This window comes from Neoarius graeffei, chromosome 8 (genome assembly GCF_027579695.1).
Source record: "Neoarius graeffei isolate fNeoGra1 chromosome 8, fNeoGra1.pri, whole genome shotgun sequence".
Classification (NCBI taxonomy): Eukaryota; Metazoa; Chordata; class Actinopteri; order Siluriformes; family Ariidae; genus Neoarius; species Neoarius graeffei.
This window is the reverse complement of record NC_083576.1, coordinates 65,367,108-65,436,946: the sequence shown is the minus strand read 5'-3', so window position 1 is coordinate 65,436,946 and position 69,839 is coordinate 65,367,108. Positions and strand designations below refer to the sequence as shown.

At 42.2% G+C, this 69,839-nt stretch overlaps 1 protein-coding gene across 1 annotated transcript; it reads right to left on the bottom strand.

Annotated features, from left to right (window-relative positions):
- Positions 1-11,672: 11,672 nt before the first annotated feature.
- Positions 11,673-61,408, bottom strand: LOC132890793 (matrin-3-like). Its single transcript, XM_060928031.1, has 21 exons — positions 61,321-61,408; positions 49,490-50,445; positions 49,089-49,150; positions 48,319-48,357; positions 46,948-47,048; positions 46,298-46,353; positions 46,025-46,138; positions 41,664-41,789; positions 39,779-39,934; positions 39,528-39,652; positions 38,908-39,436; positions 38,145-38,265; positions 37,919-37,938; positions 28,907-29,029; positions 28,355-28,483; positions 28,148-28,270; positions 27,924-28,054; positions 20,252-20,537; positions 19,963-20,137; positions 12,083-12,198; positions 11,673-11,970 (listed from the first exon to the last, which is right to left on the bottom strand). Exons 2-21 carry the CDS (start codon positions 50,267-50,269, stop codon positions 11,917-11,919), a joined length of 3,366 nt encoding a protein of 1,121 aa, XP_060784014.1. The 5' UTR covers positions 50,270-50,445; positions 61,321-61,408; the 3' UTR covers positions 11,673-11,916.
- Positions 61,409-69,839: the final 8,431 nt, after the last annotated feature.

Sequence of the window (69,839 nt, the reverse complement as noted above, 5' to 3'; positions counted from 1 at the left end):
TTTTCTCGAGGTCTTGGAATAACGGTTTTGTTTTCTCGAGATCTCGAATTAGTTATGTTGTTTTCTCGAGATCCTGAATTAATTATGTCGTTATCTCTCGAGATCCTGAATTAATTATGTCATTATCTTGGGATAACAAGGTGAATAAAAAAAGATTATATGAAGGGCCTCTTGCGGCTTCCGTAAGTATACACTCAAACAAAACAGCAATAAAGGAGGAGAGGGGCGACAGCCCGAGGAAAGCCCCCACAGGAGCGCACAGCATTTGCAGCATAGGCTACCCAACTCAGTACAAGAACAAAGCACTTACAGTGTGTGCAGTAGGCTTCGTGTGCATTGTTCTGCACCTCTCGGAGGAAGGGATAGGTGCCCTGTAAATCTTTGGAAAAGGTACATTTTCTTTTCGGCATAATTGCTGCGGCATTACTGCTGCTAGCTGCTAGACAAAGAACATTCGCGCCAGTTAATGTTTATTTTATTGTTGCATGGCAACACGTTCTGTTGTCTGGAATAATGTGGCTAAATAAACACCCATGCCACAGGGCCAGGGGGCAGTAACCAGGAAAGTTTGCGATTCCTGTCAATTCATCAAAATAGTAAATGCAGACATTTCTCCGCTAATGATTCCCACGCTGCTCAGTCGCAAACGTCGCGAGTGGCAAAAACCGGGACATATCCGTGTCCCGACAGACTTTTGTTGGGACTCGGGACACACAACCCCAAATCGGGACTGTCCCGGTAAAACCGGGACGTCTGGTCACCCTATCCTATTGGTCACGTGGCAATCATGATTACAGGTGAAAAAGTTTGTATATAATAATAATAATAATAATAATAATAATAATAATATGCAGGTTAGACTAATTGGAGGCTCTAAATTGACCGTAGGTGTGAATGGTTGTTTGTGTCTACGTATCCCTGCGATGACCTGGCGACTTGTCCAGGGTGTACCCCACCTCTCACCCATAGTTAGCTGGGATAGGCTCCTGCGACCCTGTAGAACAGGAAAAGCGGCTACATTATTTACATGTATAGTGTTTGTATGATTATTATTTACTGAATAAACAAATCAAATAAAAAAATAAAACAATGGTTTGACACATAAGCCAAATACACGCGATGAGAGTGGTAAGATGGTGGCCCGATAAGCACTTCAGATTTTATTGTATCCGATCAAACTTGCCCCGAGAAAAGTACCTCCTGACTTTTTTCCTTTTCATTACCTCCGCTTATTTTCTTAACTTTACCTACATATCTTTATAGCACTTCCCTTCACTGTTATTGCTTTTTTTTTCTTTTTCCATGCTGTGTCCGATATCACTCACTATATTGTGAGCTCGCCATTTTGTAGTGCTGTCCATCCATCCATTATCTGTAGCCGCTTATCCTGTTCTACAGGGTCGCAGGAGTTTATCTCAGCTGACTATGGGTGAGAGGCGGGGTACACCCTGGACAAGTCGCCAGGTCATCGCAGGGATACGTAGACACAAACACCCATTCACACCTACGGTCAATTTAGAGCCTCCAATTAGTCTAATCTGCATGTCTTTGGACTGTGGGGGAAACCAGAGCAAACCCATGTGGACAGCATGGCCAACATCCTCCACACGGAAAAGCTCTCATCGGCTGCTGGTCTCGAACCCGGGACCTTCTTGCTGTGAGGCGACAGCGCTAACCACTACATGACTGTCCGAATGTATAATGAGAATTATTACACCTTATCCTTGACTTGCTGGAGCCTATCCCAGCTGACTACAGGCGAAAGGCGGGGTACACCCTGGACAACTCGCCAGGTCATCGCAGGAATACGTAGACACAAACAACCATTCACACCTATAGTCAATTTAGAGCCTCCAATTAGTCTAATCTGCATATCTTTGGACTGTGGGGGAAACCAGAGCAAACCCACGTGGACAGCATGGCCAACATCCTCCACACGGAAAAGCTCTCGTCGGCTGCTGGGCTCGAACCCGGGACCTTCTTGCTGTGAGGCGACAGCGCTAACCACTACACGACTGTCCGAATGTATAATGAGAATTATTACACCTTATCCTTGACTTGCTGGAGCCTATCCCAGCTGACTACAGGCGAAAGGCAGGGTACACCCTGGACAACTCGCCAGGTCATCGCAGGGATATGTAGACACAAACAACCATTCACACCTACAGTCAATTTAGAGCCTCCAATTAGTCTAATCTGCATATCTTTGGACTGTGGGGGAAACCAGAGCAAACCCACGTGGACAGCATGGCCAACATCCTCCACACGGAAAAGTTCTCATCGGCTGCTGGGCTCGAACCCGGGACCTTCTTGCTGTGAGGCGACAGCGCTAACCACTACACCACTGTCCGAATGTATAATGAGAATTATTACACCTTATCCTTGACTTGCAAGTGACGTCAAAGCAAAATAGAAATCCGGATGTTGGCCATGTTGGTGGAGATACAAATGCAGAGTCAAGCGACATTCCATACAAAACATAGTCACGTGTGCGCAGCTCTCTTTGTTTTTCCACTGCTTTAAGTGTTCTTTTAGCTATGCTATATCTTTGTGCTGTATATGCTTGTGGTCAAAACAGTACTCGTGCCAAGGACACGTTCCAATTGTTTAGAATTCCGTCTGCGATTTGGAAAGAAGATGAGCAGACTCTAAGGGCTAGTATGGAGAGGAGACGAGGGGATCAGGACACTTTGTCCAATGACCATTTTGTCCAATAGTTAAGACATTTCATCCAAACCCTTTTCTATATGCATTATCAATTATTTTATATTTCAGGTTTTCCAGTGTTCGTGAAAGAAGCCCCCGCAAGAGCGCTGCTCCACACCTAAAGATTTAATATGATCCAGCTGGAAACACAGACATGCAAGCGAGCAGTCTGCAATGACAAGGGAGTGAACTCATCCCAGGGTCAGCAAGTGGCACAGGCCTACGTGGTTACCCCCCTTAGTATGCTCTTTAGTGTTGAAGCGCACGTACTATGGCACTCATTTGCTTTACAAAAATGTGTTTTGCTTCAGTCAAATTCCATTGAGAATTCCTCCTTTTGTCAAACAAACAAATATCTGAAATATAAAATAATTGATAGTGCGTATGAAAAAGGCTTTGGACAAAATGTCTTAACTATTGGACAGAAAGACATTGGACGAAATAACCTGCAATGGTACTGGATGGTCATGAGAAGCATCTGATCTTCAGAAAAGTCTGACTTTTTTTAAATAATATGGGTCACAACCACACATATCTATCTTCTCTTTGTATCGAATCTTTGCTCAATCATTCAAATCGTGGTAATACTGAGAAAATTCAGTCTTGTTTACAGACACGCTTTCAGCGGCTGCCATCCTAGTTGCTTTGTATATCCACCATCATGGTGGATGCTCATGATGTAGCACAGGGCTTTTCAAAGTGTGGGGCGCTCAAAGTGGGGGGGGGGAGGGGGGGGGGCGCCAGAGTTCTTCAAGGGGGGCGCAACGTGAGGAAAAATAAACCAGAATAAATTACTATTGCGGACATTTAGCGAACTTCAGCTAGCCTTTACCAGAGACAAAATGGATCGATTTTTAGTACCTAAAGCTACAGTGAGTGAGGAGACAGAGTCTAAGCCAAGCAAAAAAACAGAGCCTCCAGGATTTTGCGATTTGCAACTTCAACGCAAATTCAACCAATCCCCGCAAATTCAGGGCGGTGTTGCAATTATATCCAATCACCGCAACTTTCCCGCAAATTTGACCAATCGTTGGCGTCGTCTTGAGGTGACGTCGACAAACAACCTTCCGCCTTACTTCCGTGTATACGTTCAAGAGAAGCAGCATGCGCGCAGTGTTGCCAGATTGGGCGGTTTCAAGTGCATTTTGGCGGGTTTTGAACATATTTTGGGCTGGAAAACGTCAGCAGTATCTGGCAACATTGCATGTGCGAGTCAGTGTTTATGTAGGCTTAAATTCTGTTACTGAAAGTGTGTTATGTTTACAGTGAAGGACTGTGCGCACTTTACATTATTTTTTTTTTTACTTAATACAAGAAATTAATGGATGCCAGCATTTTTGCCAAAATGGTATTTTATTTTCCATTGTTTAGGCAGCTTCAGCATCATACTGTGAGATTCTGTTCAAATTGGTTTTTTTTCTTCTATGAAGCCTGAGCCATTTATTTTATTAGTTTATAATTATTGTTTAATTTAGTCTTCAGGAGAGACTGCCTGCACACAGTACTAGTATTAATAGTTTTTTTTCTTACATGAAAGCTGAGGCATTTATATTATATTTTAAGGTAACTTCATGTTGTGCTGTGAGGTTCTATGCACTTTAACTTTTGAACCAACAGGTGCATTTGGATAAGTAAAGCCTATTTTTCTGCGTTTTTGTAGTCCTGGTAATCTTTTATATTGGTAAAGTTGTTTATAGGACCATTTCTCAGTGTCTTTGTTTTTTTTAATCAATAGTTTTTCAGTAATAACTTAATATTTAACATATCACTCAATTTTAATCACAAAAAGAGAAAATCGCAACAATTTCTCGCAACTTTCACTTCCTCCCGCAATGTAATCGCAACAAAAACCTAAAAACCACCGCAACTTTCATCGCAATTTTTTGGAAAACCCCCCGCAACATCAGACATTTTAGCCCGCAACAATCACAAAAAAGGCCCGCAGATTCCTGGGGGGACTGAAAAAAGAAGTAAGTATGACCACGATTATTTAAAGTTTGGATTTTCATGGACTGGATCTGAAGATCCTCCACTGCCACAGTGTGTTGTCTGCCAAGAGGTGCTAGCTAACGATGCTATGAGATGTTTAAAATGTGTAAAAAAAAATGTTTTAAAAAGCACAGATGTTTAAAATGTGTAAAAGCGCTGTTGTTTATTTGCTCTCTGAGGGGGGGCTCACTCTCCCACACTTTGAAAGCCCCTGACGTAGCACATTTTGATCACGTGGTTGCAAGTCATCTATATAGTGCACTCAAAGTATCCCACAATGCATCATGAAAAGTAGTGTACAACCGATGATCACTAACCAAGCAATATATACCATTATGCATTGCGGTCGAGCTGAAAGAAAAAAAAGTGTGTTGGGGTGAAGAAACACATTATAAACAGACATTCAAATACAGTTAAAAATAGTAAGAGAATAGAAAATTAGAATAAGACAGATAAAATACAAGAATAAAAGTGACAGTGCAGAACGAGGAATTAACCAAAAGCCTCAAATTTGATTTAATAAAAGGCAGCAGCAAAGAAGAACTTAAGCATTCAGCCTTGATTTAAAAGAACTGAAAGATGCAGCAGACACAAAGTACTTTGTATTTATTAACAGAGGTGGACAGTAACGAAGTACATTTACTTGAGTACTGTACTTAAGTACACTTTTTGAGTATCTGTTCTTTACTTGAGTTTTTTTTTGTGGAAACTTATGACTTTAACTTCACTACATTTGAAAGGCAAATATCGTACTTTTCACTCCACTACATTTCTATCAAGGTCCTCGTTATTCGTTACTATGAAGCGGCTTTGAAAGTGGATGTTTTTTCTTTTCTTTTCTAAAATGTGATTGTTTTTTTCACAGGTGACACTGAGACAGCCGATCAGTAATCACTAGGGTCACATCACGTCCACAGACTATAAAATCAAGTTCAATGATTTCTCCGCAGCAGTATTTAACACGGGCGGCACGGTGGTGTAGTGGTTAGCGTTGTCGCCTCACAGCAAGAAGGTCCTGGGTTTGAGCCCCGGGGCCGGCGAGGGCCTTTCTGTGTGGAGTTTGCATGTTCTCCCCGTGTCCGCGTGGGTTTCCTCTGGGTGCTCCGGTTTCCCCCACAGTCCAAAGACATGCAGGTTAGGTTAACTGGTGACTCTAAATTGACCGTAGGTGTGAATGTGAGTGTGAATGGTTGTCTGTGTCTATGTGTCAGCCCTGTGATGACCTGGCGACTTGTCCAGGGTGTACCCCGCCTTTCACCCGTAGTCAGCTGGGATAGGCTCCAGCTTGCCTGCGACCCTGTAGAAGGATAAAGCGGCTAGAGATAATGAGATGAGATGAGTATTTAACACGATCAATTGATGGCAGAATGGAAGGAGGTAGTTGTTCTGGGGAATGCACGCACCCATGGCTTTACCTGGAACCCATGTTTCAGTTTTCTGAAAGGATTAAAGATTCGTTTTGTTTTAAATGTTTGCTTGTGTTTGCTGAAAACAAACCACATCACAGCCTACAAAAACTCCCCATGCAACCTGCGGAAGCATATTGAGGTATGCAAACATTTTATTCCAAGAGAAAGCCTGCAACGAAGTTGTCTGTGCTTTTAGAGCTAGCGATAATGTTGCAACAGCTGTGCAGTCTAGTTAGTCAAATGACTTTCTATGGATTTGCCCACCAAGTTCCCATCAGCTTGTCCACGGCTAATGTTTACACATAGCTAGTTAACTCGGACACTGTTAGTTAGCATCTAAAAACAGAGTTACGCTAACATATATAATGCTGACTTATCTGAAGTCCTTTCAAATATGTTTTAGCATAATCTTGCCAAATAAACAGAACGTAGAAATCTTTCTTTTCTAGTAGCGTTAGGCTGATTTAAAGTTTGAAAAATGTTTGCTAACATGTCAGGTGGAGTTTCACTGACTAGCTAGCTTAACGTTAACCACCATGATGGCACAGCATGCGTTCATTTTGTGAATTCACATTTCTGTCTTTGGTAACGGCATTAGGTTTTGTAAGCGTTGTGGCAATAATACAAAAATGCGTTGACAGAAAATGTACTTTTAATACTTAAGTATTTTTAAAAGCAAGTACTTCAGTACTTTAACTGAAGTAAAAATTTGACTGGACAACTTTCACTTGTATCGGAGTAGCATTTGATCAGTGGGATCTGTACTTTGACTTAAGTAATGAAGTTGGGTACTTTGTCCACCTCTGTTTATTAATGTGGAAAATACGCTCAGTAAAATATGTATTTATTATTTTCAAAACCCACCAGCCAACTGATCTGGCACGTTTTAATTGGGTGACAGTAATGATGTAAATAACAGCACGACAGAGTAGTGTCCGAAAGCGTTTTTTCATTTTACCAATGAGTTCACTATATAGTCCTCTATATAGTAATTCCCTATATAGTGAGTAGGGAGTAGTGAATGAGTGAGCGATTTTGGACACAGAGTCTGATCTTTTTTTTTTTTGAACGGCTCTTTGACTACTATAAGTATTTTTAGGGAGATTTCAGTTTTTATCAGCAGTGTATCTTTTTCTTTCATATATTTCTTCTTCCTTTCAATCAATCAATCATGAGAAAATAAGAGGACGTAATGAAAGGGGGGAAAAGTCAGGAGATACTTTGCTTGGGGCAAATTTGATTGGATATGACAGTTTAACACACAAGCCAAATACACTCGATGACAGTGGTAAGATGGCGGCCAGATGGCTTCACTCGTCTCCACAGCAGGGACCAGGCTCTGAGCTCTCCAGATTTTATACAGAGCTGTGTTGCTATTGGCCCTCTGAAATGTTGTTGGGTTTCATGATTACGTCACACATGTGACCATGCCTAAATTGCCTATGTCAGAACATGAGGCAAAATAAAAGCCTCCATAGACACACAAGGTTAATAAGGAGTTTTGAATGTTTTCTCATATAAGCCGAAATTTTCTTCCTATTTATTCATCTTCAGTAACTGCTGAATAGTAGTTACGTCATTTCCAGACCTACTGGAGTATTCCTCAATATTCATGTGCTAACGTACACACACTAACACAAATGTTTGTGAGGGCTGAGGAGACAAATTTATCTGCATGGTGACCTTGGATCAGAGAAACAACCTAGATAGGGTTTTGAGAAAGTGTGTTTTGGTGTGTGACCAGGTGAGAACTAAACCCTCTGTGTATATACATGAAGCATCAATAAAACTATTCCTCTTCTCCAAGTTGGAGCCTGCTTATAATTTCTCATCTCATTATCTCTAGCCGCTTTATCCTGTTCTACAGGGTTGCAGGCAAGCTGGAGCCTATCCCAGCTGACTACGGGTGAAAGGCGGGGTACACCCTGGACAAGTCGCCAGGTCATCACAGGGCTGACACATAGACACAGACAACCATTCACACTCACGGTCAATTTAGAGTCACCAGTTAACCTAACCTGCATGTCTTTGGACTGTGGGGGAAACCCATGAGGACACGGGGAGAACATGCAAACTCCGCACAGAAAGGCCCTCGCCGGCCACGGGGCTCGAACCCGGACCTTCTTGCTGTGAGGCAACAGCGCTAACCACTACGCCACCATGCCACCCTGCTTACAAGTTCTTTCAGAAGAAATTACAAAAATTACTCCGCCATCCATCACTGCGTTATCCTGCTCAGGGTTTCAGTGGATCCAGAGCCTATCTGGGAACGCGGTCAACAAAACAGCTCTGGGATTATTTGTTTTTAGCAGCACGGTGGTGTAAGTGGTTAACACGTTCGCCTCACAGCAAGAAGGTTCAAAGTTCGAGCCCAGTGGCCGGCGAGGGCCTTTCTGTGTGGAGTTTGCATGTTCTCCCTATGGGTTTCCTCTGGGTGCTCTGGTTTCCCCCAAAGACATGCAGTTAGGTTAATATGGGACAGTCTTGGGCTGAGGTGCCCTTGAGCAAGGTACCCAACTCCCAGCTGCTCCCCGGGTCCTGTTAGCATGGCTGCCCACTGCTCTGGGTGTGTGTGTGTTCACTGCTTCAGATGGGTTAAATGCAGAGAGGAATTTCACAAGTGTGTGATGAATAAAGTTGTGCTGTCTTTCTTTTTTTCCTGAAAAAATTCCGAGAACAGATTTTTTTTAGACACGTTTAGGCAGAATGCCTGTTAACCACTGTGTTTGTGAAACTAGCACTTGAAACTGATGTGATTTTTGTAGACATTCAAGGCAAGATTGTCAAATATCCTCAGTATAACTTTGCCAAATCATTTTGGTTAAAAAAAAAAAAGTTAATGTTCCATTTTATTATCGGCAGAAACACTCAGTTCTGGCCAAAATCTAACCGTCAATTTTGCCTGGTTTTCAGAATTCAGCTGGAGCAACATTCGACAGGTTTTCCTGCGCCGCCCCATGTTTGTCTTAAAATTAGTAAACGTTTTAGACACTTCCAAGGATAGCAAGATCTTCCCTCAGCTCCATGCTCTGTGGGGCCCTAAACACAAGCACCAGTTCTCTACCTGGACTGAGTACAGAGTACAAAGAGATTTAGTAGAAGAGAACAAATGTACTGTATATTTGGACACAGATACTCTAATAATGCTACAAACCTTCACTACGACAGATGACTGACTTATAGGTCAATAAATATGGGGAAGGACCTGTTGCAGCTCAGAAACTGCCATCAAGGGTACACCAAGGGAAGGATAGGAGTATGCTCTTTGGGGAGGTTCCATTTTCTGCAACTACATTTTAAACAACACTACCCAAACCTGTGAACTAAAACAACAAAAAATTGAGAAAACCAAAAGAAGTTTGACATAGAAAGCCAGAAAATTTCCCCAGACCTCCCTTGGTGATGGCTAAACTTGAATCCAGTGTTTTTGCACCCATAACATACAAAGAAATCATGCATGTATTGAAAACATTGTGTCCATTCATGATGTGTGGTGTTCCAAACTTGAAATACAAGGAGTTTCAAAAAATTTGATATAATTTCACAATCTCATCTCATTATCTCTAGCCGCTTTATCCTGTTCTACAGGGTCGCAGGCAAGCTGGAGCCTATCCCAGCTGACTACGGGCAAAAGGCGGGGTACACCCTGGACAAGTCGCCAGGTCATCACAGGGCTGACACATAGACACAGACAACCATTCACACTCACATTCACACCTACGGTCAATTTAGAGTCACCAGTTAACCTAACCTGCATGTCTTTGGACTGTGGGGGAAACCGGAGCACCCGGAGGAAACCCACGCGGACACGGGGAGAACATGCAAACTCCGCACAGAAAGGCCCTCGCCGGCCACGGGGAGAACATGCAAACTCCACACAGAAAGGCCCTCGCCGGCCACGGGGCTCGAACCCGGACCTTCTTGCTGTGAGGCGACATCGCTAACCACTACACCACCGTGCCGCCTCACAATCTAATTACTTTGCCAATTCTCATTCAACTGACCTCAAATTTTAACAGCATGTATGGAAACAGGTCAAAATTTTGTGTTTATCTTTTTAGGTATAGAAATGCCAGTCACTGGAAAAGAAAAGGCATTTTGTGTGTTAGAGTACGCTTGAACACAGTTGAACAAGACTGTGCAGTGTGCATTTATGAGAGAATTCTCTAAAAATGCACTAACTGCAATGCAGAGTTGGACATGGCAAAAAAGTTCAAAAAGGAATGCTGTCATGGGCGGCACGGTGGCGTAGTGGTTAGCGCTGTCGCCTCACAGCAAGAAGGTCCGGGTTCGAGCCCCGTGGCCGGCGAGGGCCTTTCTGTGCGGAGTTTGCATGTTGTCCGCGTGGGTTTCCTCCGGGTGCTCCGGTTTCCCCCACAGTCCAAAGACATGCAGGTTAGGTTAACTGGTGACTCTAAATTGACCGTAGGTGTGAATGTGAGTGTGAATGGTTGTCTGTGTCTATGTGTCAGCCCTGTGATGACCTGGCGACTTGTCCAGGGTGTACCCCGCCTTTCGCCCGTAGTCAGCTGGGATAGGCTACAGCTCGCCTGCGACCCTGTAGAACAGGATAACGCGGCTACAGATAATGAGATGAGAAATCTTATATTGCTCAACATTAAACCTGTTCAGTTTCATTTGCCTCAACTATGTAGTTTCTGGGATATTTACATCTCAAATATCATATTTTTTGAAACAACCTGGACAATTTATTGTAACAAATTCCTATTGCTGACAATCCTGGTGATGCTTTAACCCTGCACTAAAATGGTAAAACTGAGAGAATACCTTACAACCTTTTTTCCCCCCTTCAGCAAAAATGATCATGGTTAATTATGGATAGTGATATTGAAGAAAGAGAAATAATGGTATCATTGACTGAATAAATGTTCATCAGGATTAGTTACTGTAATCTTTTGCTGTTTTAAAGGTGGTTGCGGCACACAAAGATGTTTAATGGTTGGACAGAAGGCTAATTTTCATTTATAAGTGCAATCATTGGAGACAGTACCCTTAACGAAGAGACAGGAGTCAGAGTTAAGAGGTGGCGGAGTTGAGGATGTTAAGGTTTGCGATGGGAGGTTGGACAGGATAAGGAACGAGCACATCAGAGGGACAGCACATGTAGAGAGCTTGGGAATGAAGCTGAGAGAGATGAGACCAAGATGGTATGGGCACATCCTGAGAAGAGATGCAGAGCATGTTGGAAGGAGAATGTTGAGGATGGAGCTGCCAGGCAAACGAAAACGAGGAAGGCCAAAGAGGAGATACATGGATGTGGTGAGACAGGACATGAAAGTGGCAGGTGTGGTAGAGAAGAATGCGGAGGACAGGGAGCAATGGAGACGAAAGATCCGCTGTGGCGACCCCTAATCGGGAGCAGCCAGAAGAAGTGGTGCAATCATCTATAACTAGTATTTCAAAGGAAAAAAAATATTTGTAAGAAAATTTGAGAAACTGGTAAATCACCAAGAAACTACTTGTCATCTGCTCTGCACTAAATGAATAGAAACCAAAATGAAAGAAATGACAGACGACATAAATTCATCACAGCCAAGAAACAATCAGTTAGTTTGAGGAATGTTTTTAATGTTAACCAAAAATAAATCACAACAAGTAAATAGCCATAAAACAATTCTGTTCTTCTATTGTGAATGGGACAACTTTTCTAATACACATGTAAGAAAACAGTAAATGATAAATCAACCTAAAAATGACACTAAAATCAATCCTCCACAAGGAGAGACAAAGCAAACTAAGGTTCACATACAATCAAAAACGATCCAGTATCAATGACTCTCCTCCTGCACTCCTACTTCTTCTCATGATTACTCTGTGCTTTGGCCTTCTCCTTTTCCAAGTGTTTCTAGAAAGCAGAAAAAGTTGAAGTTGAATGAATAAAGCCTGCATTTGGATCATATTTCTGTCTTTAAAACAGGTTTATCACTTATTAAAACATGCAAGTCGTATGAAATCACCTTGAGCTTCTCGTAGTGTGCCTGGCTACTGCAGTGAACCTTTTTAGCAGTGTCTTCATTGGAGTAAAAAAGGAAGCACACTCTGCAGTAGTAGCCCATTTTCACAAACTCGACACCTGAAATCATAGCACAACATTGTTAGTGAATAATCAGCACATTTTTCTGCATAAACAGAGGAGAAAAACTGTAGTTCAGGCACATTTCCACCTAATAATGTTTCCATATTCTGAATCAGACTAAAACCGATACTTTTGACTTTTTCTGCTGTCCGTTTTGGTCTGATTACATTTCACCCTGCACAAATTTAGAAAAATGTATGGGACTGGGCAGTAAACAGGTTCGACAAAGGTACTCTATCATTTTGAAAAATGCAAGCAAACATTTTGTACCTTTTCGAGAAATTATGAAAATCAACCAAGTGTTTAACATCAAAGAGTTGCGAAAACTCACACCATCACACATCAGTGCTTAAGTACATGCATAATTATTTATGCCTTGCTCCAGACAAACTTTTTCCACTGGTAGCACCAATGCTCCTTACTGAAAATTATAAACCGACATACAACGCAGCACGTGTTTTTATTTTAGATGTAACCTTCGGCCTCTACCATCTTGGTCAGAACTGATTTTTGTTCCTCCTGCCTCTCTAAAAACGCCACGTAGCAAACATATCATGCTGAACTGACTGGTTCTTATTTGCATCAAGTTGAGAATTCGCCATCTCAATTTCATTTGCCTCAGCGAATTCACTTCTGTTGGTCTGGGTGGCATGTCGTCATATAAAGCAGTGGCTTCATAACTCTGAACATAACCTGGCGAAGACATCAACTATTGACACGGTCAATGGGCGGCGATGATAACTGAATATGTTGGAAATCATGTGATGCCGAGACCATGTTTTTCTGGACATGATAAAAATACAACAATTTTTAATAATAACAAATGAGACAAGGGCGGCACGGTGGTGTAGTGGTTAGCGCTGTCACCTCACAGCAAGAAGGTCTGGGTTCGAGCCCCGTGGCCAGCGAGGGCCTTTCTGTGTGGAGTTTGCATGTTCTCCCCGTGTCTGCGTGGGTTTCCTCCGGGTGCTCCGGTTTCCCCCACAGTCCAAAGACATGCAGGTTAGGTTAACTGGTGACTCTAAATTGACCGTAGGTGTGAATGTGAGTGTGAATGGTTGTCTGTGTCTATGGCCATGTACACACGTAGCCGGGTATTTTTAAAACCGAACATTTTCCCCCTCTCCGTTTATAAAAATGTTTTATCCACACCACCTCGTCTTCGAAAAAAATCCCTTCCACACATAACCGAACATCTGCGTTTTCAATCACATTCATAAGCATTCCAAACCTGTAGATGGCATTATTTCCCCAAATCCTACCCCCTAATCACATCAGAATAGCCCTCTGTTGGCGTCACTTCCGCCTAAACATAAAACATGGCGCCAAGCTCGTTCATCTGGACAGAATCGGAGACAGAATTGCTTCTAAACACAATTTTGGAGTATAAACTTCAAAAGACGCAAGAAAACGTTGATTGGGAATCTTGTCAAAGCAAATATGTGGACATATTGACCCTGTTTTTGGAGCAGTAGTTGGGCTTCTAAAATTAAACATGTAAATAGCACCTGCACAATAATTAACGCTTTCAAAGCACTACTCCGATCCATTACTCTTTGTCCATGCTTAATCTGGCTCCTGCAGTAAACAAAGGTCGCACGTTTGATGTCAGGGCAGATTTGTTGTCATTTTTTTGGCGCAGATTGTGACGTTCTAAAACGCAAAACTCCGGTTATCTCTGTCTACACGAAAAGGCATACACAGAGTTTTCAAAAATCTTCACTTTGCCCGGAGTTTTTTTAAATATTCGTTTTTGATGTGTTTTCATGTGGATGACAGGCCAAAACGTAGAAAAATATCTTCGATTTAGCAGATACCCGGCTACATGTGGACGGGGTCTATGTGTCAGCCCTGTGATGACCTGGCGACTTGTCCAGGGTGTACCCCGCCTTTCGCCCATAGTCAGCTGGGATAGGCTCCAGCTTGCCTGCGACCCTGTAGAACAGGATAAAGTGGCTAGAGATAATGAGATGAGACAAATGAGACACATAATTGCTGAACTTAAATGAACACTTATTCAATACTGTTGTCTGCATCGTCTGAAGGGACATCACACTGTCTGCAGTAGACTTATTTTAAATAAAATCCACAGGTAATAAAAAATCTCATCTCATCTCATTATCTCTAGCCGCTTTATCCTGTTCTACAGGGCTGCAGGCAAGCTGGAGCCTATCCCAGCTGACTACGGGCGAAAGGCGGGGTACACTCTGGACAAGTCGCCAGATCACAGGGCTGACACATAGACACAGACAACCATTCACACTCGCATTCACACCTACGGTCAATTTAGAGTCACCAGTTAACCTAACCTGGATGTCTTTGGACTGTAGGGGAAACCGGAGCACCCGGAGGAAACCCACGCGGACACGGGGAGAACATGCAAACTCCACACAGAAAGGCCCTCGCTGGCCACAGGGCTCAAACCCAGACCTTCTTGCTGTGAGGCGACAGCGCTAACCACTACACCACCGTGCCGCCCGTAATAAAAAATGAACTATAAAAAAAACTATGAATGAAATTTACCTATTATACAGTATAGAGTTTCTACAGAAATTAGTTGGACGGATGAAACCTGCATGGAACTTGTTTTTTGTGTTATTTAGTGAGCTAGTGATTGTTCACACTAGCTAACTAACTTCACGTTAGATGATGAGCATGATCGTGGTAATGAGCACAAAGTTTCTCTTTTCCGATCACATGGTTTTCACTCCCATTCGTAGTCGTGACTTGCTGTAGTCAGAGTTGCCATGCAACACCATCGCACGACGCCACTACCAGTTATTCACTGAACAGACACATTTCGCCCCCATACAACCTGAATAACAGCCAAATGAAATTTGCTGCAGTGGAAACATACCGTTAGCTCTCCACTGCATTTACAGCCAACCAGCCCCTGCCCTACAAAGAAGAAAACAAGCCTGAGGCGCCACATAGGGAGGAAGCGCAAGCGGAGGCGAGAAAGACAGAAAAGGAACTACCGCCAGAAACTCGTTCTAATGAAGACGGAGATCGCCAAGCCGAGAGGAACTCTCCAGACGGAATGGCTACGTCAGCAGGTCGATCGTATGCTGCAGTCATTGCAGGAAATCTGGCTGAATGAGCAACGCCAGATGGCTTCAGTCACATCTCGGCAACAACGGAAAAGATCTCCAGCAGACTTGATGCATGATGTGAATGCTCTTTATCTCTTGTGTGAAAGAGCTTTAGCATAAAAGATTTTCTATGCTTGCTCAAACTATATAACGAGCGCTCTGAGAGCACAATATCTCCCGCTATAATATATTACAAAGGAAAGTGCAATACGCGTACTGGTCCTATAACAAAGCCTTCTGCCAAGTTTTGTGAAATTCCTCCAAAAATTGTGAGAGGAGTTTATTTCAGAAGGTGAATAACCCTTTCCTGGGACGGATGGATGGAGAGACGGACATCGCCACGACATAATCCCCCTTCGGGCCTTTGGGCTAGCAGGGGATAAAAAGCAGAATGTCACAGAGACAGGGTTAATGCATCTATGTCTTGAGGCGTTAGTTAGCTCTAGTCTTTGTATTAACCATAGATTAGCTTCATGCTGACTCTGCAGCTCCTCTTTGGCAGCTTTTGATATGCTATTGTGCTTTTATTTTACTTTTATTTCTTGTAACTGTTATACTTATTATTAGTGCTGTCAAGCGATTAAAATATTTAATCGCGATTAATGTCGCGACTGTCATAGTTAACTCGCGATTAATCGCAATTTAATCGCACATTTTTGTCACATGAAAAACCATTGTAATTCTCTTATCAGCATAAAAAAGTGAATGGGCTTGCTTTGTACCAATGTTTTTTTTTTTTTTTTTTTATTGCCAAGCATAACACGTCTTGACACAGCCACTGCAAAGTGAAACCTAAGCCGAGCACCGTGGCTCTTCGTCCCGAGGCGCGGGGCTAGCAAGAGAACCATGAGTGAAGTGATCTACTGCTTGAGTTAGTCTACAACTCAGAGAGACAGGTTACACAGTGACGGTAGGCTTGACATGCTTGATTATAATATAATAGTGTACTTTATATTAAGTTTAAGTTGTTCGTTGATAAATATTGCATTGAATCTGATCTTTACTGTTTCAGCTCACTTAACACATTTTGTACTTTTACACTTTCTGCCTGTTGATGCATCATGCTGTCCAATCAGAGGCGGCCAAATTTGCATATTACAGGAAGGATTTCTGGGATAGCATTGAGTTTACAGTGCAGAGGGATCTGGCTTCTTTAGACGCTGTCTTCTTAAAACTGAATAAATATTTAAAAAGAGCCAAATGAGCCAGTCTTTTGAACGACTCTTTTCAAAGAAGGGATCACAAAGATGCGGATCCCATCAGAGAGCCATAAATCCCATCTCTACTATCGTCCTCTGCCCCAAGAACCAGCGCGGGCAGGGCTTGACATGCTTGATTATAATATAATAGTGTACTTTATATAGTCTAGCTGCTATCGTTTTTCTAGGCGAAATCTCTGTTCCAAGTTCCTGGCAGTTTCAAAAGCTTATGAAAAACCTACATCATGTCACAGAGCGTTAATCTCGCGATAAAAAAATTATCGCCGTTAAAATTGAGTCAAGTTAACGCGTTAATAACGCAACATTTTTGACAGCACTACTTATTATCTTGGCAAATCTTAATCAAACAAACCGAAACCTGTGATTCATATACCTCATCTCTGGCATGAGTTTGGATTTTCTTAGAAGAAAATTCTCATGGGCTTTACACAGGACCATCAAAGGGAAGTGTGTGCCTACACTTATAATGCTGTAGTAAAGCTTCTCTATGGCGCAAAGCCGTGAATCAATCTCAAATTAGGGGCAGTTTAGGGGTTTACAGCACACTACTCTATTCAATCTCTATTTCGCCCATTCTCACTCCCTCCTGGCGTTTCATGTGATATACGACGATAAGATTAAAAAAAAAAAAAAAAAGGGTGGGGTGGTGGTTCATCATCGCACTCCTGCACCTAGTTTTAAAATTGACTTGCACTGGTGACCAGGGATCCCAGCAGTAATTGAAAAAAATAGAGGAATGTAAGAAACTATCAGCAGGGGTCAAGGGCGCTGCAAGCCCCCTGAAGCTGTTGAGATTTTAACATTTAAAGATGCTATAGAACACATTTTTTGCATAGATTTAACATAGAAAAGCAACAGAATTTAACAATAATGTGTATCTATTTGATGCCATATTTTGTAATCAATGACATAAGTGGCAAAAAAAAGTTATTTATAAAAATTAGATGAAAATGTAGCTTTGAAGAATATACTACTTCTAACCTGGACACTGTTCCGCTATCTCTTTTATGGACGATATCTTTTTTCCACAACATATTGAATGAAGTTCAACGCATTAGAAACAAAAGCACGAACGGAGTTAAAACACATTTTCTAGCAAATGGGCACAGCCATATTGTTTTCTCGTTCTATCGCGTACAGTCTCGCGGTATTTACATCAATTTAACTTCCGAGTGTTCCCGAATGTCAACGAGAACAAACAAAGCTGACAAAAACAACGCTAAACAAGCAAACCAAATCAGAACGTATTCTGCTGGTCATTTTACTTAAACATATTTTTAAAGGATATACAACCCCGATTCCAAAAAAGTTGGGACAAAGTACAAATTGTAAATAAAAACGGAATGCAATGATGTGGAAGTTTCAAAATTCCATATTTTATTCAGAATAGAACATAGATGACATATCAAATGTTTAAACTGAGAAAATGTATCATTTAAAGAGAAAAATTAGGTGATTTTAAATTTCATGACAACAACACATCTCAAAAAAGTTGGGACAAGGCCATGTTTCCCACTGTGAGACATCCCCTTTTCTCTTTACAACAGTCTGTAAACGTCTGGGGACTGAGGAGACAAGTTGCTCAAGTTTAGGGATAGGAATGTTAACCCATTCTTGTCTAATGTAGGATTCTAGTTGCTCAACTGTCTTAGGTCTTTTTTGTCGTATCTTCCGTTTTATGATGCGCCAAATGTTTTCTATGGGTGAAAGATCTGGGCTGCAGGCTGGCCAGTTCAGTACCCGGACCCTTCTTCTACGCAGCCATGATGCTGTAATTGATGCAGTATGTGGTTTGGCATTGTCATGTTGGAAAATGCAAGGTCTTCCCTGAAAGAGACGTCGTCTGGATGGGAGCATATGTTGCTCTAGAACCTGGACATACCTTTCAGCATTGATGGTGTCTTTCCAGATGTGTAAGCTGCCCATGCCACACGCACTAATGCAACCCCATACCATCAGAGATGCAGGCTTCTGAACTGAGCGCTGATAACTTGGGTCGTCCTTCTCCTCTTTAGTCCGAATGACACGGCGTCCCCGATTTCCATAAAGAACTTCAAATTTTGATTTGTCTGACCACAGAACAGTTTTCCACTTTGCCACAGTCCATTTTAAATGAGCCTTGGCCCAGGGAAGACGTCTGCGCTTCTGGATCATGTTTAGATACGGCTTCTTCTTTGAACTATAGAGTTTTAGCTGGCAACGGCGGATGGCACGGTGAATTGTGTTCACAGATAATGTTCTCTGGAAATATTCCTGAGCCCATTTTGTGATTTCCAATACAGAAGCATGCCTGTATGTGATGCAGTGCCGTCTAAGGGCCCGAAGATCACGAGCACCCGGTATGGTTTTCCGGCCTTGACCCTTACGCACAGAGATTCTTCCAGGTTCTCTGAATCTTTTGATGATATTATGCACTGTAGATGATGATATGTTCAAACTCTTTGCAATTTTACACTGTTGAACTCCTTTCTAATACTGCTCCACTATTTGTCGGCGCAGAATTCGGGGGACTGGTGATCCTCTTCCCATCTTTACTTCTGAGAGCTGCTGCCACTCCAAGATGCTCTTTTTATACCCAGTCATGTTAATGACCTATTGCCAATTGACCTAATGAGTTGCAATTTGGTCCTCCAGCTGTTCCTTTTTTGTACTTTTAACTTTTCCAGCCTCTTATTGCCCCTGTCCCAACTTTTTTGAGATGTGTTGCTGTCAGGAAATTTCAAATGAGCCAATATTTGGCATGAAATTTCAAAATGTCTCACTTTCGACATTTGATATGTTGTCTGTGTTCTATTGTGACTACAATATCAGTTTTTGAGATTTGTAAATTATTGCATTCCGTTTTTATTTACAATTTGTACTTTGTCCCAACTTTTTTGGAATCGGGGTTGTACAAGAGATTTAAAAAAAAAAAAAAAAAAAAAAACAACACCACCACCACTTTGGCTAGAAAAATAGCGGAATTCCACTAAATAGCGGACGTCTGGGATCCCTGTGTGACCAAAAATGGTCCAAAAAAAATGTGACTAAATGGTCAAAGTCTCGAGCCCTGCCTTGTCCACATTCCACAATATAACAGCAATTTTACCAGAAAGAATGGGTAAAAATATCAGGACCCTGATGTGCAAATCTGATGGGATATATTCCAGAAGACTTGCAGCTGTAACTGCAGTCAAACCTGGGTTCTACCAAGTACTGATCCGGAGAGGGTGAATACTTATGCAACCAACACGCCTGCTTTTTTTTTTTTGTTTCATTAGCGTTTCTGTCAAAGAATATTTTGCAATTTTCAAATTTTGTATATAAAATCCATTTTAATCGGTTGTAAGACTACAAACTTGTGGCAAAGTTCAAAGGAGTGAATACTTGTGCAAAGCACTGTAATTAATCCATTATCAGGATCAGGCCCTCGTTTAGATTTTGCCTCTGCCTCTAAAACGATGACTTACCCACTGGGACGTTTGGCTCATATGGACCGAGAGTCTCTATAGTGGTTTCAGGCTTTTTGACAGACTCAGTGGGAAGTGTGGGGTCTTCAGTCGGCTCTTGGCTCTTCTCAGACACACCAGCAGATGCAACAGATGAAGACTCGGTAGGAGGAACATCGATGTCATTCTCATCCTTCTGCTCAATGCAGACAGATAAAATTAAAAACAAAAGTAACAGGAAGCTGAACCGTTTCCAACACAGACATGGATAAGAGGGAAAAAAAAAAAAAAAAAGACAGTGAAAACTGACCGGTGCTTTGAGCTCCACATTCTGAGTTTCTGTCGTATCAGTGTTGTGTTCCTCTGTCTGCTCCTTGCTCACTTCAGCTGCACTCTCGCAAGGCTCAGTTTTGCCGGCCTCCTCCTCCTCCTCCTGTGATCCACTCGGAGCTTTCTCCTCACTAGGCTTCTCCTCTTTAGCTTTTTTGCATGGGGGCTCCTCTTCCTTCGCTGAGGAACTGCTCTGGCTTTCCTCTCTCTCCTCAGAGTGCTCCCTCTTTGCTGGCCGTTTCTCTTCTGAGGTTGGGGGTCTTTGTCTGCCATGTGAAAGAGTCAATCAGCATAAAGTAACTGTTTACATGCAACGTGCATATAAATGGAGACTGTCTACAGAGTGTCCAGGATAAACATAACACATACATGACACACATCTGAACATGGGCAAAAATATTAAGCTGGTAGCTACAGTGAGTGTGCGTGCATGCAAAAACAGTTAGTAAATATTTGGACAGTGATGCAATTTTCTTAATTACGCCTCTCTGTACATCACCGCAATGGATTTGAAATTTCAGCTTGAATTCTAGGTGCTTAACCAAAATATGGCATTAACTATTTAAGAAAGTACAACCTTTTTTTTCCCCTCCCTCTCTCTTTCCATAGTCCCTCCATTTTCACAGGCTCAAAAATAATTGGGCAAACTAACAATTATAAATATAAATGTAATTCCATGGATTAAAGCAAAAAAAAAAAAAAAATCTGATTGAAAAAAAAAAGCTCCATGTCGTTGGCCCCTACCACGTCAGCGATGCGTCAAATTTTAAACGCCGTGTTGTCCATTATCCCCTCGGCCCCTACTTATAGTACATTTACATAATTTTAACAATGACTAAAGCTAAGGCAAGACTTTACCATTGTCATTACTGGCTATAAATGATGAAACATCAAGTTTTCAGCGCAAAGTGCAAATTTATTTCAACAATACTTTAGTAATGCACAACAGTGGTTAAGAAAAAAGTGCAAGTGCAGTCGAAGTTGAACCATGCTTTCAAAAGAGTGGAACAGAAAGAAAAATAAGAAAATCTGTTGACATAAAACCAGGAAACAAGAAAAGTAAAGCGAAAGTTCACTTTTTCTGCTTCTTCGCAGTGAAGCCAAAGGCATCTAGTTTTTTGCCATTGCTATAGACTTTTTTTTTATGGCAAACTACACAAAAGCACACACCTGCCATTTTCATCTTTTTGCACCATGAACTAAATGGCTTGCCATTATCGCCCATTTCATTTCGCCAAGCCCATCTCCACTTATTCTTTACCGTTTTGTCGATGTCTGACACATCTGTGCCTTCATTTAAAAGAAGCGCGTCCATGCTGGCAAAACCGAAAGTAATTTGACGCACTCTAGTGATGGAAATCGAAGGGCCTATATCCGGTGGCCTTATACGCAGTACTCGAGTTGAGGGGGGGGATGGCATCCCCTTTCTGAAATAAAAATCTCAAATCATTCCCCTTATAAAACGGCCATCCCCCCATCACATGCCTTGGACCATTTTACCAATTAATGTGGAAATTAGCCTACTATTATTTTAACAAATATTACTATTTCAACATTAGAGGCTTTGCGCAGTGACAGCCTACACGTAGCCGGATAAAAAAGACGCATATTTATTTATTCGGTTGCACCTCTCATTCACACCTATACGGAAGTTTCAGTCACTGAAAACAGCTACTTTTGCAAACTCGGGGCAGAGTGGAGATTTCTGAAAACTCCATCTTCAGACACGCGTGTAAATCGGGAAAACGAAGCGACAGTGGGCGAGAGGGCGCGCGCGAATATAATGAGTCATAGGTGTGAATCTTTCACCGAATGCCAATTGTCCCGGTTCTTCATGAAATCGCACGTGCACGCACAAATTCATCAGGTTAACTTTCAAATAACTGTTCTTGTGCACTTGCGACACCGGAGCCACTTTCCTGAATTTTGAGCTTCAGAGTATTCGCGTCTTTATCTATTTAATCAATGAATTTATTTGTCACATACATTAAATTACTAATGTAAAACATTAGTAGCCTATTTAAGCAATAGCTGTTTTCTCCACTGTTTTCCGACCTTTTGTGTTTCGTGTATGAGACACTTCATTACACTCCACTGACCGACTTCCAATTCCGGACTTTTTTGAAAATGTAAAATATAGGCCTACGAGATGTTTTTTTGGGACTTGATTCGCGTTGCTCCTTCACTATTAATTTTTGAGACTGACGAGGCACTAAATACTGTGGAATTATTTTCTCCTTACTATGAAGTTTGTCATCTTAAACAAGTGTCGGGAAATCTTGCAGCCCGACTCTGCAGCCTCCAATGTTTAAGAGAACTGCTGAAGCCATAATGTTTAAAGATTAAATCGTAGGCTAATCAAACCAAAGAAAAACACAGCCTTTCCAGAACGTTGTCTGCCGAAGCCTGTTTAACCTACAAAAGGCTTAATAGCATAGATCTTGCTGCAGCTTCAACTTTTTCACCTGATCACCTTTCAATAGGCAAATATCATTATTACTACTACTACAAAAGGCCTAGTATTAGTAGTAGACAAGTAACCTAGTTGCCTAGTAGTACGACAGCCAAATAGTTTCATCAGTGGCCTACGCCGAGCCTCCCCGGGACTAGACAGTAGCGGAGGCTGTATTTATTTATTTAGGCCTATCTAGCGCAACAACTTATTCCTTTACATACACTCAAACATAGCACAAGAAAGGGTTCAACAACAGGCAATCACAGCAGCTTGGTGAAGTTCTAAATCACATCGGTGTCAGACCTATGGGCCAACCCCCCCCCCTTTTTTCTTCCTCGGATCTGCATCAATCTCATTATTGACCTTTAGCGCTCCCAGTTGACGGAAATCCGTCGTAGCGACGGAAAACTTTAATCCATGTAATTCTGAATATTTGGACCCAAATCCTTTGCAGTCAATGATCACCTGAAGTCTGGAACCCATGGACATCACCAAATGCTGAGTATCCTCCCTTGAGATGCTTTGCCAGGCCTTTATTGCTGCTACCTGCAGTTACTACTTGTTTGTGACCGTTTCTGCATTCAGTTTTGTCTTCCAAGTCCAAAGCATGCTCAATTGGGTTGATTTGACTCGGTCATTTAAGAACATTACATTTCTTCACCTTAGGAAGCTCTTGGGTTGCTTTTGCGGTATGTTTTGGGTCATTATCTATCTGTACTATGAAGTGCCATTCTATCCGTTTTGCAGCATTTCACTGAATCTGAGCAGAAAATATCGCTCCTGACACTTCAGAATTCAATCTATTACTTCTATCAGCTCGAAGGGCACTCGGTAGAGTGCATATCTCTGCCAAGCCACATATTAGAATATCCAGATACTGACTGATCTGGGATGTGGATAAACATCAAAATCAAAATCACTTGAACCTTGGATTAGTACCTAAAGCTGTTCACAAAATTATCAAAATCTGTTCACTACTTTTTGGAATTATGTTGGGAACAGACCAAAAAAAAAAATTCTGGATCTGCATACAAATCCAAATCAATTGTTCCTTGATCCATGGCCCATCCTTTCCTCAAAATCCGTTCACGACTTTGAGTTACGTTGGGAAAAATCAGACAAACAAATGGAGGCAAAAACATAACCTTCCCCAACAAAGTCAGCGGCGGTAATAAACACCAGTAAACCAGTTCCATTGGCAGTCATACATGCCCACCATGTTTGACAGGTGATGCGGTATGCTTTGGCTCATGAGCCCTTCTTTTCTTTCTCCATAACTCTTCTCTTCCTATCATCCTGGTACAAGTTAATCTGGGTTTTTCCTGTCCAAAGAATCTTGTTTCAAAACTGAGCAGGCTTTGTCGCAAAGTCTAATTTGGCCTCGTTCCTTCAGTCTTACTAGTGTTCTCTTGTGGTAAACGCTCTATATTTACATTCATCAAGGCATCTCTTAATTGTAGACTTTGCCAATGATATGTCTACCTTCTCGAGAGTATTCTTGACATTACTAGATGTTGTGAAGGTGCGTTTCTTTACTGAGGAAAGAATTCTGAGATTACCCACTTTAGTGGTCTTCTGTTGTCTTCAAGGCCTTTTGAGCTTGCCTTTGCATTCCTTCTTTTTAAGAATGTATCAAATTGTTCACTTGGCCACTCCTAAAGTTTCAGTAGTCATTTCAATATTTTTATTAAACTCATTGAATTAAAGCTGAAAGTCTACACTTCAACCACATCCTGATTTCAAATCAATTGTGGCAGTTTACAGAGGCAAAATTACAAAAATTGTGTCACTGTCCAAATACCTATGGACCCAACTGTATATTCACTTGCTGCCTAACATGTACTACTTCTTGATGGGTATCACTATAACGAGATGATCAAATGGTATTCAGTTTACCGGTCAGTAGTTTTAATGTTATGACTGCATGGTATGCACATACACTCAATATTTTTGTTGTTGTCATTTATTTATCCAAGTCAAAGTCCCTTCCCACGCCATGTGGTGCATAGGGTGGCGCCGATCTCCGTTTCCATAGCCTCTCGCCTATTACGTAGCTAGGGTTACAGTGGGGGGGGGGCTAGTCCTCTGGTAACCACGAAAGTTTGACTCCCCACTCGGATCTGTATTACAGCGTGTCTTGCCAGACAGCAGTAGGTATCATTTTTTTATGATGGTCTTTGGTATGACCCGACTGTGAATAGAACTTGCGATCTCCTGATCGAGAGGCGGACACGCTAACCACGAGGCCAACTCGCGGTCAGTCATTTATGTATAAATAGAATTATTTATTCCCCCCCCCAGTGTCCAGTTTAGAACAGATACAATGTATTAGGAATATGCAAATCAGGATGACCACATTCAAACTGGAGAAAATCTTTGCGTATAGACAACCAGTGTTTCAGCAAAACATGACTGATATAATTATTAAAAGGGTCATTCCATGCCAAATCAACAAATATCTGACAAATTTATGCTCGACCATCTCAGATTTCAATGAAATTTGGAGGGCTCAGAAATACTATTAAAAGAAGTTAAACCCCAAAATTTGAGCTTCCTATCTCCAACGGTTTCAGAGATACAGGCATTTGAATTTTTCGATTTTTTTGCATTTTGCTCAAAACATACATATTTCAAAGTGCAATATAATCTTTATTATGCAAGATCGAAACCTAAAATTTTGCACAGAGAGACTCAATGTCTTGTACTACAAGCTTCAACTTAGAATTTCAATGGGCATTGTATATTAGATGGTGATTTTAACAAGGAAATTAAAAAGACAAATTTGCATTTTTTGCATTTTTAACTAATTCTGGAAGCTTGCCTGTGGCAGTAATGCTTAAACTAAGAATGTTATTCAAATCTACACAGAAATATCTACCAATTTCAGTTTTACCAAGTCTCCACTATTCCTAGTTTGTCTGTAATAGGGTTTTGAAATTCACCAATTTCTAAAACATGCCATTTTCAGTAGCAAGAAATCCAATGTGGGATAGCAGTTAGGAACTTGTAAATTTTTTTCAGTAATCCCCTAGACCCATATTTTATATTTCCAAGTTTTCGTTCTGTGTCTCAAGTATTTCTGAGCTACAGGCGTTTAAAAAATCCATTTTTTCCAAATTCGAATTTTTGATATTATTTCCATTTTATTGATGATTAAGGACTGATAAATACAAGTAAATGATTTGTATAGATAAGGAAACATTTTACTTGTGTTCATGTCACAGAAATATGGTTTTAAAAATATCATTTTGAAATAAGCTAAATAATATATGAACATTTCACATTTTTCAGTAAATATATATATAAAAACTAAAGAAGTCAGTCATTTTTCATATAAAGCACTTAACTTACAATTTCTGTTGTATGTTAGTTTATGGCAGTCAGAATCTTTCTTTAGTCCAATTCCTATAGAACAGGGAGGAAGTTCAGCCATTTCTAGATGTCTAAGAACAAACTCATTTATACTGATCTCAAATTGAAAGCAACTACAATTAAATTCCCTAGTCAACTATTCAAAATATCCAATCCTTGCAAAGAAACACATTCAGTTAATAACATTGGTAAATATTCTCAGTGCTCTGTATTACAATGTATTTAACATAGTCCAAGCAATATAATGTTATCTGAACAAGTATGCAGTTTACAGACTCTAAAACTATAAGATATGAGCCACCTGTTCTGGTATCAAAGGTCACCTATTGTGCTGTGTTGATATTGATAAGGCTGGCTGTTGACTGGTACACAATAGCTGGTCATTGATTGCTAATGTTACACAGTCTTAGATTAAAATCAATTTACAAATAATACTGAGCATTAATTGAAATTTTATTTAAAATTGAGGAAGAAACATGTCTCCTAACCTACTTGAGCCTTATTGAAGCATTTATTAACCCTCAAATATCAGTTATATGAAAATATATAAAAAATTCGAATTTGGTGAAAATGGATTTTTTAAACGCCTGTAGTTTAAAAATACTTGAGAGACACAGAACAAAAATTTGGAAATATAAAATATGGGTCTTGGGGATTACTGAAAAAAATGTACAAGTTCCTAACTGCTATCCCACATTGGATTTCTTGCTACTGAAAATGGCATGTTTTAGAAATCGGCGAATTTCAAAACCCTATTACAGACAAACTAGGAATAGTAGAGACTTGGTAAAACTGAAATTGGTAAATATCTCTGTGTAGATTTGAATAACATTCTTAGTTTAAGCATTACTGCCACAGGCAAGCTTCCAGAATGAGTTAAAAATGCAAAAAATGCAAATTTGTCTTTTTAATTTCCTTGTTAAAATCACCATCTAATATACAATGCTCATTGAAATTCTAAGTTGAAGCTTGTAGTACAAGACATTGAGTCTCTCTGTGCAAAATTTTAGGTTTCGATCTTGCATAATAAAGATTATATTGCACTTTGAAATATGTTTTGAGCAAAAAAAACAAAAAAAATCGAAAAATTCAAATGCCTGTATCTCTGAAACTATTGGTGATAGGAAGCTCAAGTTTTGGGGATTAACAGGGTTAGATCTTAAGGTTTTTCTGCACTAGCCAGCCGGGCTAGTGGCTTGCAAATTGCACTAGCCCGCAGTGTGTTGCACTAGCCCGCTATTTTAAGCCCAATTCCTGTGACAATTGAAAGAATTTTAAATACTAAACAATGAACAAGTTGAAACAACAGAAGCTCCCAATTCAGTGTAACAAAACCAGTACTTTATTCAATCCATTATGGTTCTCATATGTGACTTTGTGTTTCAAACCATAATTGTCACTTTGAAGTATAAAAGAGCACTCATCATGGTACACATCATGGTACACAGTTACAACCTGTGTCAATGAACTGTGACAGTAATGTTCAGCAACAATGCATTACACCATGTACAATAAATAGAATGAGCTAAAAGATTTTGTATCAGATTTTGCGTGATTCAAGATGGCCACACCCATGTCAAGTTATTGCACTAGCCAACACGGGCTAGTAGCAGAGATTTTGCACTAGCCCGTGGCTATCTGCACTAGCCACGGGCTAGCGGGCTAGTGTTAAGATCTAACCCTGATTAACTTCTTTTAACAGTATCTCTGAGCCCTCCAAATTTCATTGAAATCTGAGATGGTCGAGCATAACCTCTTGTTGATTTGGCATGGAATGACCCCCCCAAAAAAACCAAAACAAAACAATAGAAAGAAAAGCACGAACCCATGTTTGAGTTGTTTGTACTTCTTGCTCATGTAGACAAGCAAACGTTTCCCTTCAAATTTGAGCGGATTCAGCCGAGCAGACTCCACAAATTTCTCTGCATCTTCACCCCTCTCCATTTCAATGAAGCACTGCAAGCAAACGCATGAAAACAAAACATCATGCCAGTGTTAAAGACATGGCATATGAATAAGAAGGTATTAGCCACCCTGCACAACAGTTACCTCACAGCGTGATCGATTCAGATAGTAACATCTGACTTTCCCGAACGGCTCTGCAATCTTCAGAATGGATGCGTCTGATGATTTAAATGGGGGGATGTGTCCAATATAGACAACTTTGCCCCTCTGTAATGTTGAAGGAAAACCATGTCAGACATTTCTCTAATTAGATGCATTGTTTCATCGTACAGAAGAATAAATGTTGCTCACCTGGATGGTCGCGTAGGTCAACGAATGGTAAATTTTGACTGATTTCCCACACACAGACGGGATGACATTTCCATTGTAGAAACGAACCATTGATTTGGCTTCTTGTTCGCTGCTGAATTCCAGAAATGCCTTGACATCAAAACATGATACAAATCACATAAGCAAACCCAAATTACTGGCATGGGCGCCACCCCCTATTTGACTCGTATACAGGGAATCATACATAAGATGGTATGAATTGGAAGTGTTCAGCTACACTGAACTTTCATTAAACTTTAAGCCACAATGATTATGATCTAGTTTATAGCATAATTCTTTTTCTGTGCATATAACGATGCACAGCTCAACCTTTATCTACTATTGACTGACATGCAAGTCTCTAATCTCGAAAATCTAATTCCTTTACGACTAAAAGTTTGTATACTTGGACAACAGAGAAACTAGTCAGGAACATGATGGATGGCAGGCATTAGTAGGCAACAGCATGAACAAGAAAGAAAAAAAACCCTAATTACAGTGTATTACTAAGATTAGAAAGGTAAGAAAACTCACCTCAGGCCTGGAATGCAGAACCAAGTGTCGCACAACTTTCCCAAAAGGTTTTGCCAGAGCCAGAATCTCATCCAGATAACCATAGCTGCGTTTAAATCCAACCACATTAACAACTCTCAAGCCCTGTAAAAGAATTATGGCTTATTACAGCAGCTTCCTCAAAAAAGTTGAAGAAATTCACACACCGGTAAAAAGCCTCGACACTCTGCTTTTATAAAACTTATAAGAACCAATACATAACATATACAACTGGATGGATGTCCAGAATCTGTCCAAAAAGTTACATTTATACAAATTTCCCCTTAATCTAAATGCAGTCAAATTACCCCAGACATCTCTGGTGTTTTGCAAGGGTGTTATAAGGTAAATTCAGTGTTGTATTTCGTGACATGTACTTCGTGACTGATTTGACCGAGAAGCAGGAGCGTGAAAGTGGGTGAAGAAATTAGTAAAGACAATCCTTTGTAGAAGTTTGATCTGTTTTCATTATGTGATTACTTTATGTACAAATATTGTACAGATGTGACTAGCATCATTAAAAAGCTCAGGTTCTTCGCTTTCTTGTGACATTTGTTCCATATCAATGCAATGATGAGTTCAGGAGTAATTCAAACAAGAGTAATGGGTGCAGAGATAGTGGCACAGGGCTCCCTTGACGGGTCGCCACAGCGGATCATCATGATCCGCCTATTTGAGTTAGCATAGGTGTTTACACCGGATGCCCTTACTGATGCAGCCCGGGCTTGGGACAAGCACCAAGTATGCACTGGCTTGTGTAACCCCAGCGTCTGTGTATTTTTACCTAATCTGCAAGATAAGAGCTTAAAGCATATACACAGAGCCATGGTCTCACTTTCGTTTATAAATGGCTTGAGACCTCATGAATGGCACAGGAATAGTTTTAAGCGTTAACAATAAATCTAATACAATAATTTTTACGATTAAAGTGATTCACATAGGTAGCGGTCTGAGTGAATGACCTTGACGTCCGTAACGTCACAGCAGGAAGTCTATTGGTCTCATCGCCATTTCCGCTATACTAAAAAACAGAGCTGACTGCAACTCCGATCCTCCATTTTGAGCTAATTTATCACCATGCCATGTAGATGTGTTTTTGGCCGGTGCAGCAACATGACAGAAGGTGGATTTACGCTGCATTCATGGTCCAAGAATGTTCAAACTGCAAAGATTTGGACGCGTTTTGCGAGAAATTCACGGGCACATTGGGCGCCTATGAAGTGGTCTCTCCTCTGCACATTTTCAGGGATTAAAGCAAAAAAAAAAAAAAAATCCTGAGCCTGAACTTTTTAGACTGGTGCAAGCGACTCTATATGGCCGGTCGGTTGGAAGAGTTGGCACACAATATAGGCATATATGTGTTTTATGCAGGGCTTTGAACCAGAATTTTTTTCCTATTGGTTCGTTCCGAACAGAAACAGAATTTTAACGTTTCCGGTTTTGGGTTCCACCATTAAATAGACGTTCCCGAACCGGTTAGAACAAAAAAAATTCGTTACCGGAACGGTTAATTACGTTCCCTGTCAGCTGTTTAACAAATGGCTATAAAAATATGTCTCTGTCTCATCCAGCTTAAGCCAAATGTAGGCTAATTCTATTACAACCTTCATTAAATAAGACAAGAAATAATTCAAAACAATTATTATTTCAAATGTTGGCGATTTGGATTCTCAGTATGTCTTCCCATCTACACAAACAGAAAAAGTGCCAAAAATGAAAGATAATTCGTTTAGTGTGTTACCAAAGGCTAGTCAGGCCCTATAGAGGGCTACCGCATGACGTCACCGCGCCGCGAGATTTTGTTAGGCACCATATTGGAAGACCAAGTACACATCTATGCAAGTACATACATACATAAAACAAACTACAGCTGAAATGTAGCCAGGGCCGGTTCTGCCCTAATCTGGACCCGGGTGCAACATCGCGCAACCCCCCCCCCCAAAAAAAAACACCAGTCTAAATCAGGACAACCATCACATAACTATAACTATAAACATTTTATATCAACTATTTTAACTAAATGGGCTATAATAAATAAGCCTGCAGGCAGCCACGGCGGGCTGCCTCAGAAAAGTAACCATTCAATAACCCAACTGAAAGCCTGCAGCCACGGTGGGCTGCCTTAAAAAGTAACCATTTGTCCTACCTTAAAACTCGTTTTGCATTTTCTGCCTCCTTTTTTGTATTTTCGACCCTCCGTTTATTTTCTTTCCTTTTCTGAAAACCCGATTTGTGTCCAGACATTTTGTTCTGCTACCAACGAACTAACTCGTCAGGTCTCGTCTCTCGAGCCCGCGATGATTCCCGTGGGAAGGGCAACAATTGATACATTTTTACAAACAGCCAATAGGGAGGTTGCAACGTTCAGGCTCTTCTTTGCTCAGACACTCAGTAATGGAGACGTGATAGTAGTCCACCTTCCCGCTCTCTTCATTCGGTCAGCGAACGTCACACAGGAAGTGAACCCCAGCGGGTCATAGAAACTTGCGCAGGAGAAGAATGGCTTTTTTATTTGTAGGCTACGGAAACTTTGAGGAACGAAATAAAAACCGGTATTAACCGGTTACCATTATTTTTAATAAGCGTTTCTGTTCCGGAACATAAAAAATAATAAAGTTTCTGGTTTCGTTTCTGTTCCATGTGAAATAGAAAACGTTCCCGGTTTTCGTTTTCGTTCCTTGAACCGGTTCAAAGCCCTGGTTTTATGTGGTTGCAGGGGTCGTAATATGCGACATGAACACATTCACAGGGTCAAAAAGATTGCATGAATGATTGCAGACTAATGCTGCTTTTCCACTACCAACGCGGCTGAGTTGGGCTGAGCCGTGCTGAGTTGGGCTGAGTCGAGCTGAGCGGGGCTGTTGGCGTTGCATTTCGACTACAACCGCGCTGAACCGTGCTGGCTGGAAGTGGGTGGACACATTGGGTGGAGTTAGTGAAAGTGGGTGGACGTCACGTGATGTCGTTAGGCGGCGCAAACAGTGACATCAGTGACCTTTTAAGCGGTAGTCTCACGACCTGGATAGTAAACAATAAACATGGAGGACATGGAGTCGTTAGTGTTGCTGGTCTTGGTGCTGTGGCTTGTTGTCACCGACAACGCCAACAGATACTGGCAAGAGCGTATAGATGAGGCGAGGCACATAAGGCTTCAGAAATTCTCGTAATTCGTAATTATTATTCTTCCGGGTTTACGGTGTTTACAGATCCCAGCGTGCTCGCGGGGTGTGTGGGGGCATGTGAGGACACTCCTCCTCACCAATCAGTGCACAGGGGAGTATCTCCTCACGCCCCTAGCCCCACTCGGCTCGGCTCGCTTCAGCCCTACTCTAAAACCGTGCGAGTTTTGGGTGCTGAGTAAGGCTGAAGCGAGCCGAGTCGTGCTGCTCTGAGGTAGTCGAAACGCCAGCCGTGTCGGGCTGAAGTGAGCTGAAAAAGGGTAGTGGAAAAGGGCCATAAGTTTGACTTTTGAAAATGCAATACCAAAAACGGCCAGTAGATGGCAAAAGTGCACCTCACCAAAATATGCTACATGTAGCATTTAGGATTTCTTTTGATATCAAGTTTTGCTGCTAAGCTTTGTCCTTAACAGGTTACAAATTGACCTACAATCACAAAGTGAACTGTTACAAGGATATGTGAAATTCAGTCTAGCATTGGAAAAATAAAATCTTTGTAACCATTTAATTTAGGGTACATTAAAAGGACAGTGGTTTACTTTTTAAACAGTTTTAATAATTCAAATAATTCAACAATTTCAACATTTCAATAACTTTTAACTTAGAGCTGCTCTGTGAGCAGGGTCTGACTCGTGTCTAGGAAGAACCTTTTTGCCGCTGGATGCATATATGAGCTTCTTGGAGCACAGCGTGCAGAAGCAAGTGCCTGGCTCCCTCAACTTCCTACACCAACTGCTAAATGACTTGCCATCTCATCCAATCTCCTCCAGCCACGCCCAGCGCCATTTATTCTTCAGACCTTTATCTATGGCGAGGGTATTTTCCCCTGGCTTCATATACTGCATCGTCCCCACTCCATGAAATGCCGCTCTCTCTACTCTGAAGTTGCTCGAGGCACATTGTGTTAAGACCCGCCCCATTTTACTTCTGATTGGCCAATACTGTTAGTTTCAGAACCGGAGAGTTGCGCTTCTTTCCTATCATTGGCAAAGAACGAACACACTCGAAAGCCATGGGGTTATCGCACGTTTTTTTCCTCCTAATATATATTTTTGCCCGCAGTCAAGCGCTGCACGTCGGAAATCCGGCAGGGGGCCGGAATACTTTAATCCCTGCATTTTACTGAAGACTCGTACGAGACCTCTGATCTGTTGAGGAGCGTTGGCTATAAGCCTGTACTGAAAGAGGGTGCAGTACCAACAATTAAAGAAAACAAGAAAAGGAAAGTATTTATTTTATTTATTTTTTAAAAAAAGGAAAGCGAGTTCAGTTGCACCAGTCCTCCCAGAGTGAGCTGAGGGTTGTTGCTAAAACCCAGGACGGAACAGGATGGGACATATCGCTCGGGCAGTGACCTTCCCACCGTTGCTGCTAAAACCAGTGACATCCTGTTCTGTCCCGGGTTTTAGTAATTGTCTGAGCCCAGCAGTAATGGCGGAATACACAGTATGAAGAAAAGTGAACGAGTGGAGCAGCCGTCTTGTTTCTAAACTGGATATTGCTGCCATCTCACCCTTACGTGGAAGTGAATGAACGGAGAACTGAACGAACAACTGAAAGTCAGATTGTTTCAAAAACAATCTGCCTTCATGAAGCGAGAACACAGACGGGTAAGCTCCAACTCTCATTTGGATAAAAAAAAAAAAAAAAAAAAAAAAAAAAAACACGTTGTTTACCTGCATTTAGATTAATACATGTAACTTGTATTGTGTGTTTAAGTTACCGGTATAAGATTATTTAATTTGCTTCAGAATGTGATTGTCTCAGTTCATCTGATTATTTAAATCAGCCTTTTACAGTTTATCAGTGAAAATGCATGCATGTACATGTATGTTGCATAAGTTAGAACACCTATCCTATTTTAATGAGAGTCAACCCACAATCAATGGAGTCAAATCAGTCTTAGTTGAGCAAGGCGGTAACGGCATTTCTTACTTTCACCATAAATTTTTATTGATATGACTTTGGTCTATAGCTGTAAAAGGCCTCGGCCTTAAAACCGGTTCCTGCTGTGACATCACGCACTCGGCTGGCTGGCTCAGCGGGGCGGCTCGAATGCCAACTTTGCGATCGATTTTAACTCTCAAAAATATAAATTTTTTCTTCCCATTTATGCAGCATACAAGAGTCAAGGATGGAGATACTATCACTCAGAAATGTATTTAAAAATAAAGGCTCTGCGTATCTCCTTTAAAAGTCTTCGAATTGTAGGAGGAAACCCACGCAGAAATGGGGAGAACATGCAAACTCCACACAGAAAGGTCCCCATCGACTGTAAGGTTCAAACCCAGAACCTTCTTGCTTGTGAAGTGACAGTACTAACCACTACACCACCATGTCGCTCAAGTGGTAAACCAAGTATAAATAATATTTTTGGCCAAACCCTTTTAAATATCAAAATGTACAACAGATTATCATAGTTCTCTGAAGACAACAGTTCAACTCAGGGCTCTACACTAACTTTTTTTTTCAGGAGCGCACGTGCTCCTAAGTTAAAAATTTTAGGAGCACAGGGAAAAAAAAATGGGGGCACAAGCAGGTTTTCATTTTAAAGGTTTATTGCAGCGCAAACTAGGGCTGTGCGATATGGGAAAAAAATGAATATCCCGAAACATTTTCTCCATTTCACGATATACGATATATATATCTCGATATATTTAAATCTCCTCTAAAGGACCCCATGAAATCTAACTTTTACTCTTTACTGTTTTCACTACAATCCCTGCAGATTAAATAACATTCTTGGTTAACTTTACAGGTGGTTTTCAACAACACATTTTAAATTGTCATGTTAGTGATTAATCACAGTTGAATTGAAATAAGACTATTTTTATTCAACAAAGATGTGGCACAAACTGCAAAAACAATCTTGAAAATTGCACCAAAGGGGCAACACAATACAGAGCTGCTCAGAGCTCGAATCAATAAAGTGCAAGCTCAACACTGAGAAAGACATTTAGCCTAAATAAGAAAAGTGCTCTTTCATTAAATTATTAAAAAAAATAGATCTCCAGGCTATTAACCTGACTACTGAGAACCACTGGAACATTCACAATATAGAGAGAGAGATTGAGGGAGAGAAGAGAGAGATCTGCAAAACATCATTTTTCTCTTTGTACACTTTTGAACTGAGTGTTTTCTGGCTCTGCCTCTCAGATGTGTAGAATTCCGGCTGCTGCCTTTCGTGATGACAGGTTTTTTTTGCACACTTTACAAACTGGCATTTGCTGTTCCACGTCCTCCTCGCGATATCCAAAAAATGCCAGATGACTGACCCTTTACTAGTTCTTTTAGGAACCAATTCGTCTGCTTCCATTTTTAATTTGTCGCTGAAATTGACAGAGCTTACACGGTAGCCTATGCAACACCAGCGATTGCACGAACTGAGTCAGCGCTGGAAACCGGAACTAGGAAATCTTCCCGCCAGCAGTACTGCCAGATACTGCTGACGTTTTCCAGCCCAAAATATGTTCAAAACCCGCCAAAACGCACTTAAAACCGCCCAATCTGGCAACACAACCGAAACTAGAAAATCTTCCCGGAAGTTCCTTTCAGCACCGAGATGTCGCCCGGGATTGGTTGGCGAGTGCGTGACGTTATTGTTTTCTTTACCCTTAGGCAGCCTCTCACGTTATTGCCTGAGGGACAGGGAGAAAACCACCGGAAAATGTTTTAAACAAACACGAAATGAACGCAAGTCGGAAGATGACCATAAAATACTCGATAGTTACGATATAATAATTTTATGTATCGCACACAGAATTTTGGGCGATATATCGAGTATATTCGATATATCGCACAGCCCTAGCGCAAACCTTAGACACACCAACACACAAAACGCACAATTCAATTGAGAATGAATGAATGAACGAATGAATTAACAAACAAATGAATAACGAACAACTGAATGAATGAACAAACAGTAGCTAAACAGAGAGCAGAGCTCAGCAGAGCCAACATCATCATCAAGGACAGCTCCCACCCTGGCTCTGAGTTCTTTGACTTGCTGCCCTCAGGCAGGCCTTACAGGTGCATCAAAGCAAGGACCAACAGACTCAAAAACAGTTTTTTCCCCACAGGCCATAACCACCTTGAACAATTAGCCTTTTTCACATTACGTCACTTGCAGGGAAACTCCTATCCGTTTTCAGCCTTTTGAATGGAAGAAGAGGTATACGGCAGCAACATATGTTAACAAAACTGTGTCATTCACAGATAAGACTGATAATAATATTGCGCATTGTTGTTTATCATTACGTATTGTTATCGACCATTCCAGTCACCTATCTGCCTTGTTTTGGAAAGGAAGTTTACTGACTTTCTATGGTTGCTACTTTTTAGCCAGCAGATTAGCATGCCGCCTCTTCTTCCATTCAAAAGGCTGAAAACGGATGTGAGGTTCTTCTGCAAGTGACGTAATGTGAAAAAGGCCAATTACATGCACTGACTGATGCCACTTCTGGCAGGTGCAACAATGCACCAACAAGGACCTAAAAGGACAATATTCTCACACTTACCTGATACAGTGCAATGCTTATTACAGTGCAACCTCACAGAGCAACTTTTTAGTTTTTATAGCTTTTGTACATTTTATATTTATATTTCTACACTTTTACATCCATACCCAATACAATGCAATACCAAATACAGTGCAATATCCTGAGTTTTGTAGCTGAACTGAGTTTCTATAACTAATGTGCAATTAACATCTGCAACTCAACACGCCCAGCTGTATATATATTCTTTGTTTTTCTGCTGTGTTGTGACATGCACCATTTGTATATACTGTATATTATTTGTTTTTCTGCTGTGTTGCATGTTCCCATCTAAATATTTGCACTGGGGTGTGTGCTTTCCATCTCATTATATAATTTTCCCGCACCTTCTCCCGTCGTTCTAGCATTCTTCACTACACTTTCTTCCTCGTCCGTTCTTTTATTCTTGTTTCCACCATCATTGCTTTTAAAAAAATGCAGTTATTCTCTGCATAGCGAATATATTTCTCAGCTCGGTCCGAACCAGCTCTCAGTTATCTCTCAGTTGAATGATCTGATGAATCCCTCAAAAGCACTTTTCCCACCTAATGCCACACCCACAACATACAACCGTGGGAAAGAGGGGCAATCACAGAAAGATGAGTAGAAAACAGGAAATGTTACAGGGGATATTTATTGTGATAGTAGGCTATTGTAGCGTCAGCACAAAAGCACCAGACTCAACTTTAACTGGAAGTGTTATTCAGTAGCCTAAACTTATTCAAGCTACAGACCGAGAAGAATAAAAATGCTGAAATCTCATGTCCCGGTAAAACGCACTAGCATGGCAGAACGGCAAAAAAAATATAACTTTTTCACTCTCTCTCCCCCCCCGGCTACCGTGGGAACCACCGCAGTGCAAGACAGAGGCAATGCACGCAACTACAGATAGGGAGCAAAGCGCAGGCAGAACACACACGTACACAACACTGAACACACACACACACACACACACACACACACACAACAATACAAGCCGTTACTCGTTACACTATATTAGGTAGGCTATCCAGCGCTGGATTTACATACTTGGCAGTTTAACGTTTGATACATTTTAGAATGTTAAACTCGTCGCGTCTGTGCTCAGTGCTTTCCTAAATTGTCGGCCGCAAGAAGCCCTCGCACGAATGCGCGGTTTTTTTTTGTCGTTCGCATGCTGAAAAATTCGCTCGCAAATGCGAGTGAAATGTGCGCACTGTAGAGCCCTGCTTCAACTCAATGCTAAAAGAAAGTTAAATAAGCCATCACGTGAAATTAATGTTAAAAACATGAATACTTACACCACTGTCCCTGGATCGACCTGAAAGCAGGCGAGAAAATGTACATTTAGATTAATACACAATCATCTAAACATAACACAGAACCTCCAGCACTGTGCAGACAGGCAGCTTATTTGGGCACTAAACATCAACACCGCACACTTCCTATCAGAAATATTAATTAGCCAGAATAATATATTGCTGTTACAGAATTCTGCAAGGCAAACTAAACATTTAAAAGCAGAACCTGAAGAAGCTCTCTCTCTAGAGCTCGAGTCTTGCCGTTCAGCCTCATCCTCCTCCGCCAGCTCATCCAGAGTGACAAACTCGTCCAAGTTTTCAGGGAAATCAGATTCTTCAGGTATCTCCTAATACCACACACACAGACACACACTACTTCAGTTAAGATTTTTTTTTAAACTCAATATCATTTGATGACAAACAGGAAGGCTCAGCAAAGTGTTGTGTGAACTATGATGGGTGCAGAGCAGCGTGACTGAGGCCTGGTTTATACTTCTGCATTAATGCACATTTCCGTCATGATGCAAAGAGGGGGATAATGGGTAAACATCACATGTTAGCTTGCATTCACAGACACACTTCGTACTGAATGGTCATGAGGTGAATACGGATTTGTGGTGTCCAGTTGTAGTTCTGGAAACGTTATGATGAGATTTTATTCAGACCACTGATTCTCAATCGTTCTCCTGGGGCCGCCCTGCTCTGCACCTTTTCCATCTTTCCCTGCTCTACCTACCTGACTGAACTCATCAGTGGCACTTTTCATTCACTGAGCACACGTGATTTAACCAAGAGCATGTTAATGTCACTAATTTCAAATCAGGTGCATTTGGAGCAAGGATGCACAGAAGCAATGCAGAACAGGAGGCTCCATGAATAGGATTGAGAAACGGTGATTTAGACTTACGCATGCAGCACAGCTGATTCTAGCTGAAACGATGTTTAACTTGGTTTTATTAATATACAATTTAACTGATCGTTCCACTCACCTGCTCGACAGAATCATCTGCAGTGCCCTCGTCCTGCTCCACATCATCCTGCCCATCTGTTTCTTTGGGCTCTGTGTTGTCCTCCTGCTCCGGATTTTCCTCATGCTCAACCGGTTGCTCTGACTGATGCTCCTGTTCAAACGCTTCCTCTTCTGGAACCTCTGTGTCCTCACCATCATGCACATTTCCTTCTTCTTTTTCTGGTTCCATAGTCGAATCCTCAAATTCCATGGCAGTGTCCTGATCTGGCTGTGCAGTCACAGATTCCTCTGTCACCAAGCCTTCACCAAGGGCCTCTTCCTCTTCATCATGAGCTTCCACAACACCTTGGCCTTCATCACCAGAGCCTGCTTCAGCCTGGACCTCCTCAGGTTTTGACTCCTGTGCCTTCTTGGACGAGCTCTCTTTGGCTCTGGAGTTTGAACTTCTCTGAGGCTTGGATGAGCTTTTGGAACTTGTTCTACTGCTGTTCTTCTGACCAGATTCTTCTGGCTCCTCTTTTAACTGTTCTCCTTTACCAGGTCTGACACTAAAACACATTCCAGATATTAGGCTTTTTTGTCTGACTTATCAGTTGATTAGTTACAGACATGACTACTTTAAACAGGTATGACACTCACGTTAAAGTCTTGTACTTGGTGCAGATGTTCATACGGATGGTCCTACGACTAATGGTCAGCGGATGCATAGTGTAGTACTTCACTAACATCTCTGCATCCTCCGAGTTTCCCATTTGCACAAATGCCTGTGATAAGGAAAAAAATAAAAATAAAAAAATAATCAGCATGCGCTGACAGAAACCTGACACAAATCATTACACCGAAGGCTAAAAGACTGACCATCAGGAGACAGGACTCATGGGAGAGTTTACCTGATCAGTCAAAAAAAGATGGTTCACAACGGTGCCAAATCTGCTGGCTATTGTCAACAACTCCGCTTTCTTCTCAGTCTCTCTTGGCAAATTTGAAAAGAACACCACTGGGCCGGTATCTCGGTTTCTGTTCTCTCGGTCTTGTCTGTCGTTTTTCTTGAGTGAAACATGTTTTGCATTTACAGTCAAAATTTTAAAAAGAATGCATCACGTAGTCTTCACATTGTATAGGATAACACACACAATTTTTGCTGCCTAAATTATACAACCCCGATTCCAAAAAAGTTGGGACAAAGTACAAATTGTAAATAAAAACAGAATGCAATGATGTGGAAGTTTCAAAATTCCATATTTTATTCAGAATAGAACACAGATCACATATCAAATGTTTAAACTGAGAAAATGCATCATTTAAAGAGAAAAACTAGGTGATTTTAAATTTCATGACAACCCATTCTTGTCTAATGTAGGATTCTAGTTGCTCAACTGTCTTAGGTCTTTTTTGTCGTATCTTCCGTTTTATGATGCGCCAAATGTTTTCTATGGGTGAAAGATCTGGACTGCAGGCTGCCCAGTTCAGTACCCAGACCCTTCTTCTACGCAGTCACGATGCTGTAATTGATGCAGTATGTGGTTTGGCATTGTCATGCTGGAAAATGCAAGGTCTTCCCTGAAAGAGACGTCGTCTGGATGGGAGCATATGTTGCTCTAGAACCTGGATATACCTTTCAGCATTGATGTCTTTCCAGATGTGTAAGCTGCCCATGCCACACGCACTAATGCAACCCCATACCATCAGAGATGCAGGCTTCTGAACTGAGCGCTGATAACAATTTGGGTCGTCCTTCTCCTCTTCAGTCCGAATGACACGGCGTCCCTGATTTCCATAAAGAACTTCAAATTTTGATTCGTCTGACCACAGAACAGTTTTCCACTTTACCACAGTCCATTTTAAATGAGCCTTGGCCCAGAGAAGACGTCTGCGCTTCTGGATCATGTTTAGATACGGCTTCTTCTTTGAACTATAGAGTTTTAGCTGGCAACGGCGGATGGCACGGAGAATTGTGTTCACAGATAATGTTCTCTGGAAATATTCCTGAGCCCATTTTGTGATTTCCAATACAGAAGCATGCCTGTATGTGATGCAGTGCCGTCTAAGGGCCCGAAGATCACGGGCACCCAGTATGGTTTTCCGGCCTTGACCCTTACGCACAGAGATTCTTCCAGATTCTCTGAATCTTTTGATGATATTATGCACTGTAGATGATGATATGTTCAAACTCTTTGCAATTTTACACTGTCGAACTCCTTTCTGATATTGCTCCACTATTTGTCGGCGCAGAATTAGGGGGATTGGTGATCCTCTTCCCATCTTTACTTCTGAGAGCCGCTGCCACTCCAAGATGCTCTTTTTATACCCAGTCATGTTAATGACCTATTGCCAATTGACCTAATGAGTTGCAATTTGGTCTTCCAGCTATTCCTTTTTTGTACCTTTAACTTTTCCAGCCTCTTATTGTCCCTGTCCCAACTTTTTTGAGATGTGTTGCTGTCATGAAATTTCAAATGAGCCAATATTTGGCATGAAATTTCAAAATGTCTCACTTTCAACATTTGATATGTTGTCTATGTTCTATTGTGAATACAATATCAGTTTTTGAGATTTGTAAATTATTGCATTCTGTTTTTATTTACAATTTGTACCTTGTCCCAACTTTTTTGGAATCGGGGTTGTATTCAAACTTTAAAAAATGCAAACATATAGTAGACTGCATACCTATAGCTGCTGAAAACAATGTCTCTGCTCAATTATTATATTACAAGTATGATAAACTAAAATACAAATACATTTTTACTCTTGAACTAGTTGAGATTGTGTTTTTACCTCAATCACCAGCAGCTCCTTGGACAAATAAACCTTCACTTCTCTCCCATGTAAAATGGCAGGCTTATTCTGGTAGTGATTGGTCATTGCAAGAGCGTTCTCATGTGTCATAAGCTCCAGAAAGGCCTACCAGGGAAAGAACAAGACCAATGTAGAAGCAATGATATAATATTTATCATTCTCAGGACTGCATACTCTAATTATTTAATGAAAATAACCTGCAAAGTGACCACCTTCGAGAGAAAATTTACTAAAGGTATACAGTGCCTGGCCAAAAAAAAAAGTTGCCGTTTGGATTTCAAGGAGCATAAACTTAAGTGCCTTTGGGTACATTTCAATTGGAATTGGTTTAATTCCAATTTTTTGCTTAGACTGGATTTACCTTGAGGGTTCACGCTCATAATTACAAGTGATCTGTCTCTAATGTGAATGCATCCGTCTTCTGAAATGGCATATATACGCACACTTGCGTTTTTGCACGAGTCATCTGTGTCGCTAACAGCAAACATCATATTTGTGAGACGACTCATGGTATTAAAATTGATTAAATGGATGTGCTCGTAGCTAATGCATACATTGTATTTTGCTCTGGAGGAAGGCAAACAATTCATCAGCTGTACATGATCAGGACAAGAAGGCAAAAAAAGCCGGACAGGTAGCCTTTGCTGTTCTTGTAGCTTTCCTCCATTGTTGTTTGGCTGCGCTGCCAGTGCTGGCTGATGAAGACAGCACTCTACACGTGTATAGTCAAAAAGCCACATGATTTCTGATCTTACTGTTCTCATTCATGTCACATGGGCACAATTCAGGACCACATATGAAAGTGACTCAAATCTGATTTGAAAAGATTTCTCAAGTTGTCCACACAGCCCTGAAAAAAATAATCAAATCTGTCACATTAAGCAGGCAACAATTCTTTTAACCCTAACTGATGCAGTGAGTAGCTTCTCATTTCTTAAACAACCATGTTGGAAGACGTATCCCGTAGTCATGGAAAAGATGTGAAATTATTGACCAAATTAAGCTTAAAATTATTGGCCTGCATCAAGCCAAAAAAAAAAAAAAACCAAGGAGATTGCTGAAATTACTGGAATTAGGTCAAGAACCGTCTGAAGCATTACTAAAGCAGGGTTCTCCGCGGATTGAAAATATAGGGGGGTGGGGGTCAATCGGATGACCTTGAAACACATTTGCATAAATTTACATATGTCGTTTGCATAAAATACTCTCAAATAGTAATCATTTAGAATAGAGGAATCAATTGGACTGGTACAAAACACATCATACATCAAACATTACACACTTACACATCATATTCAGACACATTGTTTGAAATGGAACTGGAAAAAATATTTTTTTATTTAGCAAACTACAAAAAAAGAACAGAAAAGTACAGAAAAGTTTTTGTATTAACTATATTCACACTGCTCCACAAAAGCTGACATTGTTTGAAATGGAAATGTAATTGCAGGCACTACTGGAAAAAATAATTTTTTTTAGAGAGTAAAGTACATTGAAAAGATGTTGTTTTAACTATATTTACACTGCTCCATGGCTATATTTACACTGCTCCATGGCTATATTTACACTGCTCCATGGCTATATTTACACTGCTCCATCCATGTTCACCAGTTAACAGTCTAAGAAGATAAAGAAAAATGACATTGTAATTTAAACTCACCAACTTTGAACTTTTTGTTTTTATCCTTTATTTCTCTGCCGACAATAACAATCAGTTATCTCGAACTTGGTGTCGATTCACACGTTATTATAAAGGCGTGTTATCTCCTGGCGCAAGAACAATGTGTCAAAAACGCCGAAGTGTGAAACGCTTTTCTTAGACTATAATCGTCAGACTGACTAAACTAATTGCTGGTAAATGAGTTTCACACTCGGGTGTTGTCGCGTTGTCGGTACTCCAACAGAGAAAGGCTATCTGTCACAAAGAAAACGAAGGGACGTCTCTTCCTTTTGTAAAGGGGCGGCAGAAATTAAACGGGGGCGGGAATCACAGAAAGGGGGGCGGCCCGCACCTCTAAAACCCCTCGTGGAGAACCCTGTAAATCCTGTAAGGTTAAAAATTAAATCCCGAAGAAATGTGGTAGGACAGACCCTGGTCACTTAAACACTTGAAGTTGAATGCTCAAGAAATGCACAGCAGAACTCATGACTATGTTTAATAGTGAACATAAAAGCATTTCCATACGCACGAAGCAATGCAGTCTCACAGGACTAAGACTAAACAGCTATGTGGCCATAAGAAAACCACTTGTTAGTGAGGCTAATTGGAAGAAAAGGCTTCAATTTGCTATGGAGCATAAAGATTTGACGCTGGAGCAATGGAAAAAGGTCATGTGGTCTTGAGTCCAGATGTATCCTTTTCCAGAGTGATGGGTGTGTCAGGGTAAGAAGAGAAGTACACCAAGCAATGCACCCATCTTGCATCGTGCAGTGTTATGATCTAGGGTTGCTTCAGTTGGTCAGATCTTGGCATTATGTAGCAATAATGGGGGAAGCCACGGCCTAATGGTTAGAGAAGCAGCTTTGGGACCAAAAGGTCACTGGTTCAATTCCCTGGACCAGAAGGAATGGCTGAAGTGCCCTTGAGCAAGGTACCCAACCCTCAACTGCTCCCCAGGCTGTTCTGGCTATGTTGTACGTCGTTCTGGATAAGAGCGTCTGCTAAATGGCATTAATGTCATAAAATGAAGGTCACCGACAACCTGAAATGTACCGAATGACCAGGTTCTCTCATTAATGGATTTTTTTTCTTCCCTGATGGCATGGATATATTCCAGGACGGTAGTGCCAGAATTCATCAGGCTCAAATTGTGAAAGTGGTTCAAGGAGCATGAGGAATCATTTTCACACATGAATTGGCTATTACAAAGCCGTGACCTTAACCTCACGGACAGTCTTTGGGATGTGCTAGAGAGGACTTTACAGAGTAGTTCAACTCTCTCGTCATCAATACAAGATCTTGGCGAAAAATTCATGCAACTCTGGATGGAAATAAATGTCGTGACTTTGCATAAGGTTGCTGAAATAATACCACAGAAAATGCACCCTGTAATTAAAGCTGAAGACATTTCAATGAAATGCGTGAGACTATTTTTTTTTGGCCAGCCAGTGTAAAGGCCTCTGCATGCTCTTGCGACAAGGCTTTCGCAGATAGCTTTTCGCAGACAGTTGTAATTTATCGTTGAGCGGGGAGTAATAGGCGTGCGCGATGTTATTCCCCGCCACAACGCAAGGGGGCACGAAGTCGCGAAATCGCTAGGAGTAGTTGGTGGGTGTGGTTAGTGGAGTGTTTATCCTCCAGTTACTTATAATGACTGGAACTGGAGTCGTATAGATGTACGTACTTCCTCACTTCCTCGATCAACCGCTCTTCGTGCTGCTCCATCTTCGCTCGTGTTTTTAAAAATGGCGGTCGTGAAAACAAACCAAACCGGGAAAGTAGGGAAGCGGAAGTGCGTGTACAGCGGATGCAGAGTGGACCAATCAGAGCCCTCTTGTCTGCGAGGCTTCTGCGGTGGTCACAATTTTTGGGAGGTGCGCGCAGAGCGTCTGCAAAGGTGGGGGGGCTACGCAGACGCTATCTGCGATGCCATCTGCGAGGACTGGGTTGTCAGCATAAATTGGCCTTTAGTATCCCTGCATGTCTGTGAAACAAATCTCACAGGATTCAACTGAACATCATGTCTTTCACGAATCACTTGCCTAAGCTAGATACTGCCTCTGCAATGATCAGCTTCGGATAGCGTCAAATTGTGGGTAACACAGGCTAACACAAGCCTGTTCAACAGCAACAAAATAAGACATGTTCCAAATCAATACAAGCAGATATCTTCTTTAAACTCGGTATTGCAGTAATATGCCGAGTCATAATTTCAGGCCATTAAACCATAAGATGAAATAATCTATGTGCAACTCAAGTGTTTATGTATTGAGTGTTGTCCTAACAGACTGTCCCGCTTCTCTGTGAGCACAAGATGCTTGACAGAGCAGTTGTAGGAGGTTAAGGAACACTGAAATATTTTATTTGCAGACTTAAGGCAATATTTGTCCAGGCTCTTTTCTCTCATAATTTTGAGCTTGCTCTTAGGTTCACTCGAGAGTTATAGCCATAATCCCAAGTCAAAGAACAGTCTACTGGAGGTGAAATAGTGCACCATCAGGTATGAGTTCATATGCACTTCATGTTGCCTGTGTGCATGTTGATTGATCACCATGTGTAAGACACAGTCACTTGTTCTGTATGTTAATTTTAAGTCATGGACCAAATACCAGTGAGTTATTTAAATCCGTGATTCAAAGTGAAGTGTAAAAACTGGGAGAAGTTATATGAAGTGCGTTACCTTATTCTTGAGGACAAGGTTTTCACGAATGGCACCAAAACGATTGGCTAAACCAAACAGAGCAGATAACTTTGGCTTCTCATCATATTTTACCACCACCACCCTGCTTCTGATCTGAAATACAAAGACAGAAAAAGCAAACCAAGTTTTTGAAAAAGGTTGTCAACAAAAATGCTATCATTTTAATTCACACAGCACAAAATAGTTACAATTATTCAATTTTGTCATCGACGAAGCTTGTTTTCTCAACATCAGTTCAAACAGCATTATTACCTTCGGTGTCACAGAATATGATGTTTTGCTTGGCATATTCATGCTTGAAGTAGATCCTTAAAAAAAAGAGGAACCCTTAGTTAGAGCTTTGAATTTACTGAACTCCAACAGAATAGGAAATATGAGTCAGGAGCCATATGCATCTTGTTTTGATGTATAATTAATTTTTGGATGAATAATAGGTCAATTGTCTCTGACCAATCATGTTACACTTCAACCCTTTCCATTAAAAAAAAAAATTGTGGCACAACAGAAAAGTATTTGCCCTATGATGCAAAGATTACAAGTTCAAATTCCAGTGATGCCACAGCCACCTGTGGCCGGGAAACCAAGAGAGCAAAACTGGCTGTACTTCACAGGGAAAGCAGGGCGTCATAATCTCTCCCCTATTAATCACAGTGGGCGTCTGAGGGTGGAGAGTGCCCACGAAACGATACAGTTGGCTGGCTTTTCCGAATGTGCGCACTCTAAAAATTCCTAATTCCTCCAGGGTACATGCCTTGGAGGAGCCAAATGACCTGGTCGCCAACGTGTGATGGGGAGAGCTGCCTGGGTGGGAATTGACCGTGACTAAATTAGAGAATTTTGTGACCTTAAAAAATAAAAACAGCAATAAACAACAAAACCAAAACTGTACACAGACTAATTACCCCAGCTTGAACTCATGCCTGTTCGCTGCCTCATCGAAGATGGAGCAGCACCCAGTATTCCATCTGATCGGCTCTTTGAGCTCAGAGAGAGAGAATTTGACCTGAGAAAGACAATGTAAACACACTGAAAATTGGAAAATCTTGCTGTGTACTCAAAACATTTATGCTGGTACATATACAGACTGGTAACAAATTAAAGGAAAAACACCATGAAGTGTCTTATAATAAGGTGTTGATTCACAAGTATACAGAATAGCTTCAATACGTTGAGGCATAGACTCTATATGTCTCTGAAAGTTTTCTGAAAAGATCAATAACACTCTTCCACGAGTTATTCTCTCAGTTGGTGGTTTTTTTTTAAATGATGGTACCAGTCAAAAGTTTGATCATATCTAATTCAATGGTTTTTCTTTATTTTTATTAATTAAGTCACTTCAAGTTTTAAAAGTAATGATGGATGTTGTTTCTCTTTACTTAGTTGAGCGGTTCTTGACATAATATGGATTACTACAGTTGTGGAATAGGGCCATTTACAGTATTTTTATTATTTACTATTTGATCTCAAACGCATTAGTGCAATTTCTTGCCGCCTTAATTAACTTTTCACGAGGCATACCTGTTAATTGAAAAGCATTCCAGGTGACTACCTCATGAAGCTGGTTAAGACAATGCTAATAGTGTGCAAAGCATCATCAAGGTAAACGCTGGATACCCTGAAGAATCTAAAATATGAAACATTGTTTAACACTTTTTTTGTTTACCACAGAATTGCATACATGTTCCATGTGTTATTTCATAGTTTTGATGTCTTCAGTATTGTTCTACAATGTAGAAAAAATTCAAAATGCAGAAAAACCTCTGAATGATCAAGTGTCCAAACTTTTGACTGGAACTGTACATCTGTGTGCGCGCGCGCGTGCGTGTGTGTGTGTGTGTATATATATACACATACACACACAAAATGTGTGTGTGTATATATATACACATACACACACAAAATGTGTGTGTGTGTGTGTGTGTGTGTGTGTGTGTATATATATATATATATATATATATATACACACACACACACATATACACACACACATATACACACACACATATACACACACACATATACACATAAAATGTGTGTGTATATATATATATATAATGTATAGTGTGTGTGTGTGTGTGTGTGTGTGTGTATATATATATATATATATATATATATATATATATATATATATATATATATACACACACACATATATATATATACACACTTTTTATTTATATATATATACATATATATATATATATATATATATATATATATATATATAATTTTTTTTTATTTATATATAAATAAATAAAGGATGGTTTACATACATTCGGCCAGATGTCATTTGAGGATCCCAATCTGGATACCTACAACCGGTGGGGGGAAAAAGCCAAGATTATTTTCAATATGGATGACAAATATCTTTCGTATAAAGGAAGAATAATGATGCATAATTGCATAAAATAATACAAACTCAGAAAACATAAGCATGGACCAAAAAAAAAAAAGTGTCACATTCACCAACAGCATGCCTTGTTGCAGAATATCAATAGGCTGCACAAAAGGAAAAACATAACTCAAGATAAAAGCTAATGGTCAGATTGTTGGCCAGGGGCCAAGGTTTAGGTTTTGTGCTTCATGCCCAAGCGTAACAACATTCAAACCTCCACATTCCAGGAAGACTAATAGGGTGCATAGGGCCAAATTTGTGTGTAACTTTTTCTTAACAAGGATAATGAAACGTGGAGGCACTTTGGCCTGTGAATCACCAAACATCACTTTCATGTGGTATTATTTGATACTACAGTTGAAACACCAACATCACTCAGGAATTCAGCAGAATCGCACACAGTCAAGGGAAGAGTGAGCTAAAACTGACTTGAACCATGTCCAGATACTGGTGGAACCCTTATCCAACACGATTGGCGAGGGGAGGCGTAACCAAGTATCGGGAAAAGGAATGACTAATTTTTTTTGTCCAGGAAGCTTAACAATACAATGGTTTCAATCACAGACAACTATACTCACCTCGGTCATAACTTAGAAATTACATGCAAATTAAAGACAAATGAAAATATAAGGAAACTGGTGGACATACAATTGCAGAAGGACCCTTCGGTTTTCTGCATGCTGCATCCCAGTTGTGTGCCGAGTCCATTCCTGCAATACACCAAAAAATCCTCTGTTTTTTTGTTTTTAAATTTAAATGTAATGAACAGACAATGGATTTAAATTCAAGTGGATATTTGATAACATCTATCCCATTACTAAATATTTTAAATACAATATTGACAATGACTTTAATGACTGTAGCAAAGTTCTGTAGTGAATATGAACTACTATAAATACTAAATGGGGACCACACACTAAACACACTGGACGAACACCAAGATGCACTGATGAGCAAACTGTTTTGGACACAGGTGTTCTCCATCATATGGCTGATATGTTCAGGAGGGGAAAAAGTTGGTGTGAAAAAAACTGTTCTGAACTACTCACCATGGAAGAATGCACATCAAAGTCACAAAGGGAGCACACATGGGGATACATATGCGGCATGACACCCAAGAAATCCTGAATTTTGCCCTGAGATGGGGATCCCATCCGTCGCTGCATAAAGAGATCATTAGATGTTGAAGACGAGGTCGTGCCTAAACCACGATAGCGGTCAGTGGAAAGTTCGGAATATTGGCGATCTCGACTGCTGCCACCGCTCCCGTAATCAAGCATATCATAGCTGCGAGAGGATAAATCTTGAGTAGAACTGTAGCCAAAATCAGCCTGAGAAGTGCGACTCTGACTTGTAGAAGATGTGGAACGGTCCAGTCTTCCTCCCTGTACATCTCTCCACTCATCTCGACCGCCTCTGTATGAGGGGTCTGGAGAGAGTGACTGAGATAGCAGATCACTGGTCATATGTCGACCGGCCTCAGCCTTTTGGTTCTTCAGCTGCATGATAAGACGTGGTAGTGATTCCACACTGATGTTCTCCTCAGGCACCTGAGCCAGCGCGTCCAAGTCATTGGGAGAGAGACCGAGACTGGCAAAGAGCTTCATGGTATTGCTGAGAGGGTTGCCCATGCGGCGGGGGCCCAGCTGGGAATCCTGGCTGTCTGCTCCACCCAATCCCATCAATCCTCCATGCTGCTGGGTTGAGGAGCCATAGGGATCAGGTCGAGACTCATTCATGCTAAAGTTCAGAGTCTCTGCAGCAGCCAAGAGCCCCCGGCCTACGGCAAAGCCTTTCTGAGCACTGTCTGGCGTCAGCTTCTGAGACATGGCTTCAAAATGATAGGGAGAGGCAACACAACTTTAGACGGGCAATAAAAGTAAAGAACGACGTAGTCGATCAATTTGTCCAAAAGGAGGACGGTCCGTGGATAAAATTCCAAATGTCAAAGATAAGCCAATGGTGAGAATGGACAGATCCTCTTCTATGACAGAATGAAACAGGTCTGCAGAAAGACAATGGAGCAATGATTTCTATTCTATTCTAATTGTTAGCAGTGCCACAGCTAAGCAAGTCACTGAAATTTAGACAGTGAAAAGAAGTAACAACTGACAATACAATACATTGCAACATGCCCCAAAATATCAAGATTTACAGAAAAGGTTGTATGGATTTTATGACAGAGTTGATCAAAAGATCATCATTGAGAACTGTTAAGATATAGAAATATGTACATCCTTAAAATGACCAGGAATGAAAGAAAGCATTGCACATCACAGCCAGAACAGGAAAACCACAGAGGCATGAACCAGTTTAATCTTTTTTTAAATAACAAATCACAAGAGAGACAAATCGAGTTCACTTGGGTAGAAATGTGTCAGAAGAGGACAGAACAATACAAAGTGCTTGACATGCTCTGACTCCAGGAGGGGTGTCCTTTTATTTGAACAAGAGAGTGATATTGTACATGATCGCTAAATAGATGATTTAGAAGCGGCATGTGAAAGAAGCACATGGAATTACTTCACTAGATCAAAATCCAATTTAGGTTTCTTCGCCCAGAGAAAGCCAGTGAACTAAAACAGGCCATAAATCTAATAATAAAAGGACGGTTTTCATATTGGGGGATTTTTTAAAAAAATTCTTCCAAACAGACTTCTTTTAACTCGGTAGCAACTGAAGAGGATAAATGCCAAGAACAAAAATCACAGAATTCAGCTTCTTTGTCTAGCTGCAGAAAAATTACACTGAAGACATGGCTCTGGGCAAACTGGCTGACCAACTGGATCTCATCCACTGGGAAATGAAGTTGATAACATTCATTAACTGAAGTGAGTGTTATGCATTTTCCACAACACTTGAATGTGTGACAAACCACGTAATTTTGGAGAGGTGTTCAGTGAACAAGTTTAGGCAAGTTCAAATGCTTCCAAAGGACCAAAAAACTGCAACATCAGTCAAAGAAAGTGAAACCGCAATGAACATACAACTGATTGTAATGAATATACAACATATATTGTACATTCGCTGAATATGCACAAGGATTCTATTCATTTCCTTGTCTTCAGTAATGGCTTTATCTTAGGCAGGAACAAATGAGCCTAAATGTTTGAGATGAGTCACTAGTTCTTTTCCTCATGATGTACGTGTCAGCCCTGTGATGACCTGGCGACTTGTCCAGGGTGTACCCCGCCTTTCGCCCGTAGTCAGCTGGGATAGGCTCCAGCTTGCCTGGGACCCTGTAGGACAGGATAAAGTGGCTAGAGATAATGAGATGAGATGAGATGATGTACATGGTGCTGGGAAGATTGAGAGAGAGTGTGAGTGAGTGTGGGGCATGGCATAGCATAACATCCAATGTTGGTTTTTAGCCTTGACCCTTGAGCACAAAGATTTCTCCAGATTGTCTGAATCTTGTAATAATATTGTGCAATGCTATATAGATGTGGGTGGCAGCAAGAATGTGGTCAAGCTTTGGCTGTGAACAGCGAGGAGTCAGGCTGAACCAGGAGGTAACGTGTGACAAGGTCCACCTGTGTCTAATTACTTACTGTCTATTAACGTGTGTCTGTCTCTTTTAGACAGCCAGGCCCACACACATGAGAGAGAGCGCGCGCGCTGCAACACCCCATTGTTCACACGCATATGCGTGCGTCCGTGTGTACGTAGAGTGTGCCTACATAGTAGTAGAAGTCACTGAAAAGCGTCAATAAAGTTCAAGCATACCTTGAATTACAGTGGCTGTTTCCAGTTCCTCATTGACGACTCCCACCAAATTGTTTACTGATGCCAAAACCCGGGACTGAAGAACAAACGCTGCCATGGAGTCCACACCAGTCAGGGAGCTGCTCCAGACCCTCACTGTTAACCTCCAATGGCAGCACCAAGAGCTGCTTGCCCTGTCCAACAAGCAAGTGCAGCGCTTCCAGACCCTGTGCAAGACCCAGGCGAAGGACCGGTAGGTGACACGGAGCTGAGTCCAGTCACCAAGTACTCCAGTGGACATAGCCAGTGTTCCTGTGCAGATGGTTAAGATGGGGCTGCAGGATGACATGGAAGCCTTCCTCAAGCTGTTCAAGCACGTCACGGAGGCGAGCTTTTGGCTAACCTTGCAGTGGGCGGCTCGCCTATTGCCATGCCTGTCAAGGGGAAATCGCAGCTTGCAGCTCCACGTCACCAGCACGCTGGAGTATCCGGACCTGAAGCGGGCTATACCGCAACGAGTTGGCCATGGGCCAGAATAGCGTCGCCAGTGGTTCCATGCACTGGTCTACAGCAAAGTCAGCTGCCCATTTGCATTTGCGCAGCAGCTCCGAGATGCCTGCCGACAATGGTTACGGATAGGCGAGTGCAGCGTGGAGGACATCGACTGTGTAATGCTGGAACAGCTTGTCACCCAACTGCCGAGCAAGACCTCAATGTTGGTCCAGTATCATCAAGCAGCATCGCTGGACGTGGTGGTCCGGCTGGCAGAGGACCACATTTCTGGGAGCAGGCACTCCCACAGCTTCTCTTGCTCGCTCTCTCTCACACACACACACACTTTCTCCTCCTCCCTCTCACACTCCTCACCCCTGCCCTACCCTACAGAAATGGGGAGCAATTCCCCTGAAACCCACTCCCCGCACCGGTGTCTGTCATCGTGTTTCTTCTCTCCCTTCTCCTTCTGTGCAATCATTAACCCCCTCTCTCTCTACAGGTGGACTTATCCATGCCCACCAGAACCGGGAGCAAGCCCAGGCAGGCCTGTCGGCATGGAGGGAAAGCACTTCCGCAAGGAGGTGGGGCTACTAATTCACATTCCTGACGCACCACAGGCTTCCCCTGATTGAGCAGGAGTGTACAGAGTCACTGAGTATTCAAGGGGGTACACATCAGGCTTTGGTGGATTCTGGTTGTAATCAGACCTCCATGCATCAAAGCCTGATTCAATGTGGGGCACCAGGAAATGCATGATTGGTGAAGGTCAGGTGTGTGCAAGGGGGCGTTCGGAGATATCCACTAATGCCCGTCACTGTTCAATTCTGGGGAGAAAAGCATAGCTTGGAGGCGGCGGTTAGTCCGAGCCTCATCCATCCACTTATCCTGGGAACAGATTGGCTGGGGTTTAAACCATTAATGAAACAGACAGTAGTGGGTGGGTTCTGCAGTAATACGTCACAGGGAATCCCGCTGCAACATTAGCCAGAAAGGTGGTCCCAGGGCCGTCCTTGGCAGCTCAGCATTGTGATGACATGGAGAGGGTGGAGAGTTCTCTCTCTCTCTGGGGAATCCCTTAGAGGATTTCCCATTGGAGCAGACGCGTGACAAGTCTCTCACCAAGTGAAATAAATTGATGGCCAACTCTTCCAACCTAACGTTGCGCTTTCCTTTCCTTATTTCTGTATTATGAAGGACAGGCTATATCAAGTGACACAGGACACTCAAACCAAGGAAAAGATAACACAGTTGTTGGTCCCGAAAAGCCGTAGGGAACTTTTATTCCACGTGGCTCAACATAATCCTATGGCTGGGTACTTTGGGCAGGATGAAACACTGAATTGTCTCATGGCCCATTTCTACTGGCCAGGTATTCGCACCGATGTCCACAGGTGGGGTGCGGCTTGTTGTGAATGCCAGATGGTAAGTGGTCACACTGAAAGCGCCATTGCACCCATTACCGTTAATGGAGATCCCCTTTGAAAGAATTGGCATGGATCTCATTGGGCCATCAGATCAATCTGCATGTAGGTATCGCTTTGTGTTAGTCATAGTTGATTATGCAACGCGATACCCGGAAGCAGTGCCTCTCCGCAATATCTCAGTGCGCAGTGTTGGAGGCACTTTTCTGCATTATCTCCTGAGTCAGGATTCCAAAATAAATCCTGACTGATCAAGACACTACTTTGTCATACACCCTATGCAAATTGTACAAATTATCAGGGATTAAATCGATTTGTACTGGTGTTTATCATCAACAAATGGACGGGCTGGTCAAACAATTTAACCAAACACTTAAGAACATGATTTCTAAGTTCATTCATGGGGATGCTAAGAACTGGGACATAGGTGGCTAGACCCTCTGTTTGCAGTGCGCAAGGTCCCACAAGCCTCCACTGGGTTTTCCCTGTTTGAATTGTTGTAAGGGTGCAAGCCCCATGGCGTCTTAGATATCATTAGAGAAAATTGGGAGGAGGGACCCTCTCAAAGCAAAAATGAAAAATTCAATACGTTCTTGACCCGAGAGCAAAACTCCACGCACTGAGTCTCATAACCCAGGAGAATTTGCTTCAGGCCCAAGAACATCAATCTCGCCTGTACAACAGAGGGACACAGCTAAGGGAACTTGCACCGGGAGATAAAGTCCTCATTTTACTGCCTACCTCAAGCTCAAAATTACTCACCAAGTGGCAAGGGCCCTTTGTGGTCACACGGCAAATTAGGGAAGCTGACTATGAGGTCAAGCGTCCAGATAGAGGTGAGACACGCCGAATTTACCACCTCAATCTCCTAAAACCATGGAGGGGGTGGTTCCGGTGGAGCTGGGACTGGAGGCAAGTCTAAAAAGTGCGGCCCAAATTTACCCCAGTCCCCTGTGGAGACCACCTCTCACCATCCCAGAGAGCACAGGTTAGTAGGTCGCAGGAGAAATTCTGTGATGCATTCTTGCCCCTCCCTGGTCACACTGACCTCATAGAACACCACACTGAGATGCCCCTGGGGTGGTGGTTCGCAGCCACCCATATCGGCTCCCCAAGCACAAGAAAAATGTGGTTTGGGATGAACTCCAGATTATGCTTAAGATAGGAGTAATTGAGGAGTCGCATAGCGGCTGGAACAGCCCGGTGGTCTTGGTTCTCAGGTCTGACGGGTCGGTCCGGTTCTGCATGGACTATAGAAAAAAGTCAACAAGGTGTCTAAATTTGACGCATATCTGATGCCTCGCATTGATGAACTGCTCAATTGGTTAGGTACAGCTCGCTTTTACTCAACACTGGATCTAACATAGGGATATTGGCAGATCCCTTTGACTCCATTATCTCGCAAGAAAATGGCCATTTCCTGGGGGCGTCGTGGCTCAGGTGGTTAAGGCGCCATGCCATGAATGCGGGCGACCCGGGTTCGATTCCGGCCCGAGGTCATTTCCCGATCCCTTCCCGTCTCTCTCTCTCCCGCTCATTTCCTGTCTCTACGCTGTCCTATCCAATAAAGGTGCAAAAAGCCCAAAAAATATCTTTAAATTAAAAAAAAAAAAAAAAAAAGAAAATGGCCATTTCCACTCCATTTGGTTTACGCCAATTTGTCACCCTTCCTTTTGGGTTGTTTGGGGCTCCAGCGACGTTTGTCTCATGGACCGAATTCTCCGTCTCTGCAATGCGTATGCGGCGGCCTATCTAGATGACAATCATGTATAGTAATGACTGACAGTGGCATTTACAACATCTCAGGGAGGTCCTGAGGTTGCTGAGGCACGCTGAGCTCACAACAAACCCGAAAAAAAGTGTGCAATTGGATGGGTGGAAGTATGGTCTCTGGGCTTCCACTTGGGTCATGGGCAGGTTCATCCCCAAATTGACAAGACTGCAGTAATTGCTACCTGCCCAAGACCTAAAGACCGAAAAGGGGGTGAGGCAGTTTCTGGGGCTGACTGGCTAGTATAGGCAGTTTGTGCCTAACTTTTTGAATGTCACCAGCCTGCTGACTGACCTCACTAAAAAGGGGACGCCAGAACCAGTCCAGTGGACGGCGCCGTGCAAACGGGCTTTTGCTCAGGTAAAAGTGGTTTTGTGTGGGGGCCTGCTGTTGCATTCTCCTGACTTTTCTCTCCGTTTGTTTTGCAGACCAACACGTTGGACAGAGAGCTGGGGGTCGTTTTGTCCCAGGTGGTGGAGGAGGAGCTGCTCCCGGTGCTGTATATCAGCCACAAGCTCTCCATGCAAGACTCAAAGTACAGCACCGTGGAATAGGAGTGTCTGGCAATCAAGTAGGCAGTCCTCACTCTCCGGCACTACTTGCTTGGATGCCCATTCACCCTCCGTTCCGACTATGCCCCACTCCAATGGCTCCACCACATGAAGGGGGTGGGGTTATGCATTAGCCGCAGCTCCCCAGCCTGAGTTGGGCAGTGGGGGTATGCGGCAGCGAGGGAGTGGTCGAGCGTCAGCTGTGAATGGCGAGGAGTCAGGTTGAACCAATAGGTAATGTGTGATGAGGTACACCTGTGTCTAATTCCTGACTGTCTACTAACATGTGTTTCTGTGTCTTTCAGATAGCCAGGAGCAAGAGAGAGAGAATTGTGACACTCTGTAATGCATGCATGTGTGTAGTGTACCCAAGTAGTAGTAGAAGTCATTGAAAAGTGTCAATAAAGTTCAAGCATACCTTGAATTACAGCACCTGTTTCCAGTTCCTCATTGACTACTCCCACAAAGTTGTTACAATGTGGTCTCCAAATTCGTTGCAATTTTTATACTGAGGAATATTTGCCCACACAGTCTTTCAAAGTGGTGAACAACTCCACATCTTTCCTTCCCAGAGACTCAGCCTCCCTGGGATGCTTTTTTTTAAAAATATACCCAATCACAGGGCTTTCCCCAAAGCGCAGATACATGGCACTCTGCCACACTGTGCGACGTCCATGCCGCAGTGTCACTTGCACACCAAAAAACAAACAAACAAACAAAAAAAAACCCACTGAACAATGTAGAGTACTTTCCGCACCTAAATATCTCCTATTCCCCTCTGAAAATGAGTAACAGCTATAGAAATAGGAAGATATTATAGTATATAGGTCTAGACTATCCTGGTACTCAACCCAGAAGTGAAAATGAAGGGTTTTCCTGTGTGCACTGACTGCCATTCGCAACCATACATAAAACCAAGTTCTTGTCACTGGTAGCTAGATGGTGCTGTTGCATGATTTGACCTCAATTCTTTTTGGCATCCTGGAATTGGAAAATGAAGAGACATGCTACGAAGTGTTTTCATTTCAAATCTAATTTTGCCCTTTAAATTTTGCCCCTTGCATATTTGACAAGATTAAAAAAACAGCAAATTTAACAATGGTGAATTGTGCCTAATTCAGCACCAGATGCCACCAGAATGCACCATTTGAAGTCTCTAATTTCACAATTTTCTGGGGGCGCATGCCCCCGGACCCCCCCCCCAGCAGCGGGCCCTCTGGGCTGGGCTCGGCATCAGTAGCACTGCTATGATATTTTTTCTGAGGAAAGCCTTGCAATCATGTTACTGACCTGTTGCTAATTAACCTCATTAGTTGAGAGATGTTGTAACAGGTGGTCTGTTGCCCCGTCCCAACTTTTTTTGAAACATGTTGTGGGCATTAAATTCAAAATGAGCATGTACTTAAAAAAAAAAAAACCCAATACATTTTCCTGGTTTGAATGTGTTGCCTTTGCACCATTTTCAGTTAAATATAGTTTCCATGACTTACAAATCATTACATTCTGTTTTTGTTCACATTTTACCCAGCATTCCAACTTTTTTTTTTTTGTAAACAGGGTTGTAAGATTTGTGAAAAATAGGTTTCTAATGGTTAACTGGATGGAGCTGAATAAGATTTGAATGATTTTTTTAAGTCACTGAATACGTGACCATTACCACTGATATACACATACCTCTGCCTCCAAAACTTAGGGTGGTTCAACTGGAATTGGTATGCTATGTAGAGGTGGGCGATATGTATCGTCTGCGATGTCATCGTGAATGTTATTTTGACGATGTGTAATTTTGCATTATCGAGTTTTTTTAATTAAGCCGCCAAAAATCAATACAGAGCGGAGCAGACCCGGCGCCAGACACGGACTGACGGACGGGCCTTGAATTGCTTTTTTTTGGGGGGGCAGGCACATTTTATACGCCAAGCCAGGGCAACACAACTGTTTCTAGCAACCCAGGACAGCAGCACAGACGTGACGAGTTAAATATTCTAAGAAACCTATAAAGCAACCAAAACAACTTTCCAAAATGTATCAAACATTGCTCAGCATATTAAAAGTTTTTTTTTTTTTTGTTCCGCTGGCCTCACAATGCACAAAGCTGATTTCGGGTATCTACCGGAAGATGTCGTGATATGATCCCGTCCAGCAATAAAACGTGATTGGCTGAGACAGCTGCTGATTTACCCAGATACCATCTGAAGAAAAAATGCGATTGGTCGGTTGGTTCATTCCATGTCATTAACCCATTGGTTCCTAAGAAATATTAGTCCACGTTTATAGCAATGATCCAGAAATTATTACTAGTGTTTCTGTACTCACGGATAATAATGAATGAACCGATCAGCCGATTTCGAATAGTTTCAATACATTTTAAATTGAGCACATTTTTCTTTATTATTGTTATACTGAAAAACTTTGACTTGTAGTTTACGTTTTTTTTTTTTGAGGGGGAAAAAAAACAAAGAAGAAGAAGCTGTGACGGGCTCCTATCAGGCCAAGTGCGCACTCGCCGGCCACTTTGAGGCATCTTTTTCGGATTAGTGAGACCAGACCCTCTGAACATGAATGGGGAGATATCAATACTGGACTCTGTGAAAACTAACGGTCGCGAAGAGCATATGATTGAAATCGCCATGAAAAGTTGATTATACTTGAGTGTTAGGTTGGTTCTCATGACTCAGAAAAAGCTTTAAAATCCACTTTTCTCGTGGATTATTTTGACACTGCGCAGGCGCAGTACTTCTATAACGGCAGGAGAGGGACAGCGGAGCACGAAGCTGCAAGATGACTGGAAAGCTGTTGGTTCAGATCGACATATGATTGGTTGTTGGCAGCGGAACAGGCGGGATATTTGCAGACCCGTACTGCCGTCAGAGACGGTTGATTGGAATGTTTGCTGCCGTTACGAACTGTCAATTGAATTATTCATTTTTATTAATTTAAAGTTGTTTAAGAAAATAAATATGGCTTTTCCTTAAATACGTGTCACTGCAATGATTCTTTTAGTCATTGTAATTATTGTAACCTTTAAGCAAGTGTTTTTTTTTTTAAATATCGTCAAAATATCGGTATCGTTAAAATCCTAAAAAATATCGAGATATTATTTTTGCCCATATCGCCCACCCCTAATGCTAGGTTAAATAAAGCTACCACTGTAACTTGAGGACAGGAATAAATAACTTTCAAGTGCACTCAATTGCCTGAAAACCAAGTTACAACTCTATAAACATGCAAAATTCTCCACATAATGATGTATGAGGATGTGAAGGGGCGTGTCTATAAAATGACTGACAAGAGGCCAATTGAAATACAAATATTTCAAACCTAGGGCAGATTTCCAAAATGAGTTTGCTGTTTTTTCCCCCTCCAGCTATGTAATACACTTGCTCTAAGACAATGCCTTAAACTTTTAAAGTCTTTTGGAGATAATTTTACACATTCGTACTTTGAAGAGATAAAAAATATGGACTATAGCACGTTTAAAGTGAGACGGCCTTTCGATTTCATAAAATCAGTGAAATTTAGTTCCCTCTGAAATATGGTCACCATGACATATGTTTATTTCTGTGATACCTCACAAAATATCAGGCCATTCTGTGGCTGGGAAGTTATTTAATTTGAGGAGATTCCCGAGCAAATAACGTGCATGAAATCGCTTGCTTCACGCAGTCAAGCAGACAGAGGAAGTCCGTGTGCGCATACGCAGGTTTACCTTTGACCATGTACTGACAGTTACATCATTGTCACTAAACAAACAGCTGATCACACTGAGGTGCTTGCTGACTGCCGATATTTTTTAGTTTGGTCCTGTGTTTCCTTTCCTTCACAACTTCTTTTCTTCTCGCGTCCGCCATTGTTCTGTTTCAAATTTGTATCCCACAATGCCTTGTGGGAACAGGGAAAGCCCACCACATGATGCATGACATATCTTGAATCATGTTGAAGCAGGCAAAAATAGAAGAGAAATTTAGGGCCACATGGCCCTAAATTCATTAATTGCTCTATTAGAAAAAAAATCCTAATAAAATTGGAAGTCTGTGATTCAAATTCAGTAGCTTTCAGTCCACTAAACAAAAATAACCAGGTGTCGGGGAAATTCTTTTTATGACCTCCACTTAAAATCTGAAAGGCAGTCTACCTTTAAATGATCCTCGTTGTTACATCAGCTACAGCTTCTGAGAAAAGCCAACACAGCGAACATGATATCTAACATTTATTTACAATGTGTTTTTCACATTGTTCACTTTCTGCAGCTATAAATTCACACAAATCAGGTTTGATGCGACTTCAGTCCAAGTGCAGAGAGATCCGTCTGAAACCAGCAGCACTGAGTTCGGTTATTAAGAATGGACCAAATGTGGTGATGGACAGAAAAGTGAGATGGAAGTAAAAAGACAGAGGAATAATGTTGCTGTTTTGTGTGTGAGAGATGTTATTTGTTGTAAAGCTGGAGGATGTGAAGAGAGATGCATGTGTGCTGCTTGGGTGAAATTCCAGACAGAAGCCAGGGGAAGATGCTGCATGGACAGAAAGCTGAATAAATATATAAACTGCCACGTTTGTGTAAATCTCCACAGACAGACATGAAGTGGAACCGTACAGAAGCCAGCTCTCTCAGAGACGAGGAGGAGGATGTTAGCTAACAGACGGATTACATAGAACTAAAGGCTAGCGCTCATTTTTAATACGCAATTATCAACAAGTGCGGTTTGTTGTGCATTACAAAATGCACTACTGCCACAATGCCAAGACTTTCAACTGGCTAATCAAACCTGTTCATGCTAACAGGGGAAAAATGGCGAATCGGAAAAAAAGAAATATTTCGCGAATGAAAAACACAACTACGCTTTCATGCATAATTTTTATTTACTTATCTATTGTGGAGGAAAAATACTTATTAATATTTCAATGGTACATTTTTTAAAAAATATTTTACTTACTATTTTAGTATCCTCACATACGCTGCAAACGCGAAAACGTTTAGCTTGAACAGATCCGGAGACTAGTACACTTCCGGTCACCTGGTTTTTCCTCTGCGACTCTTTTCGCAATCGGAGGCACATACTGCCCTCTAGCGTACCGGCCCTGTGTTTGAGTCTAGTCACCCCCCCAGTCGACCATAATAATCATGCCAGCACTCTCAGATTCAGCTCACACATCTTACACAAACATTACAATTTCCATCCATCCATCCATCATCCGTTCAGAGGCTCCAACTTGGGAAATTGCAAAGAGGGAGAATCTCCCTTTCTGCGAGTAGCTCGGAGGGAGACAAGTTTGAGCGCCATAGGCGCGAAGGCGAGTGTTTTATATATCTCATCTCATCTCATTATCTCTAGCCGCTTTATCCTTCTACAGGGTCGCAGGCAAGCTGGAGTCTATCCCAGCTGACTACGGGCGAAAGGCGGGGTACACCCTGGACAAGTCACCAGGTCATCACAGGGCTGACACATAGACACAGACAACCATTCACACTCACATTCACACCTACGGTCAATTTAGAGTCACCAGTTAACCTAACCTGCATGTCTTTGGACTGTGGGGGAAACCGGAGCACCCGGAGGAAACCCACGCAGACACGGGGAGAACATGCAAACTCCACACAGAAAGGCCCTCGCCGGCCCCGGGGCTCGAACCCAGGACCTTCTTGCTGTGAGGCGACAGCGCTAACCACTACACCACCGTGCCGCCCTGTTTTATATATATATATATATATATATATATATAGTGGGTGGCACGGTGGTGTAGTGGTTAGCGCTGTCGCCTCACAGCAAGAAGGTCCTGGGTTCGAGCCCCGGGGCCGGCGAGGGCCCTTCTGTGTGGAGTTTGCATGTTCTCCCCGTGTCTGCGTGGGTTTCCTCCGGGTGCTCCGGTTTCCCCCACAGTCCAAAGACATGCAGGTTAGGTTAACTGGTGACTCTAAATTGACCGTAGGTGTGAATGTGAGTGTGAATGGTTGTCTATGTGTCAGCCCTGTGATGACCTGGCGACTTGTCCAGGGTGTACCCCGCCTTTCGCCTGTAGTCAGCTGGGATAGACTCCAGCTTGCCTGCGACCCTGTAGAACAGGATAAAGCGGCTAGAGATAATGAGATGAGAGAGAGATATAGATATATATATATATGAACGATTCACCTGGCAGCACGGTGGTGTAGTGGTTAGCACTGTCGCCTCACAGCAAGAAGGTCCGGGTTCGAGCCCCGTGGCCGGCGAGGGCCTTTCTGTGTGGAGTTTGCATGTTCTCCCCATGGGTTTCCTCCGGGTGCTCCGGTTTCCCCCACAGTCAAAAGACACGCAGGTTAGGTTAATTGGTGGCTCTAAATTGACCGTAGGTGTGAATGTGAGTGTGAATGGTTGTCTGTGTCTATGTGTCAGCCCTGTGATGACCTGGCGACTTGTCCAGGGTGTACCCCGCCTTTCGCCCGTAGTCAGCTGGGATAGGCTCCAGCTTACCTGCGACCCTGTAGAACAGGATAAAGCAGCTAGAGATGATGAGATGAGATGATTCACCACATTTTGTGTCAATTAAATCTTAGTAATAGTAACAGATCTAGACAAATCCAGTGACTATAGACCAAACTTTAAGATGCCTAAAGTCAATGTTAATGTCAATAATGACTATTATAAATTGCCAATGGTAGACCCTCTGATGATAATGTTCTTCTAATAATATTCCAAGTCTAAGTTAGTAAAAGTCAGACAAGTTGGTTAGAATCTAATGTCTCGTCTGGTGATCTAACCTTGTCAGATATAGGGTTGTCTTGCTGCCGTCCAAAATAGTCTGCCATTCGTCCTGGCGACCATCACGACGGACGATCCGAACTTTATCTTGGTGATTTTCTGATATTTTTTCTTCGTAGTTTGGCTTTTGCCATTTCCACCAGTGGAACTTCGTTTCATTATCTCATTCAAGAGAACAAAGTTAAAGACGAGCAGGCGATAAATGCAGACGAAATGCAGACACAAAAAAACAAAAAAATGGTTGAGTGTAGCGGGTTTTCTCGTTCTCTCGCATGTATCATTAATAGTGCCATCGGTATGCTTTATCTGTAACTGGGTGGCTCAAGTGTGTACCCCGCAGCGTACCGAATTCCGCTCGATTCATATGCGCACTTGATCTGTGCGCGCATGCCTCCGGCATTCGCTCCAATCCCCCCGTTACGTCGATCGGTGTACCGACCGGGGAATCGGCATATACAGTGCCTTGCAAAAGTATTCATACCCCTTGAACTTTTTCACATTTTTCCACCTTACAACCACGAACTTAAAAGTTTTTTATTGAGATTTTATGTGATAGACCAACACAGAGTAGCACATAATTGTGAAGTGAAACGAAAATGATAAATGGTCTTCAAAATTTTAAACAAATAAAAATCTGAAAAATGTGGTGTGCATTAGTATTCATCCCCCTGTACTCTGATACCTCTAAATACAATCCAGTGCAATCAATTGCCTTCAGAAGTCATCTAATTAGTTAATAGAGAGTCCTACTGTGTGTAATTTACTCTCAGCATAAATACACTTGTTCTGTGAAGGCCTCAGTGGTTTGTTAGAGAACACTGAAGAACAAACAGCATCATGAAGACCAAAGAACTCACCAGACAGGTCAGGGATAAAGTTCTGGAGAAGTTTAAAGCAGGGTTAGGTTATAAAAAAATATCCCAAGCTCTGAACATCTTAAGAAGCACTGTTCAATCCATCATTCAAAAATGGAAAAAGTATGGCACAACTGCAAACCTACCAAGACATGGCCGTCCACCTAAACTGACAGAGCGAGCAAGGAGAGCACTGGTCAGAGAAGCAGCCAAGAGGCCCATGATCACTCTGGAGGAGCTGCAGAAATCCACAGCTCAGGTGGGAGAATCTGTGCACAGGACAACTATAAGCCGTACACGCCACAAATCTGGCCTTTTTGGAAGAGTGGCAAGAAGAAAGCCACTGATGAAAGACAGGCATAAGAAGCCATGTAGGGGACACAGCAAACATGTGGAAGAAGGTGTTTTGGTCAGATGAGACCAAAGTTGAACTTTTTGGCCTAAATGCAAAGCGCTATGTGTGGTGGAAAACTAACACTGCTCATCACCCTGCGCACACCATCCCCACTGTGAAACATGGTGGTGGCAGCATCATGCTATGGGGATGCTTTTCTTCAGCAGGGACAGGGAAGCTGGTCAGAGTTGATGGGAAGATGGATGGAGCTAAATACAGGGCAATCCTGGAAGAAAACCTGTTGGAGGCTGCAAAAAACTTGAGACTGGGAAGGAGATTCACCTTCCAGCAAGACAATGACCCTAAACATACAGCCAGAGCTACAATGGAATGGTTTAGATCAAAGAATATTCATGTGTTAGAATGGCCCAGTCAAAGTCCAGACCTAAATCCCATTGAGCATCTGTGGCAAGACTTGAAAATCGCTGTTCACAGACGCTCTCCATCCAATCTGGCTGAGCTTGAGCTATTTTGCAAAGAAGAATGGGCAAAAATGTCAGTGTCTAGATGTGCAAAGCTGGTAGAGACATACCACAAAAGACTTGCAGCTGTAATTGCAGCAAAAGTAGGCTCTACAAAGTATTGACGCAGGGGGGCTGAATACTAATGCACATCACATTTTTCAGATTTTTATTTGTTTAAAATTTTGAAGACCATTTATCATTTTCGTTTCACTTCACAATTATGTGCTACTCTGTGTTGGTCTATCACATAAAATCTCAATAAAAACTTTTAAGTTCGTGGTTGTAAGGTGGAAAAATGTGAAAAAGTTCAAGGGGTATGCATACTTTTGCAAGGCACTGTACCGCAGAGTACACACTCGAGTCCACCCATACAATGTCAGACACACGAAAAGCGGAACGTCAACGATTAATTTTCATCAACATAAACATATCAAGTTATTTTTTTTAACTAATCATGTGTAGTAAGGGTGGGCGGGAGATTTTTATGTTGTAAGCAGGAGGTCGGGAGGATTTTCTAAGGCTACGTTTACATTAGACCGTATCTGTCTCGTTTTCTTCGCGGATGCACTGTCCGTTTACATTAAACCGCCTGGAAACGCCGGGAAACGGGAATCCGCCAGCATCCACGTATTCAATCCAGATCGTGTCAGCTCCGGTGCTGTGTAAACATTCAGAATACGCGGATACGCTGTGCTGAGCTCTAGCTGGCGTCTCATTGGACAACGTCACTGTGACATCCACCTTCCTGATTCGCTGGCGTTGGTCATGTGACGCGACTGCTGAAAAACGGCGCGGACTTCCGCCTTGTATCACCTTTCATTAAAGAGTATAAAAGTATGAAAACACTGCAAATACTGATGCAAATACTGCCCATTGTGTAGTTATGATTGTCTTTAGGCTTGCCATCCTTCCACTTGCAAGTGGTAAGTGATGTGCGCTGGGATCACACACACAGCGGCTCAGTCCCGAAAACACAGCTTGTTCACTTCACTCGCGTGCTCTGTGAGCTGCGCAAGGCCGGAGTGCGCACCCTCCAGAGGGCACTCGCTGTTCAGGGTGGAGTGATTTGGAGCGCAGGATGCCTGCGGAGCCGAGCGTATCCGTGTATTGGTATTGCTGTGTGCACGCAAATCGTGTATTGGTGTTGCTGTGTGCACACTAATCGTTTTAAAAACGTTAATCTGATGATCCGCTGATACGGTCTAATGTAAACATGGGCTAAATGTTCCCTAAAGCCGGAGATCTCCTGGAGCCTCTGTCTGTAGCCGCTTATCCTGTTCTACAGGGTCGCAGGCAAGCTGGAGTCTATCCCAGCTGACTACAAGCGAAAGGCGGGGTACACCCTGGACAAGTCGCCAGGTCATCACAGGGCTGACACATAGACACAGACAACCATTCACACTCACATTCACACCTACGCACAATTTAGAGTCACCAGTTAACCTAACCTGCATGTCTTTGGACTGTGGGGGAAACCGGAGCACCTGGAAGAAACCCACGCGGACACGGGGAGAACATGCAAACTCCACACAGAAAGGCCCGCATCGGCCACGGGGCTCGAACCCAGGACCTTCTTGCTGTGAGGTGACAGTGCTAACCACTACACCACCGTGCCGCCACATTACAATTTCCTACAATATACAGTATATTAGACTTGGACTTCTTACATATATACAAGACGAGAAATGTTTAATATTGGTTGAGTAATCATATTTTCAAAGATTACAGAATGAAACAACAGAGGACAAATGAAGGCTTTATTTCTACACACAACATACATCACTGTGTAGTATAGTAGTAGTTCATTATTCCTTTTTCATTTCTGCAAACGTGCACGGTGGTGTAGTGTTTAGCACTGTCGCCTTATAGCAAGAAGGTTCTGGGTTCAAGCCCAGTGGCTAACAGTGTGGAGTTTGCATGTTCTCCCCGTGTCTGCGTGGGTTTCCTCCGGGTGCTCTGGTTTCCTCCACATTTCAAAAACATGCAGGTTAGGTTAATTGGTGGCTCTAAATTGACTGTAGGTGTGAATGGTTGTTTGTCTCTCTGTGTCAGCCCTGTAGTATAGTAGTAGTTCATTATTCCCTTTTCATTTTTGCAAACGTGCACAATGGTGTAGTGTTTAGCACTGTCGCTTCACAGCAAGAAGGTTCTTGGTTCAAGCCCAGTGGCTGACAGGGGCCTTTCTGTGTGGAGTTTGCATGTTCTCCCCATGTCTGCGTGAGTTTCCTCCGGGTGCTCCGGTTTCCCCCACAGTCCAAAGACATGCGGTTAGGTTAACATGGGGCAGCCTTGGGCTGAAGTACCCTTGCACAAGGTAGATCACCCCCAACTGCTCCCTGGACACTGTAGCATAGCTGCTCACTGCTCTGGGTATACATGTGTGCTCATTTCTCACTTGTGTGTGTGTGCATGTGTGTGTTCACTGCTTCAGATGGGTTAAATGCAGAGGACAAATTTCACTGTGCTCCAGTGTGCATGTGACAAATAAAGATTTCTTCTTCTTTAAAATTATAGAGTATTACTACATCTGCATCAGAAACTATAATAATAATAATAATAATAATAATAATAATAATAATACATTATTATTATCTCATCTCATCTCATTATCTCTAGCCGCTTTATCCTTCTACAGGGTCGCAGGCAAGCTGGAGCCTATCCCAGCTGACTACAGGCGAAAGGCGGGGTACACCCTGGACAAGTCGCCAGGTCATCACAGGGCTGACACATAGACACAGACAACCATTCACACTCACATTCACACCTACGGTCAATTTAGAGTCACCAGTTAACCTAACCTGCATGTCTTTGGACTGTGGGGGAAACCGGAGCACCCGGAGGAAACCCACGCGGACACGGGGAGAACATGCAAACTCCACACAGGAAGGCCCTCGCCGGCCCCGGGGCTCGAACCCAGGACCTTTTTGCTGTGAGGCGACAGCGCTAACCACTACACCACCGTGCCGCCCCATTATTATTATTATTATTATTATTATTATCAACAATAATTTTACATTGAGGAATGGTACTCTTAAATTGTTGCACTATTTGCCCATGCAATGAATTGCTCCCCATCTTTACTCCTGAGACACTCAACCTCTCTGGGATGCTCTTTGTATACCCAGTCATGTTACTGACCTGTTGCCAATTACCCTAATTAGTTTTGAAATGTTCCAACAGAGGGGCGGCATGGTGGTGTAGTGGTTAGTGCTGTCACCTCACAGCAAGAAGGTCCGGGTTTGAGCCCCGGGGCCGGCGAGGGCCTTTCTGTGTGGAGTTTGCATGTTCTCCCCGTGTCCGCGTGGGTTTCCTCCGGGTGCTCCGGTTTCCCCCACAGTCCAAAGACATGCAGGTTAGGTTAACTGGTGACTCTAAATTGACCGTAGGTGTGAATGTGAGTGTGAATGGTTGTCTGTGTCTATGTGTCAGCCCTGTGATGACCTGGCGACTTGTCCAGGGTGTACCCCACCTTTCGCCCGTAGCCAGCTGGAATAGGCTCCAGCTTGCCTGCGACCCTGTAGAACAGGATAAAGCGGCTAGAGATAATGAGATGAGATGAGATGTTCCAACAGGTTTTTTTTTTTTTACACATTACCCAACTTGAAAACTGTGTTCACAGATGATGGTTTCTGGAAGTGTTCCTGAGCCCAGGCAGTGATTTTCCACTACAGAATCATGTCTGTTTTTAATGCAGTGGAAGTGTCTTGTCTCAAGTCAAGGGATGAAGACAGTTGCTTCAAGTACATCAGCGGTTTCATGTACAGTAAGCCCTTACTAGAATCTGAGGATTTAGGAATGTCACTGTAACACTTTCACAGTTCAAAGGAAATAAGGAAATGGGAGACACACACACACACACACACACACACACACACACACACACACACACACACACATATACCGTACACATACACAGCACTGGCCTGTTCATCTCTCTCTCTCTCTCTCTCTCTCTGGTTATTGGTTTCTCTCTGAAAGAACACAAGACACACATAAGTAAATTGCTGGTAATCTGACAAAGTTGAGACTCATCACATGTTACCTGCTAGTTCTGCCTGCCTTCTCTCCGTCTGCACAGCTGACCCCCCTGCAGACGAGGTAATCCACCACTATCTGTGCCCCTGGCCCGTGGACCACCTCAAACTTAAATGGCTGATATGCCTCATACCAACATACCAACAAGTGATCCGTATGTTGACATCTTTCATGGAGTTGACCCATTGGAACGGAGCATGATTGCAACACAGAGTGAAATGGTTAGGCATGGACAGCACTGGGCACGCCACCTCCTCCACTACCTGGGACAAAGCACATCAGTCTGCAGAATAAAAGAGAGAGAAAAGTCATGGTGAATGCAACAGTGGGCCTCCACACAAAATTGCTTTAATCTGAATGAAAGCCCGTTTGTATGGCTCTATCCACTGGATCAGATCTGGCGCCTCCTTTTCAGTGATGTCAGTTAGCGGGCTGGTGGCATCCGAAAAATTAGGTACTAACCTTCTGTAATAGCCAGCCAGCCCCAGGAACTGTCTCACCCCCTTTTTGGTCTTGGTTCTCAGTTTGGCCTCAATCACTGTGGTCTTATTAATTTGGGGACTCACTTGCCCATGACCCAAGTGGAAGCTCAGATACCGTACTTCCACCCACCCAGTTGCACACTTCCTTGGGTTTGCTGCAAGTCCTGTTTGTCTCAAGAATCTCAGGACAGTCCTCAGATATTGTAAATGCCTCCTGCCAATCATTATTGTAATTGATGGTGTCATCTAAATAGGCAGCAGCACATACACTGTGTGGGCAGAAGATTCTGTCCATGAGTCATTGAAATATTGTTGGAGCTTCAAACAACCCAAATCGAAGGGTGACATGCTCTCTCTCTCTCTGTCTCTCTCCATTTAAAGTCAGTTTCCACTGCTGGTGAGTGGGTTTGACGTTGCTAACACATTGATGAGTGGAAACATTTCCAAACAGAGTAGAAAAGGCTGTTTTTTCCCCTCAGGATATTGGAGT

Excerpts from the sequence above, each read along its gene's own strand:
- LOC132890793 (XM_060928031.1), bottom strand. The coding sequence starts at position 50,269 with ATGTCTCAGAAGCTGACGCCAGACAGTGCTCAGAAAGGCTTTGCCGTA. Across the intron at positions 28,484-28,906 it reads TTCTGCATTCCAGGCCTGAG|GCATTTCTGGAATTCAGCAG; the intron begins GTGAGTTTTCTT and ends TTTGATGTCAAG. Across the intron at positions 11,971-12,082 it reads CACACTACGAGAAGCTCAAG|AAACACTTGGAAAAGGAGAA; the intron begins GTGATTTCATAC and ends TCTGCTTTCTAG.